This window comes from Xenopus laevis, chromosome 1S (genome assembly GCF_017654675.1).
Source record: "Xenopus laevis strain J_2021 chromosome 1S, Xenopus_laevis_v10.1, whole genome shotgun sequence".
In the NCBI taxonomy this organism is placed as follows: Eukaryota; Metazoa; Chordata; class Amphibia; order Anura; family Pipidae; genus Xenopus; species Xenopus laevis.
Genome location: NC_054372.1, coordinates 104,438,216 through 104,510,304, shown reverse-complemented (window position 1 = coordinate 104,510,304; position 72,089 = coordinate 104,438,216). Strand labels below are relative to the sequence as shown.

The window sequence follows — 72,089 nt, the reverse complement described above, 5'->3', positions numbered from 1 at the left end:
GCAGAAATCTCAATTTAGCAGACAGCCCTGAACAGGCACAGACTAATGTTATAGAAAGAACTTGACTCTTAAGTAGAAGTGTTTTGTTTTGTTTCCTTTTCAGTGAGGCAACAAGAACATTTCACAGTTGGGGAAGGGGGGGGCACAGCTTTATTTATTTTGTGAATTTTTGTTTATTGTTTTTTTCCCGCTTTTAAAATGCAGGCCTACTGACATTAAAAAGAAGAAGACGAAAAAAAAGAAAGGTAAAAACTTTTTCAAATTAAATATTAATCGAATTAATGCTAAGATGTATACAAAATTGGGTAATATTTAAACTCCTTAATTAAAAATTACTTTTGCATTGATCTCTTTGCTTGTGCAGCCAATGGTCATAGACCGCTAAACCCAAGACAATGTTTCAAATATGCAAAATTCAAAATCATTCACTAGGGGGCAGATTTATCAAGGGTCGACTTTCGAAGTGCAAAAAACTATGAAATTCGACTATCGAATAAGTTAGTCCAACATTCGAAGTCGAATTCTAAGGATTTTAAAGATCGGATGATCGTACTTTGAACATACTTCGAATCGATTTAATCGTACAATCGTACGATTTCCCTTCGACTTCTAAAAACTTAGCCAGATGTTGGCTATATGTTCTAGGAGGTCCCCATAGGCTAACATAGCAATTCGGCAGGTTTAAGGTGGCGAAGTGTCGACGTTATTTAAAGAGACAGTACTTCGATTATCGAATGGTCGAATTTGTGAAGTATTTTCAATTCGAATCAAAGTCTAAGTCGAATTTGGCCTATTCAATGGTCGAAGTACCCAAAAATTACTTCGAAATTCAATGTTTTTGAATTAGAATATTCACTTTGAATTCACTTCGACCCTTCGTAAATGTGCCCCTATCTGTTCCAGGTAAACCCAGAAAAAGCATATAGGTTTCACAGTAAATTTCAAATTGACATTCAGGCTGAGATTCCAATAACGTGTATTCATCCTAATTACAAGCCTAACTGGCCTTGGGTTTAGTCACTCTAACCAATGATTTGTCCCACACTCACTGTTTCAATATCAATGCCATAGCTTGAGAATTGCAGTGACCAGACTCTATCTTTGTGGTGGCATCCAGGCGTTTAGGTTCATAACTGATTAAATGATTATTACTCACAGCAATGTCCCAGTTTTTGCTATCTAATTATGCTTTTAAGTTGGTCTGACAGCAGCTAAAATACAGTGAAATCTCAATTTGGCTTCCAGAGATTTTAGGGTTTCTCACATTTTACACTTTTTTTTTGTGGTCCCACCAATTAATTAGTTCCCTAATTCTTGCATTTTCCTGGAAATCATAAAATGGGGGCTCTATTGTAGTCTTTATATAACCATTAAGGTCTACATTCCCTTATTCATGAGAAGGTAAAATCACTAGGGTGTGCACCTCCCAGGTTACCAACTAGAATCACTTGGGAGTGCCTAGCAACCTGGCAACCCCCAGTCATTGTATCTCTCCTTTTACATTAAAACTTTGTGTTGCAATTTCTGAAAAACAGTACTGCCTTGACTGTTCTTTCAATATTTGGTTTTCATAGGAAAGTTGCCCAAGCATTATGATCCAAAGGTTACACCAGATGCAGAAAGATGGCTCCCAATGCGTGAGCGCTCTTATTATCGTGGAAAGAAGAAGGGTAAAAAGAAGGATCAGATAGGAAAAGGGACACAAGGAGCTACGTCATCTGCATCAGCTGAACTGTAAGTATTGCTCTTTATGCCATTAGATGTCACTTTTGTGGGGACTTTAGCAATATCTATCATAATCCTTATGGATTTTTGGTACCATTTCAAATGCAGTGGGTTCGAAATGAGGTGGGAGGTTTGGGGGTTGTGTTCCAACATTTGTTTGTTTGCTGTTCTTGAGAAAGGTCACAAGGACGTGATTAAAAATTTTGGACCACTATTAAACTTGTTTAACCCTTTAAATGCCACAGATTGTAGAATCTACGTTACAAAATATAGGGTATATAATGGAGTAAAATGCAAGCTTTGTGACGATTTTCAGAAGTTTCTTAAAAAGCATTACGTTAAGCATAGCTTTGCAGTTTGGTAGTTGCAGTAGGAAGATATATTTACCCGTTTTAGATTAGTTTTAGGAATGTGTACTTTCGCAAAATATATGGTTTTCCTATGCACAATGGGCATCAAACTGTTCAGTGGACCCCTGGCAATCATATTCAGGGTGCTTTTTCTTGGTACCTAATACAGTGATGTTTGGTAGTTAGCAGTAGAGAGACATAGTTACCCATTTTGAAATCGGCAGAATGTGTACTTTTCAGAAATATATGGTTTTCTGGGTAAACCTAAAAGGCACGTAAAGGGTTAATATGCAATTTTCTTATTTTCCTGTAGATTTGTATTGCCTTTACTTCTAGAAGATCTCAAGAAGACCATTTAATTAAACAATTTTCCTTTTATCTCCTAGGGATGCGAGTAAAACAGCAAGTAGTCCTCCCACATCTCCACGACCTGGGTTGGCTGCACCAGGAGGCTCTTCCTCTTCTAGCAATGTCATTCCCCCCAGACATCAAAAGCCAGTAGGAGCTGCAGGCACAAAGAAGAAACAGCAGCAAAAGAAAAAGAAAGGAGGGAAAAGTAGTTGGTGATGAACTAGTATGTTCTCCAGTAATTTATGTCTTACCACAATTTTCTGTTTGCTACGCTCAAGTTTTCCATTTAAAGCTTAAATTCAATTTCTTTTAGTATTTACAGCATCTCTCCTCCCAACTATTTTTATTTTTAAGGACCATGTTTGTCATGGAGGAGAATACCTATGTTCAAGTGAAACCTTAAGCTGTGCAAAACTAGAAAATGTTAATACATACGTTTATTTTATCATTTGAGTTGAAAAATAAAGCAAGGCTTATACAATGTTTGTCCTGTTTTTATATTCATCCAATATAATAAAAATTACTTTTCAGGTGAACTGCTTGTCATGGCTGATACTAGGGGATGGGTTTCATATTCATATACAGGTGTCGGATCCATTCTCCAGAAACCAGTTATCCCAAAAAAATGGGAATTCCAGTTACCAGTCTGACCCAATGCCCACGTTGCACTGATGGTATCAAAGGATACTCAAATCATTGTAGTGCTCTACATCATTGGGATCTACAGTGGCATAGGTGTCTGCTCCTAAAATAAAGGTTCTGGTACTTGATATGTTGCAGTTGCAGGAAGGTAGCAGCAGCGCATTAATGGGTTCTTGTATCAATCAAAAGTCTGCCCCAACTTGGTCTTTCTAAGATATGTAAAAAAAGTATATTTCATGAAATGAAGTGGGTTTTAATGAGGGCAGCAGTGGGAAATCTGTGATAGTCTGCATTTGCACCAGACATTGCAAGATATTTCATTCCAAGTTTGTAGAGTTATAGTACTGGTATGTGAGTACATTGCAAATCTCATTAACATGGACATATAATGTAGGGCAGGGCTGTCCAACTAATGGTGGCCCGCGACCCCCCCCCCCTTATGTGGCCCTCCGTATCAAAGTCTGCCTGCTGTGTCTGTTTACCATTTGTAAGCATTAAAATATTAACAGAGATTAACTGGCCCCTGCATAGTTTAAACCTCAAATTCACACTGTAATCCCCTGTATTGTTCACACATGTGATCCCCCTGTATTGTTCACACTTGTGACACCTCTATTGTTAACCCCCTAAAGCCCTGTACTGTTCATACCTGAGACCCAGACTGAAACTGCCCACACTGTTCCCCTGTTCACACTTTATTCAAAATGCTAATGGGGCACCAGCACTGTGTCACTGTCTGTAGTACATATTAGACTGGTCCTGATTCCTGTCTCCTGATCTGTTCTGCCTTCCCTATGCTCCCTGTGTGTGTCATACTTTGCCTGCTCTTTGCTCCCTGTGTTTGCCATACTCTGCCTGACCTATGATCCCTATGGAACATAAGCCTGGTATTTGTTCTGGGGGTTTAACATTTGAATATTATTGTTAGGGGCCCCTACGGTGTTTAATCATATGCTGGCGTGCTGTATTATACACAGGTGAAGAGGAGGCATATGGATTTAAGGGTATGTCTTATATGACTTAACTTTTTTCACATATGAGTGGCATCCCTGCCAGTGCCAGGCCAAGGTAGTTTGACACCCTAGGCAAGAGCTTCAATCAGCGCCCCCCTGTCCTGCTTTACCATTTACCTCCTTACCATGATGGTTTTTAAATAAAGAAAGCAAGAAAATGTACAACACTTTTTCATTTATATTACTGCCCCCTGTGCCAGTAAGCCCAGCAGCCATTCATTATACTGCCCCCCATACCTGTGCCAGCAGCCATCCATCATACTGCCCCTCCGTACCTGTACCAGCAAGCCCAACAGCCATCCATCATACTGCCCCCATACCTGTGCCAGTAGCCATCCATTATACTGCCCCCCCATACCTGTACCAGCAAGCCCAGCAGCCATCCATCATACAGCCCTCCAGCAGCCATCATATTGCCTCCAATCTTTACCTGTGCCAGCAGCAGCCAAAAATAAATCTGATCACATCATATTGCCCCCAAGTATTTATGTACCTGTGCCAGCGCCCAGCAGCAACAGCAAACATATGGCCCCAAATCTGTACCTGGCTGTGCCAGCAGGAAGCTTTGAACTTTCACAGTAATAAAAGGAATGTCTTCAGTTCAGTGCAACTGTGCAAGGCTGAGAGCAGCAAGCGCGAGCCACACCAAGCAGGTCGCCAGCTCTCTGCCTCTCTCTGTTACCCAACCGTATCAGTGACGAAATTGACGCGTATACGCACGCCGCACTGCCGCACCGCACAAAAGGAGCTATTACTGGTGGAGGGGATTCCACCCGACTGAGTGACCATGATAACTGAAACAAATTATTAAATAAACGCTTGAAAAAAATGAAAAAATGATGGCGTCCTAGACAGCCTCCTACTCTGCCTACTGCCTTGCAACTTTGGAAAACGAAGTGCTCCAGAGTGCCATCCCGCCGGCAATTTAGATTCTTGCTGGGGGGGAGGCAGTTCGGGAGATTAGTCGCCTGAAGAAGAGGCGATTTGTCGCTGGGCGACTAAATCTCCCCGAATGTTCTCGTCTGTCTCTGCCCTAATAATGGTAGAAAAGGGACTGATCTTACCGTGTTACTTTCATATTTAACTAAGGCAGCATTAGATTATCTGTGGATAGAAAAAGACATATTAGATGCTAATTAAGCCAGATAAAATATGTCCTACTAAAGAAAACACTTTATCCTCCACAAATCATTCATCCCAAACGGTGCAAGACTGTTATGTTTTTTATCCAGAGCCTCACACTATAATAACAACTTTTGTAAATACCCTCCCCGTAAAGGCCGTTTGACTACTTCCAATACTTAAATCAAATAATTATCCCATTAATCTATATTAAGATTTATGGGATAATTATTTGATTTTGGACTTTTGCACCCTTTTGAACCGGGGTTTTTTATCCCAGTAACTGTGGGCCCCCTTTAAGCATCCCATTATAATTAGATTTTTGTACTTCCAATACCTGATTGTGTCTTGCTTCATGGAAATGACTGGATACTAACGTATCTGTACTATTTTTTTCTTTGAAATTACGAATGTTCCTTGATCCTAGTTTTTACGGATCTCATATTTTGGCCTATTTATACCAAGCCACAAGGGCATTTAAGCAGATAGATAACCTGTTTCGTTACAAGTTACAAAGCATTTGAGAGCTATTTTGTATCCTTTAGTGGGGTGATTAATGTTATCTTTGATCACTCCTGAACAACACAATTCAAACATGGTGCTGTACTAAAGTTTGTGACCTCACCCTCTTGTTTTGTTCTGCAGGGCGTAACTCATCTTTTAGTGTTTTCCCTCTTTTATAACTAAACATCAGGGGACATTTACCATAATCTTTACTGCTTTGTATAATCGGCCAAAACTGTTTAACCACATTTTCTACTTTCTTACTAAAAGTGCCTAATTGGTTTACAAACACTGGTCTCCTAATATGATTTTTATCCTTTTGAATGTTTTGATCTATCAATAACTGTTCTCTGGGGATTTTTGACACTTCCTCATTTACCTTAGCAAGATAGTGTCCATTGTTTCCTTTTTGTAGAAATCTTTTTTCAAGTGACTCTGCTGCTGTATTGTATGTTTCTTTACTCAAGGCAATCCTACGAGCCCTTAGGAATTGCCCTTTAGGGATAGCTTTAACAATCCCAGGGTTATGAAAGCTTTGTACGTCCAGAATGTTGATTCTATCAGTGGATTTTCTGTATAGCCCAGTGGCTATTCTATCCTCTATATCTAGTTTTATATCTACAAAGTTTATGCTTTTCCCTCCAATTTAACTGTGGGAAGCTGTTTGTTTATCATTAACCATTTCTAGAAATTTGTCTGGTTTACCATCCCATATATTTAGTATATGATCCACATATCGCATATATTTGATGATATGCCTCTTATACTTATGTTCAAGAAAATGTTTCTGTTCCAACATATACACAAAAATATTGGCAAAGGAAGGAGCCACTGCTGCACCCATTGATGTGCCTTGCTTTTGCCAAAAATAGATGCCATTGAATATAAAATAATTTATGAAGTACCAATATAAGGCAGTCAATAAGAAAATAAACCAATTGATGTGTAATATTGGTTTTCAAAAGTGCTTCTTCCACATACTGGATACCTTCTCTTTGTGGAATTGATGTACTGTAAACAGACTTTCTATATCTATGCTGCATAATATATAATCAGCATTTAATTCTTTTAAAGGGATACTGTCATGGGAAAAACATTTTGTTTCAAAATGAATCAGTAAATAGTACTGCTTCAGCAGAATTCTGCACTGAAATCCATTTCTCAAAAGAGCAAACAGATTTTTTTATATTCAATTTTGAAATCTGACATGGGGCTAGACATATTGTCAATTTCCCAGCTGTGTCATGTCATGTGACTTGTGCTCTGATAAACTTCAATCACTCTTTACTGCTGTACTGCAAGTTAGAGTGATATCACCCCCCTCACTTTTCCCCCCAGCAGCCAAACAAAAGAACAATGGGAAGGTAACCAGATAGCAGCTCCCTAACACAAGATAACAGCTGCCTGGTAGGTCTAAGAACAACACTCAATAGTAAAAACCCATGTCCCACTGAGACACATTCAGTTACATTGAGAAGGAAAAACAGCAGCCTGCCAGAAAGCATTTCTCTCCTAAAGTGCAGGCACAAGTCACATGACCAGGGGCAGCTGGGAAATTGACAAAATGTCTAGCCCCATGTCAGATTTCAAAATTGAATATAAAAAAAATCTGTTTGCTCTTTTGAGAAATGGATTTCAGTGCAGAATTCTACTGGAGCAGCTCTATTAACTGATGCATTTTGAAAAAAATTTTTTTCCCCATGACAGTATCCCTTTAATTGCTGTAACACTCTGAGGCATGTGTTAGTGTATTTTACTAAATATTTAACTAAATATGTTTCCACTAGTTTAGCCAAACTAGTGTTTAAAACTGAGATACCGGCTAAAGACTGTTTTACAGAGGAGATATTGATCACTAAGTTCCTTACCTCCTCTGCTGTCTGTTCCGTTGAGGGTATCTTTTCCTTTGTATGGGGGCCTGTGGGTTGGATTGATTCCGGTTTTCCCTTAAAAAAATGCAGTAGAGGCAGTGGAACTTGTAGAGGCGCTGCTCCTTTCCCCACTTTCAGACCTATGGCGTCGTGTCTGGGATGTCGTTAAAGGAGAATTCAACCACAGAGTAAAAAAACCCTACCCCCCCTACCCTACATAGACTCCCCTCCCTCCTCGTCCCAGCCTAGCAGCTAACATAAGAAAATGTCCCTAACTTTTTACTTACCCCTGGATTCTGTCCAGTGGAGTTCACGGCAGCCATCTTCCGGCTCTTTGGTAATATTCAGAATGAGAGCTGCACTTCGGCAATTTCCGTGACTTTTGGCGCATTCAAAAGCAGAAAATTGCTCCAACTGCATATGCGCTGATACGGCACTCACTTCCCAAAAGATTACCGAAGATCAGTCTGCTAACAACTCTAGGGAGGTCAGGAATCAGTCTATTCCGAGTACAAGGAATTCAATGCCTATGGAAACACTGGATATAAGGAAGGACATGGTCTGGAATCAAGAATCCTGTTAACAAGCAGTGGCGTAACTAGACACCTAGGGGCCCTGGTTCGGAAATTTGCAACAGCCCCCCCCCCACTGCATGCGTGTCATGGGCAGGTAACAATGTCATACCTTATGACCAATGTCATAGGACTGAAATTAGAAATTCAGTTACAGAAACTGGTACACTTTGTTAGGGCAAAGTACTGTACAGGTATTGGACCTGTTATCCAGGGGGACCTCGGGACCTTGGGCTTTAAGGATAACGGATCTTTCCATTATTTGGATCTTCGTGCCTTAAGTATACTAGAAAATCATGTAAACATTAAATAAACCCAATAGGTTGGTTCTGCTTCCAATAAAGATTAATTATATCTTAGTTTGGATCAAGTACAAAGTACTGTTTACTGAGACAAAGGAAATCATTTTTACAAATTTGAATTACTTGGGCAAAATAGAGTCTATGAGAGAGGACCTTTCCGTAATTTGGAGCTTTCCGGATAACAGGTTTCCGGATAACAGATCCCATACCTGTACAACTAAAATTAAAATTTTATAACTCTATAAAACTGTACATATGCAAATTAGGGTTCTGATTTGGACAGAAACAAGGATTCTGCTGAATCCTGCTGAAAAAGGTAGAATCCTGGTCGATTCCCAAACTTATTTCTGGTTGTGGTACATCTTCCACTGCTTGTATCATAGTCAAATAGCACCAGAATTCACAAAAAGTAGAATAAACACAGGGTCATGTCTGAGCAACGGCAAATTTCTCTCCTGGCCAGTAACCCATAGCAACCAACCTGTGCTCATCTTTTTTTAGCCAGATGCAGGTTCAACAATAAAAGCAAAAGTTTGCTTGGTTGTCCTAGGTTACTGCCCAAGTGCAAATGTATCCACTGTTTATAAACGCGCCAGTTTTTCCTTGATGCATATTGTCCCAGAATAAAGTATAAATATAGTGTCAATAACATGCATAATAAATTATATGTACAAGTGTAAAAAAAAAAAAGAATACATTTACAAATAGCACAATAATATTAACTGAACAAACACTATGTATAGCTTATGTTAAACAGTAATGAAAGCCTGGAGATGTAGTGTAATTTGTATACTTAGGCTTTTTTAGGCAGTTACACACACACAGACATGCAGTGATACTAGGGCAGGCATACAGTGTACAATATACAGCAGGTCTGTAACAGCAAAGAGAAATGAAAGAGCTGACCCATCCAACTGCACCTTCCCACCCAATGGCCCCGAAGCTCGTGTGAAGTAATAAATAAAACGTAACCTTTAATAAATCATTAAAACCAAAGTCTAGTATGCAACATTAACATTTAGGTTAGGTATAGTAGGCTGATTGACCAGGCAATCAATGGGTTAAATGTGCTATTGCACTTATATCTCTACAAAGTGATCAAATGGTACATTCAAATTGTCACCACAATCAGTGTGAACGTCGATGAAGTACACCAAAAAATGCCCCACACAGTGCCAACACTTCACCCAGGATCCCTCCCATGTAGTGTCAGGTTGAGCAATTTAAACTAATAGGTAGCAATGACCTGAAGTCGTAACAATGTGTCGCACGTTCAGTATATTAAGGGGCAAATTTATCAAGGGTCGAATATCGAGGGTTAATTAACCCTCGAATTCGACCGTCAAAGTAAAATCCTTCGAATATCGAATTTGAAGGATTTAGCGCAAATACTTAGATCAATCGGTCGAAGTAAAAATCGTTCAATTGAACGATAAAATCCTTTGAATCAAACTATTCGAACGATTTTATTCAATCGATCGAAGGATTTAGAAAGCTTAGAAAAGTGATGGGGAAGGTCCCCATAGGATAACATTGTACGTCGGTAGGTTTAAACTGGCGAAGTATGTAGTCAAAGTTTTTTTTAAAGAGACAGTACTTTGACTATCGAATGGTCGAATAGTCAAACGATTTTTAGTTTGAATCGTTCGAGTCGAAGTTAAAGGACGTAGTAGCCTATTCGATGGTAGAAGTACCCAAAAAAATACTTCGAAATTCAAAGTTTTTTATATTTGAATCCTTCACTCCAGCTTAGTAAATGTGCCCCTAAGTGTGCCTCAGGCACAGATAGCCGGAAAGTACCAGAGCCCTCGGATCATAAGAGTGTCCAACCCTTTCACCCACCATGAGTCCCTACAATCACTCATCTCAGTCCCTATGAGACGCCTGCCTAACCAAAAACTAAAATGTGCCTGAGGGCTCTGGTACTTTCCGGCTTTTACATTGCCAGTCCAGGCCTGATATACACCCCTATCCTTAGGCAGCACACAGATACATAACACATAACTGATTCAGATAAGATGTGCTGTTGTGCACCCAGAAACATAGCAGGATCTCACATACCCACACCTGATGCCCCACATTTCCCCTGGGGCAGCTCATCTGCTCCATTCTAAGAACATGAGGTTGTTATAAACAGCCAGAAATCAAATGGACCAGGCTGAATCCCTTGAACAATGGAACACACACACACACATATATATATATTTACTAAAAAATGCCAAACATTATGTTCAAACATGGCTGAATATTTTATCATATGCAATGTTATTAAATATACCAGTTCTGTGCCTAGTAAGAACCAACGTAACACTGCTAATCTTAATTCTGGAAACATTAAATTAATGATCTGCTAGATGTCAGTTATCGACTTTCCCTGGAGAAATCCTTTTTTAATCTCTGATTTACATTAATCATGCTACCCCTAGGGGTTTGACACATAATGATGTCTCCTACCTAACCTCAGCTTTATGGAATAATAGTTACTGTTTTTATAAAATATTTATAATGCTTCATGGAGAAAAAGAAAAGAAAATATTGATGAAAATGGGATTAGGCTGACAAATGTGTCTGAGACCTGGTTGATAAAAGGCTGAATTCTACAGGAGCCATTAATTATGTACTGACAGAAGGTTGTTGGCCTTTGTTGTTTTCCTGTGGTGAGAGCCCTTGTAGAAGGTTCTAATCATCCTCTATTCATGACTGCCTGTCCCTGAACATTCTATGTCTCCTGTACAGCCACAGATAACAATTCCTGCATAGATGTCAATAGCAAGTCAGCCACTTCTCCACTTCTTGCACAAAATGCTGCAATCAGTTCCAGAATTTTCAAGTAATCACTACAAATTCATATTCTATTAGCCATCTACACAAAACAATCATGGCTGTATTTCCAAAGTTCTTGACTGACAAATTACACCCCCACTGCAGTTGAAGAGCCCAGGGATAAAAGAGCTACGTGTATTCCTTTTATCTCGTTGGCAATTCTTGTGAATAGGAGAGTCCATAAGCCAGGTATAGTCTTACCACAATGCTGATGAATATTTAGAGCAGTCAGTTGATTAATAGCCGGAAGTCATTTTAATATTGAAATACATTCTGGCCAATGTTTCAACCCCCTGTTCTATGACATCATACACCATAATAGAAAATAGCTAAAAAAATGTATGTTGTTTTTGCTTTCTACATGCCTCCTGTCCTCACATATGTTTCACTTTTGTTGCTTGCAGTGCACACAAAACAAAAAATTTATTCCATACTTACCGTAATTTTTGTTTCCTGGTTACTATGGGCAGCACTCACACCTCTGGGTTATTCCCCGCCCTCGCTCTCAATAGGACAGAAACAATTAAGTTAATTAACCATGATTATATCTACACCCCCTTACCCTCAATCAGTGTCTTGTAAGTCCGAGCTCTTAACCTTTGGGAGGGTTTGGTGTGAGTGCTGCCCATAGTAACCAGGAAACAAAAATTACGGTAAGTATGGAATAAATTTTTGTTTTCCCTGGTCACTATGGCAGCACTCACACCTCTGGGTCTGTACCCTAGCAATAAGACAGGGTGGGAAATAAAGACAAACTACACAACCTCTAGACAGGCAGTATTTATTTTGCAGTCTTTACTGCTTCCAACACTTTCTTGCCAACTAAAGCCTCACTTGAGGAAAACAAATTAACATGATAATGTCTCAAAAAAGTCTTCGCTGAAGACCAAGATGCAGATTTGCAAATCTGCTCCAATGTTGCTTCTGCCTGCAACGCCCAAGAAGCACTCAGCGCTCTAGTGGAGTGTGCCTTTATCCCTTTTGGAATCTGACACCCCGTCGATTGGTAAGCCATGTGAATGCATTTTACTATCCATCTGCTCAGTGTAACCACCGAAGCTGCCTGTCCCCTTCTGTTACCTTCAGGGACTACAAATAGTCTCTTAGTTTTTCTCCATCTCTTTGACCTCTTCAGATACTCTGATATGCACCTCACCAGATCCAGAGTGTTCCACACTCTTTCCTGTTCTGAAGTAGGCTCTGGAAAAAATGCAGGTAATATTGATTCCTGATTTATATGAAAAGTAGATACTACCTTAGGTAGATATTCCGGAACCGGCCTCAAAATCACCTGATGTGGCTGAATGACTGTAAACGGAGGTTCAGTTGAAAAGGCCTGCAAATCACTTACTCTTTTTGAGGACGTTATTGCTGTAAGAAAAAGAGTCTTTACCGTAAGATTGATATCCGATATCTCCTGTATGGGTTCAAAAGGCCTTCTAGTAAGAGCCTGCAACACTAACGGTAAATCCCATGTAGCAGAAAAGACCCTCTTTGGAGGCCTTAAATGCATAACTCCTGACATAAATTTTATTATGTTCTCCTCCTTAGCCCATTGCCTTCCTGTTAGTGCTGATATAGCGGAAACTTGTAACTTTAGTGTTCTGAGACTTAGTCCCTTCTCAAACCCTAATTGAAGAAATTCTAAGATCTGAGCAATCGTAACTTGTTCCACATTTACTTCTCTTGAGGAAAGCCAAAGTGAAAATATCTGCCAAACTCTGTTATAAGTTCTGTTTGTTGACAATTTTCTAGCTGACATCATAGTCTCCACTACTGAGTCTGGAAATCCTTCCCTACTCAATCTACTCCTTTCAATCTCCAAGCCCTCAGGCATAACCTTTGTGGACATGGATGTTTGACCGGTCCCTGCACCAATAAGTCTTCTCTCTGAGGAAGTTGAAGAGGTTCCTCTATCATCAGTGACCTCAACAATGGGTACCATGGCCTTCTCGGCCAGTCCGGAATGATGGCTATCACATCCGCCTTGTCCGTTCTGATCTTCCTCAGTATTCGAGGAATTAGAGGTATGGGAGGAAAGATGTATAGGAGACCTCTGCTCCAGGACTGATGGAAAGCATCCACTGCTACTGCTTGAGGACACCGGTACCTCGAGAAGAATTTGTCTACCTTCTGATTGGCTGGGCTGGCCATTAAATCTACCTTTGGCCTTCCCCATCTCCTCACGATCTGAGTAAATATCTCCGGATGTAGTCCCCACTCGTGTTTGTCTACTACTGAACGGCTGAGGAAATCCGCTACCACATTCATCTTCCCTGGTAGATGTAGAGCTGAAATCTCCTTCAAATTCTCTTCCGCCCAACACATGATGGGGTACAGCTCTGTCATGAGGCTGTGGCTCCGAGTACCTCCTTGTCTCCTTATATAAGCAACTGCCGCCACATTGTCCATCCTTATCATCAATGACGTTCCTCTTACTAAGCATTCGCACTTCTGAATTGCTTTCCACACAGCCCTCAACTCCAATATGTTTGCTGGCAGTATCTGTTCCTCCTCTGACCATCGACCTTGGAAATACACATTGTCTATATGTGCTCCCCACCCAAAAGGGCTGGAATCTGTGGTCAGAACTTTCCAAGTGATTTCCGTCAACACTTGCCCTCTTGCCAAATTTTCTCTTCTTAACCACCACTTCATCTCTTTCATTACTTGAGCGTGAATCCATATTCTCTGATTCCAATCTTGAAATCTTGGATCCCATTGACTTAAAAACATCCTTTGTAGGGGCCTTACATGCCACCTCGCCCATTTCAGCATCGGAAATGTTGAGATTAAAAGGCCCAATGCACTGCTTATCTCTCTGGCTGAACACGACTTTCTTTTTATTAGATCTTTTAGTGTACGCTCTATCTTTTCCTTCTTTTCTTCTGGCAAGACTACAACCCCTTGCCTTGTACGAAACCTGGCACCGAGATACACTAGATCCTGCGTGGGAACTAGTTGACTTTTCTGCACATTGAAAACCCAACCATGATCCTGCAGAAAATGAATAACATAGTCTCTTTCTCGCAGTAGACTGTCGGGATCCTGTGATTTCATTAGAATATCGTCTAGATAATGAAATATGTGAATTCCCTTCCTTCTGATTTCCGCTATAAGAGACTGAAGGATCTTCGAAAAGACTCGAGGCGATGTTGCCAGTCCAAATGGGAGGCACACAAATTGGTAATGCCTGTCCTGATCTATCGCAAATCTTAGGAACCTGTGATGAGAAGCAGCTATCGGAATATGGAAATAGGCATCTTTCAAATCTAAAGATAGGAGCCAATCCCCTCTTCGGATCTCCTTTATGATCGAAAAAATTGACTCCATCTTGAATCTCTCCACCTTCAAGAATCCATTTATTGGTCTTAGATCCAACACTGGTCGAAAATCTCCTGTCTTCTTGCGTAGCATGAATAGTGCTGAATAAATCCCTTGTCCTTGAAACTGCCGCGGAACTGGCTGGATAGCTCCGTCTTGCAACAACTGCTGCACATACCTGCTTAATATTTCCCTTTGTTCCCTCATCTTGGGAATCTTTGACATTATAAATTGATTGTGAATCGGAGTAGTACTGAACTCCAGGTAGTATCCCCGACTGATGGTCTGTAATACCCATTGATCTGTTATAGACCTTGCCCAAACTTCTGCAAAATGTATCAATCTTCTGGGTATCTTTGAAGTTTGGACTGCCAAACCTTCAAAATTTTCTAGATGCCTTTGGTTCCATCCCTCTACCTCTCTGATTTTTAAAGAGAGAGTATTGTCCTCCTCTCCAATAGGATGATTGTCCTCCTCCTCTAGATGGTTTCGTCTGCCTCTGTTCCATCTTAGTGTCCTTGTCTCGAAAGGAAGACCTCCCAAATCCAAAGCCTGATGATCTAAAAGGCTTCTTTTCTTGTGGCAAAAAGACACTCTTTCCGCCAGTAACCTCTTTAATTATCTCATCTAGTTTTGCCCCAAATAACATCTCACCTTCAAAGGGCAAATTACATAGATTCATCTTTGAAGCTTTGTCTGCACTCCAAGCTCTTAACCACAAAGCTCTTCTTGCCGCCATTGATAAGGCCATTGCCCTAGAGGAGGATCTGACCAGGTCCACTGAAGCCTCAGATATGAAATCAGTTGATAATTTCAATTCCGCTAGAGCTTCAATAATATCTCTTCTATCCACTCCTTCCTTTAAAGCTGTCTCCAAATTCTGTATCCACATCTGCATTGCTCTTGATACCAACGTCAAAGCTATAGCTGGTCTACAAGTAGCTCCTAAAGCCAAATATGTCTTCTTTAAAGATGCTTCCATCTTTCTATCCATGGGATTTAGAAAAGATATCACATCCTCTACAGGTAATAGGGTCCTTCTCGATAACCTTGAAACTGCCGCATCCACCTTAGGTGGTTTATCCCAGATTACTTCTTCCTCTGCCGAGAAAGGATAAAGCTTCTGGAGCTTTGGAGGGATAGGAAACTTTGTATCGGTCTTACTCCACTCCTTAACCACAATCTCCTTTATTACCTGATGCAAGGGAAAGTTGATTTCTCTCTCTTCAAGAATTTAAAAGGGTTTGAGGATGATACTTGTTGTTCTGGTTTCTCTGGAAGCTCCAACTGTTCTCTCACTGCCCTTATTAACGGTTCCACTAACGTGAACTGAAAAGATGAACCTTCTATTTCCTCTATAACATCTTCCTCCTCAGAATCCACAGGTGATTGACATCCACTATGGGAATAACTTGTGGACGGCCCATGTGATGAATAAACCATCTCCTCTCTGACCTTTCTAGTGGCTAAGTTTACTCCTTCCGTTACGGCCTCTCTGATCCACTTCATCACTTCTGCTGTATCTGCAGCAGCGTCGCCTGCCAATCTTCTGGTGCATCTGTCACATAACTTTGAATGCTTAAGGGCTTGATTATCACATGCCACACATATCCTGTGCTTCTCTTTAGAGACCGCTTTCCTTGGGATTGGCACACTGAAAATAACATGTAATCCCAAAGTTAGAAAATATGCACTCTTTTAGAACCGCAAAACTTACCTAATAGTGGCTCACCTCCTATTATCATTGGCAGCATTTTCTGGGCTACTAGGCACATCACGTAGAGATGTCATCTCTAAGAACAAAGATATTCATTTACTACACAGTAACGCCAAATAAACACTGCCCAAACAAAGAACAGCATTACCTGATAAAAATTCGCTCTCTCACAAAGCTGCAGTCTGAACCGACGCTGTAAAGTTAGAATCCTTCTGCCTGAATTAGCGTTTTCGCCAAACACTCTCCGCCAGTGACGTCACCGGCTGCTTCTTATTAGCTGTGGAACGCAAATCCACCAATACGCCTAACTTCCTGCTTCGCGCACATGCGCACATGCGCACATGCGTCCTCAGTGGAACGCAAACTCCTGCGATGCGATCGCTTCCTGTTCCGCCCCTCACATGCGAACCTGCGCACATGAGTCCAAAGTGGAACGCAGGACGTTTAACCTGCGCCACGCTGTAACTACCGAAAGAAATCCTCCTTCAATACAGTGCCGCCCCAAAGACCTGGTCTTCAGACACAGGTATAAGAACCTCCTAATGAACCCCGGGCTGCCTAATAACGGGGTATCGGCTAGCCGGTCTCCTCTGGGAGGAAACACTCTGCATAGCCCAACCAGGAAGAGAGGCAAACTTCCCAGGATATGGTCCCAAATCTGGGTCCTCGTGAGCCACAAAAGAAAAATACAACCCACAAAAAGGGCTTCTCTAAAAAGCGAGGACAGAAAAAAGACACTGATTGAGGGTAAGGGGGTGTAGATATAATCATGGTTAATTAACTTAATTGTTTCTGTCCTATTGAGAGCGAGGGCGGGGAATAACCCAGAGGTGTGAGTGCTGCCATAGTGACCAGGGAAAGAGAGTTTATTCAGCATTATCCAGAAACTGTTCCTTATTGTCCAATTAAAACCAACTATTCTTCATTTTCTGATTGATTTGCATTAACTCTTTACTAAAATACCTTGTTATTGGTGTTAACTAAGCTAGTATAAATATAGCATGAAGGTGCAGAGGCTGCCATTTTTGCTCTGCAAGGAGTTTGTGTGTGTTTTCCCATGTTTGGAACATGGGAAAAAATTTGCAGGGGGATTCATTGGCATTTGATAAAACTTACCATAGTTTTTGAGGGAGGGACCTTAGATTGTAAGCTCCAGTGGCAGGGACCAATGTTACTGATGGATACTCTCTATAAATGGCTGTGGAAATAAGGATAACAATAATGATAGAAAACAGTCCTTTTTTGGTGTTTACTAGACTTAATATCTGGTGCTCCACATTACAGAAAGAACCTTAATAAGAAAAACCTTGGATCATAGGAATTATAGCTTATAGATCCATGACCTGTTTTCCAAAATGCTCTGCACCTAGTGTTTTTTCTCGATAAGGGGTCTTTCCATAATTTGTATCTCTATACCTTAAGTCTACTAAAAAATATTTAAACATTAAATAAGCCTAATAGGATTGTTTATAAGGTTTATAAGGAAGGTAAATATATGTTACAATGGGATCAAGTACACGGTACTGAAAAAGGCAATATATATATATATATATATATTTTTTTTTTACATTTAAATTATTTGATTTAAATGGAGTCTATGGTACCTTTGAAGCATTCTGTATATTTTTAAACCAACAAAGAATCTCAGTTTGCTCTCTGTAGTTGTTTCTCAATTCATGACATACTCTTACTCATGAGCGTTTTTACCTGCGCTCCCCTGCGTTCCGTTTTTCGGCGTTCAGCCGCAGGGGAGCGCAGGAATAGACGCATTTCATTATTTCAAATGGGGCTGTACTCACACAGGTGTGTGTAGGCGCCGAACGCAGGAAAAATGCAGCATGTTGCGTCTCAACCTGCATTCGGCGCCTACATGCGCCTGTGTGAGTACAGCCCCATTTGAAATAATGAAATGCGTCTATTCCTGCGCTCCCCTGCGGCTGAACGACGAAAAACGGAACACAGGGGAGCACAGGTAAAAACACTCATGAGTAAGAGACCTAAATACGAGTCTTATTAATTAATCACCAATTACCGATTTCATGTATTTACCACATCAATTACAAAAGTTATAGTTAGAACAATTCATGTACAATAAATGAATCATGATAATCAAAGACAAATTCATTATCAATTAGCTATATAAATAGATCAATTCATGTAAAAAACCCCGTTAAAATAAATTGTGCTAGTAATGAGTTCTGCATACTGGTTTACTGTTAAAAAAGGTTTCTGGATAACAGGTTTTTGGACAACAGATCCCATACCATTATCTCTGTTGCCTACCATAATTGCTTCTACTGGGCAATATTCCAACCACCTACAAAAACCCCTACAATATTACAGAAGCTTTATAATTCCCAATACACACAATATGAAATGACCTTCTTAGCCTAACTGCCTCGGTACTATCCTGAGTCTTTGTGCACTGCTCAGTTTGCATTGCTTACATTGGGACAGTTGCAAAATAGCAAGTTATACAATTGTTTAAAGGTAAAAAAGTCCTTGATTATCTGAGCTAGCTGAATTACAAGCATTTGTATACACTGCTAATTCTCAGGCAGGAGTTTCATTGTTATGAATCTTTTGCCATTTGACAAAAGTCACCTGGAATGATGAATGTATTGGAAGCTTAGCACAATCTAGCACCATAACTTCCCATTCTCTTGCATCTTTACTATTAAACTGCACTGCTGAGGTTGTTAAGGCCACATATCTGTGCATATATTAAGTTCTCCTATATGTAGATTTTTATTTATAATTCAAGCAAATAAAAAAAGAAAATAAGAAAATTGTGTTGGCATAGCAATTATTTCATACTTTCTTGGAGACTACACATATAAACAAAAAGAATTAGTAGGGTCTAAATAGACTTTATGTTCTAATTGATTGTGTGCATACATAGCAGGGCTTAAGTTTTGTTTAGGCATTTCACTTTGTAAGCGTTTTTGTCTCTGCTGAGCGCTCCTTCATTCAAGCCTGTCTCCCGGGGAGTGTTTTCACACACAAAGGGATCCAAGGGAAAGCCTAAAATTCTCTCTGTTTCAAGACCAGTAAGATTACCGACAAGCTTCCGTATTAAAGAGGTTTTTTTTATCCTTCAATGTTCTGTGATTATATTTGGCAGGCATCTCTTAACGGTAGATTCTGTTACAATGTGTAGAATTTTTTTTTTGTTTAAATCTCACAAATTGTACTGATTTAAATTAGAGGGGAGTCTCTTCATACCCTTAAAACCATGGAGGCTGCAGGCACCAGCTAAATGGAAAATGTAAAGAACATCCAAAGAACTTTGGCACTTTGCTATAGGGAGGTGGGGTCATGAAGCTCCAGCTATCCATGTCTTTGCTGTCAGAGAGCATTAACACCCACAGTGTGCTTGTGTATCAAGTCAGAGTCGTTGTGTCTAAACAGTAACTGAGCAGAGACTTCACAAGGAAAGAGATATGAAAATGCAGCATTTTGTGGTTCTGCTACCATTGTTTTTATGTTTGCAGAAAACTCTTGCAGTTGGTGCTTATGCTTATCTTTCTTCCTGTGGACATTGCAATGAAGATTTTTGTGATTCTGTCACTTGTGCTGCCCCAGAGCTGCTCACCAAGGATGAGTGTGGGTGCTGTGACAGATGTCTTAGTGTGGAAGGAGAAGTGTGTGGAGGACGGGATGAAAGAAGGGCTCGCTGTACCCCTGGTATGGTATGCGTAAGCAGACCTAGCTTTGGCACAGGGGCATCTTCATTCTCTGATGGTACAGGAGTCTGCCTGTGTGAAGAGGATGGTGCCGTGTGTGGTTCAGATGGGAGAACCTACTCCAGTGCATGTGTTCTGCGTCTGCAAAGCTGGAAGTCCCAACATGAAGGCAAGGGTTCCATCCACAAGATCCATGATGGGGAATGCAAGTTTGGTAAGTGTTATTATTTTTATATTTGGCTAAAGGGTTGCGACAGTGAGCAAAATATAGATACCAATATAGCTTATGATATTTATTTCTTCCATTGTTTCCTTCAATTTTAGAATTGTCATTGAGATACAATTCATCCAAACTGTAGTGGGTGCTTAAAGGGAACTTCCATCCTGAAAAACTGTTTATTTTGCATAATGGAAGAAAATTTAATGCTAGCCATGTTTTAATATACATTAACTAAAAATGAATTTGTTTTAAAGTTATTTATAAATGTAACTGCAACTGAATGCAGAGTCTGCTTGGCAGCTCATGTTGTCTGCACTGTTGGTTCTTATTGCTGAATGTAGCAGAAGCTGATTAACAGACAATCGAAATTACATTTACAAATACATTTTTACCACTATAAAAAAACACTGAAATCTTTGTTAGCAGCATAAGATGGAAAATTGCTTTGAATTGCATTATATATTTCTTCTGTAGCATGGACCTGTGGTCACCAGGGTAGATGGGAGTCTTAGTATTTCCCATTTAATTGCCAAAAGTGAGGACCTAGCAGAACCCTTTTGCAACTCTCCAAATGTAAGTAAATGTGGTGAGAAAGTTGTCCTTCAACCTCTGACTTTGTTGTGGCTTCCCCAGACTGCAGAATTGTAAGTTTAAACAAAAGAATATCAAACATGGTTATTTGGCATTGTAAAGACTATTAAATTGATAGAATTCTGATATTTGTTTGACAGATGTATGGAGAACTGGAAATACTGTATATCTACTAAGCACAAAAGTGGCTTATTTCAAATTGAAATTATCGACCTGTCCAGCTGGCGGCTTCACTTTGAGTATAGCTTTCCTTCTAAGCTGGGGCGGGCTATGGATATGGTTTATCTTGTTACTAAAACATATTCTATATTTTATTGTGTTTTATTGTGTAAAGGCTGTATTTATGTACAATGCAACAACCAGATCAGCAGAAGTACAACCCCAGCACAAGACCACAAAAGACCAAAACTTTAATTTTTAGGTAAAACTGCAAAACATTTTTTAAAAACTTCCAGGGTGATATTCAGACTAACATTAAGGGGCAGTCACAAATGCATTTATAAACAAAACCACAGTCACACTAACATGGAATGTTGCTCTTACTGACACAATTTTACTGTCACAAAGGTAAATAGTAAATAGTTGTACTAAGCAGTACATTTGTCTTGCCTTGTCTGTTGGGCTGTTTGACAATCTGGAAGTAGAGCTACCTCCACCCTAAAGATGGCAGTAATTCCAGGGTCCCCGCAGTGGAATGAGTCAATATAAGCAGCAGACCTATGCCAAACTGTAATTTTTGATGTTGCATGCTGGAAGTAACACAAACACTACTAATGTTAGCCAAAAACTTGCATTTGACTAGCTACCACACTCGTGTGCAGTTGCATTTGTTTTGACATATCAGGTTCACATGCAGTTATACAGGACCATAGAATCTCATTGACAAAGGGAAGAAGAAAATGGACCTAATCAGCTTGTATTAATTTTTTTTTTATATAAATAAATTTAAACATTTGAGCAATGTATAAAAAGAAGCATAAATGACAGGTACTTTGTGTCAGAGAAAACAGTTCTGTATTTTATAATGTGAGTGAGAATCTGCAATGCATTTGTATTAACCTTATAGAGTCTTGATTTTGTACAGTAGCAGTTGATCACACATAGACTGATTTACCCTCTCTGCCCAAGCGGCCCTTGGGTCGAATGGATGGAGGGTATATAAGGGGCCACACAAGGTACAGCTGCCTTCCAATTGTTCTGATCTTTCATGCACAGTGCACAATCAATCAGCTCAGCAGGAAGTGAAGAGGAGCTGCACCATGCACTGGCAGACATGTTGCATTGGCGCGTTCAATTGCGCATGCACGCAAGCCTATTGAGCACTGCAACTGGCCTGGTTGCCTAGGGTGCCTGGCCGGCCTGGTTCGCTGCTGGCTGGCACACCAACATACACAAAGACCTTGTCAAAATAAAGGTGAAAAATGTAGTTTACACATGGGTGTTTTGTCCTGTGCCCCCTTACGATGGAATGCAGGAAAATGAAGTGCCAGGGAATGCAGGGCAAAACACCCATATGTAAGAGCCCTTACACTTGCAGTGGTTGCAGGTGATTTCAAACCTATTCCTATTCATTCACTTTTTCATTTTTATATTCTTACCTGAGCTTCTTATTTACTGTACATATTTGTTTCAGTCTATTCTATCTAAACTTCCATTACAATTTATATTGTGTTTTTAAGCATAAGCTGTAAAATATGCTGCATTCTGTTATGTCCTAAGATTTCTTATAAAAATAATACAATGTTGGGAACTGGCATGAAGAGTGTAATAGCCACAGAAACTGGTGGGTTATAGTAAGGATGGAGTGCAAGATATGAAGCCTTGTGGGTCACCTGGTCTCGAATTTTGAGAAATGCTACACTAAAGCATCAACTGTAAAGCAAACTAATCTTAACATTTCTTGTTTGGCTGTAATTGTTACTGAACTACAAATCCCATAAACCAAGGATTAAGAGAAGTTAATTGGTAAAATGGTTTAATAAAGGTTATCTCTAGATAACAAAATCTTAATCTGTCTCAATGTAGACTTCATTGTGCCATAGACATGCGTCATTAATGTGTCTTACATCAATAAAGTCACGTTTGTGTACGCTCATCAGCATATCTAGGGCGATCATGGCAAGCAGGGCTTAATTTATTCTAATTTAAGTGTTTAATAATGTCCCTCTGGGTGATGTGAGCAGAGTACAAGTTAGCGCATGGTTAATTAGTGTGCCATCTGCCATGTTAGTAGTGTTTTCAATAACAATGACCTCCTCACCTCCCATTCCCATGTGATTTAGGTTTAAAGGGGTCTTCTATCCATAAATTACTCCTGGATTAGTGTAATTCTTATCCACTTTCCAATATATTTTATTGCATATTTTCAATGATTTTCAAGTTATTTGTAAATATAATTACTATTGTAAACAGTGTCTGTCTGGTTGTCTCTGCAGTCTTGGCATTAACTCCTGAAACAATGTAGCAAGCTAGCTGAGTACAGCTATTTCAAAGATCTAAACCTGGGACCTGACTCCTGTTACATTGTTTTAAGAGTCAAACCCAGAGAACAAAAAGCAATAATCACTGGTTTCAACTGCAACATTCACTAATAACTTGAAAACCGTTAACCGTTAGGGCTGAAACACATGGTGCGCCTTCTTTAGATCCGACGCGATGAGAGGAGACGAGACGGATGCACTGAATATAATGTAAGTAATAGGAATGTCGGAAAAATAGGACCTACAAGCTGCGTGCATCCGACACGACTGTCGGATGCGAATGGTGCACGTTGCGTCTTCACCCGACAGTCGTGTCGTGTCGGATGCCCACAGCTTGTAGGGCCGACATTACTATTACGTACATTATATTCGGTGCATCCGTCTTGCCGCATCCGCTTCCTCTCGTCGAATATGAAGAAGGTGCACCATGTGTTGCAGCCCTTAAAAATTTACAACTAATGTATATTGCAAAGTTGCTTATATTTTCTTCAAAATTGCATAAAATTGCAAAAATTGTTTGGGTGGAGCCCCTTTAATAAGCTAATCCACATTCCCATGTCAGGACTGAATTTGTACTAATATTATTATTCTGGGTCAAACTAATTTGCAAGTCTGCTGCAGCTGTGGTGTAAGGGCCCTTGCCCATGAGCTTTTTTATGTGTCTGAAAAAACAATTCTATTGTGTTTGGACACTTTTTTTTACACAAATAAGTGAATTTTTTTCCATTCCAAACTCAACCCTGTTACATTGGTAGGTGAACGTGTGTCAAAAGAAAATGCTACATGCTGCAACTTAACAAATTCATTAAAACACAAATGGAGTTAAACGCAATTCAGAACGCTCATGAGTACAGCCAGGCAGAATATAATAGAATCAATTAGCGAATGCGTTTATGTGTGCCTAAGGGCTCCCCAGCGCAGGAATAGACGCATTACATTTTTTCCAATGGGGCTGTACTCACACAGGCGCATGTAGGCGCCGAACGCAGGTTGAGACGCAATATGCTGCATTTTTCCTGCGTTTGGCGCCTACACGCGCCTGTGTGAGTACAGCCCCATTGGAAAAAATGTAATGCGTCTATTCCTGCGCTTCCCTGCGGCTGAACGCAGAAAAACTGAACGCAGGGGAGCACAGGTAAAAACGCTCGTCTGTAAGAGCCCTAAACCTGCGTTTAAAAGCAGAACTTTATATTTCCTGGAAAACAGATTGATGTTAAAGTTGTTGTTCACCTTTAAGTTATTTTTTATTATAAAGTAGAGAGTGATAATCTGTGACAATTTGCAATTGGTTTTCATTTTTTGTTATTTGTGATTTTTAAGTTATATAGCTTTTTATTCAGCAGCTCTCCAGTTTCAGCAATCTGGTTGCTAGGGTCCAAATTACCCTAGCAACCATGCATTGATTTGAATAAGTAAATGGAGTATGAATAGGAGAGTACCTGAATAGAAAGATGAATAATAAAAAGTAGCAAAAAACAATACATTGCTCCCCTGTGGTCAGTCTAAATGCGTTCAGCCACAGGGAATGGACAAGTACTAACACAACCTGTCAAACGCAGGTAGAACGCAGCATGTTGTGTTCCACCTGCGTTCGAGGTTACATGCGCCTGTGTCAGTACGGGGCCCTTTAAATTAATAGGCTGCATTCCTTCCTGCACTCCACTGCAGCCGAAAGTATTTAAACTCACCACAGGGGAACGCAAGAAGAACTTGCGGGGAAGAGCCCTAATAGAGCATTTTTTTTAGATGGAGTCAGTGGGGGTCATTTATAAACTTTGCGCATGGCAGATTTGTTTGCATAGTGAATATATTTGCCCTGCGGATGGTTATATAAGCTGAATTAGAGGGTGCAAACAGAATGTGAATGTCCATACGAGCTTTTTAAATATGTCACAATTCACAAATTGCGAATATTTATGCGCATACTCTGCGACTCAATTAGGCCACAACTTTGGTGGCGGATAAAATATTCGCAAAACAGTTTTGCAAACTGCGAATTTAATTTACTGGCAGCGCTATTTTCGCGCACAACAACCTCGCACATTGCGTGCGCTCACACAAACTCCAGTCTCATCTGCGCTCCATTTGCGAAAATGTATTCACAATGCGAATTGGCAAAAACGAAAGATGGGTAGAGAAGTGCAATATATTTGCGTTCAGGAAAAAACACGCCCAATACAACCATTTGCGAAAAATATGCCCTGCGCGAACTTTATAAATGACCCATACTGACCCCTATTTGAAAGTTAGAAAGAGTCAGAAGAAGAAGAAGGCAAATAATTAAAAATAAAAAGGAAGCCTACAAGAGAAGCCTACTTTATTCCTTCATCTAGGCAGGTTTTAAATGAACTTTTAGCATGATGAAGATATTGATATCCTGAGACAATTTACAATAGTTCTTTATTTTTTATTTTTATTTGGGGTTTTTGAGTTATTTAGATTTTTGTTTGGCAGCTCTCCAATTTTGTATTTCAGCAGCTATCTGGTTGCTAAGATCTTATTTACCCTAGCAACCAAGCTGATTTGAATGAGAGAATGGAATATGAATAGGAACATAAGTAGCAAAAAGTAATAATAACAATAAAATTGTAGTCTCTGAGAACAACAGATTTTTGTCTGCCGGAGTCAGTGACCCCCATCTGAAAGGCATTAAAGAAAGGCAAATAATTAAAAAGCTATAAAAAAAAATACATAATGAAGACCAATACCAAAGTTACAAGGATTAGGACATTTTATAACATACTAAAAGTTAACATAAAGATTAAGACTTTCTATTCTCCTTGTATTTTACACCTTGCACCTAATACTGTAAAGTGGATATAATAGACATTTTAGTGTACGGTGCAAATTTAGAAGATGCAGTTACCTTTGTGAGTTACATTTGAATGGACACAATTTTTACTTTTATTGTTACTCTTTGCATGGAACTTGTGATCATAAATGAGTCCTCTCTCCACAAAAATGTATAATTTAACATTGTGTTGAATAATAACCATAATAATAATAATACATTAATAAGAAAACTAAATGACTGGATAAATGTGGTTAGAGAAATAAAAAAATGAATATCTTATAAGTTCGCGGTAACAAACAAGGGATCAGGAATAAGCGTAGTCAAATCAGGCAGTAGTTCAATAGGCAGACGAATAGCAAAAGGTACAGGCAGGGTCAAAAGTCCAGGAATACAATAAACATGAATTTAGGAACACCCAGGAATGTTTAAGGGTTGGACTACATGGACGTTTTCCGACCGATCCAACGAATTGCAAAAAAAACGCAGGTGTCACGTCGGATGCGACAGAAATAAGATAAGTGAATGCATTGTTGGATGGTGTCGCAGCATTGATCCGACGAGACCCAACAGTCGTGATGCGTCGGATCAGCGATTACTTCATCCGACATTTCCATTACTTACCTTATTTCTGTTGCATCCAATGTGACACCTGCGTTTTTGCGCAGCACGTTGGATCCCAAGGAAATCATCCATGTAGTCCTACCTTAAACAAATCCTATAATCGGGCATTCAACCAGCATCCTGGGTGTCCTTTTATTTTGAATTTTGAGCCAAAACGTGGCATCATGACGTCTGATGTCAGCGCATCGACGCCGAAACCCGCGACCATGGGCACCACCGTCTTTGATTTGCCTCGAACAGGAGCAGGAGAGCCGCGGAGCGCTTCTGAAAATTTGGCATTGATTACATTTATTCAGCTGTTAAATTTCACCCTGGCAATGCTTTGTCTTGATTTTTCCCTATAGCTAGAGACATACAAAATTGTATTTTTCACTCAAATCTAAAGTGAGGTGAATGTGTGTTAATGTGCATACCTCCCAACATTTTGGAAGTAAAAAGAGGGACAAACATTTTTTTTCCGCACGTAGCGCAGCATTTTTTGACCACACCCCTTTATGTGGCCACACCCCCTAATTACCATGTTTGTTTTACAAAATTTGGCAGGTTATGAAAGTTTGAAAATATTTCTCCTTATCTAAACTGTGTTTTTGTGTCTCAAAATTGTTACAAAGTATCTTATTTGCACCTGTTAGCTGTTCTGGGCTCTCTGCTAAAAGCCAATTAAGTGAGAAACTTTGTTTCTTTTTCTGGCTGTTCAGTGCTTAGAAAAGAGGGACTTTCCAGTACAAATGAGGGACAGCGGGTTGAGCTGTCGAAAGAGGGACTGTCCCTCCCAAAAAGGGACAGTTGGGAGGTATGAATGTGTGACTTGCTTCAAAATATGGGTTACTGTACATTTGTAATTATTCAATTAAAATGTGGGGTAAATAATAATAAATAAGATATATTTAAGTAAAATCTGTTGGTAAATTGTTTTAAACCTAAGTAAATCATATGAAGCTTTAAGTCACTTAAGATGTGTATTGCAATAGATTATTTTTTTTACTTTTAAGTTGCAATGAGAATGTACATTTGGAAGAACCCTCTGGGAGATTTTATATTAAGGGTTTTGTGCATTCATAGATCAAAATGCCTCGACATATTGGATTCATTATTCTGTATAGCCATCTACATTCCCTTCCTTGCTTTTCTCACACTCATTTTATTCATAAAGCTGACTCAGCTCACGAGGGGATTAAGAAAGCCTTTGGTTCAGTCCATACTGCTCAGCATACAGACATCTTCTATTATTCAGGAGATTGTCAACTTCTATCCAGCAATGGGCTGTGCATTTCACCGACAGTATAGGCTGAATTAGCCTCTGCTACTCTGCAAACACACTTTGCACCTGCCCTTTCACTTGTACTCAATGTGCTTTCCTCTAAGTAGTTTTTCTTGAATAAATTAAAGGATAAAAGAGGCAGAAAATAAAATTCTAACACTAGAAATAAAAAGCACAGCTTTATCACTGGGTCTTTTAATGAACAGCAACCAATAATATGTTAGATACAGACCAGTTGTTTGGTTGCTATTGGTTACTAGAACATTGCTGCAGGTATAATAGGCAGAAGAAACTAAACAATAAATAGGTGGTATGTATGTATAGAGGGCCTAGTGAGGCTTATATGCAGTTTTTGTGTGAAACTGACCATGTTCCCTAAGTTCACAAGAGAGGGGCTGTAGACCATTTTGTTATGGTAATTATTAACCTCTCATGATAACAATGCCTGCTTGTGCATATATTCCCCAATTTACAAGTAAAAAATAATAATAAAAAAATAATAAAGCAGCAATTGAAGATGTTGCTACCTTTAGTTATGCTGGATTATTTTTACATACTGTATTTTGTATTTTAGGGTTTGTTAGCAATAGAATATGTGTTTAAATATTGTTTTGCTAGGTTCATTTGGAAATTGTTTTATTCATTTCAAGATGAGCACAAAATGGAATCAGTTGTCACTTCCTACCACACTGCTCTGACACAACCAAACCAGACAGGTTTTTCTATAGTTTAATACTGACTGACGCAGAGTAATCATAGAATCAATAATGCAAGTGGTCAAAATATGATGGATTTCCTATAGTATTTTATCACAGGTTTTGTTTATATAACCAACTTTACAACTCTGACAACTAGAAACAGCAATGACAACATTTCTTTCATTACTTTTTTTTTTACTTTGTTTTTGAAAATATGATACACACACCTCTGCTCAAACTATTGGAGTACCCAAACGTTTTAGAGAAAAGTGGTTATTAATGATTAGAAATAAGGTGTCATTCATGCTTCGGACCAGTGTAGGATGCAAGCCCCTCCCACCCTGTCGCACACCTTCCTGCCCCTGATGCAAGACCACCCACCACACCTGCTGCCCCATCACAGCTGCTGTAAATTTCCATATAGTTGCACTTAATGCAACTCAGTCCTTCCCACTTTCCATTCTGAATCAGAGGGTACTCAGAGAACCCTGGAACTGTCATCTGGTCAGGAGGTGGTGGAATATCTAGGATTCCCGTAGCTCCCTGCATCAATTGCTGCAGCACAGTTGCACCAGAAGAATAGGGTGTAGACGTTACTTGCATGCCCACTGTGTGACGTTCCTGTCTGGGTCCTTTCACGCTCCAAAAACTTACATTCTTGATACAAAAAGTTCTTCTGAACTTAAGGTGGCCATACACGATAAGATTTGCTTGTTTGGCAAGGTTGCCAAAGGAGCGGATCTTACCCAATATGGCCACCAAAGGCAGGGCAATATCAGGTTAATCCGATTATAACGAAGGAAATAGCAAAGTCATAGGACCGCATCAACTAGCCTATTCGGACGTTGATCGCAGGAAAACCCATCGGAAGCCACCGCACACGGACAGATAAGCTGCCGAATTGGTCTAAAGGAGTGATATTGGCAGCTGTAATTTGCCCGTTTATGGCCACCTTTAGACTGTAAAATTCACTGGGGCAGAGTATGAAATATAATCTTTGCAGAATATTTTGGCACAATAGAAAAAAACTAACATCTTTTACAGTTTATTTAACATTAGAGATATAGTATGCAACAGAATTTTAATAAATAAAGCCCAATGTAATCAGTTTAATGTCCATCTCTTTTCATTTTTGTTTATATTTCTATATTAGATTGGACAGAAAAGGCAATGTCTATCCTCCCCCCTTAATCTATATACACTTTTAAACCTCATGTGAACTATGTATTTTTATCAGATAGTAAATAGAAAAACAATAAATGAAAACAACCCATAATGATTATCTGATCTGTATAGCATGTCCCATGTCAGCAAACGGTTTTAATTCTTTAATTTCAAATAAACAATGATCTTTGTATATGTGGACCAAACTGTGAATGTGTTTGTATAAAGGTGGCCATACACGGGCCGATAAAAGCTGCCGACAGACCAAGTCGGCAGCTTATTGGCCCGTGTATGGGGGCCCCCGACGGGCTTCCCCGATCGAGATCTGGCCGAAAGTCGGCCAGATCTCGATCGGATGGGGTTAAAAATCCCGTCGGATCGCGGCCGCATCTGTTCGTTGATGCGGTCCCGCGATCCGACCGCCCGTTTGGCGAACGCTAGGATCCGATCGTTGGGCCCTAGCGCCCACGATCGGATCAGCCCGATATTGCCCACCTCAAGGTGGGCATATCGGAGGGAGATCTGCTCGTTTGGCGACATCGCCAAACGAGCGGATCTATCCGTGTATGGCCACCTTAAGAACTTGCAGAGCAAACAATGGATTTTTGTATTCAGACCTATGGACAGAAATCAGATAATAATAATATATATTAATATTAATATAATATAATAATAATAATATTATTTAGGATACATTTGTAGGTAGCAGTTAGCAACAAGTGTGAATGGATAAAATAGATTTAAGCATGACCATCCTTCTAGAATCTCCCAGGAGAAGCTTCCTTTTTGTAGGGGTTTCACTTGAGGCCCTGTAGCTAATCCTGATCATTTCTGGTTTGAGCTGTGGCTACATACTATCATGACTCTCAAATGCCATACCACTTATTAACCTCATTTATTAATAACTTCTTCAGGTCATTGACCCCCCCAATCATGAGATGTAAAGAATACAACAACTGTATTAAAAACAACATTATAAAATAGTCCAACCCCAAACTCCTGTCTACTACAATACACAATGCATACTCACATGTTTATAAATAAAATGTTTTATTCTCTGCTCCTTCTTTGCTGGCAACTGCCATTTATGTATTGCAACTGAATATAACAGACGTTTGTTTAAATATTAGACTTCTGCATACATTTATATTATTTTATTTCAATTAGAACATGGTTGGCAAACGTTTAATATTAATAATTAATAAATATAAATAATTAATTTGAAAGCATTCTGCATTGATACTTTACTTTTTAGCTGTTTGTAGATGTTAGATGTTAAGGCAGGAGAAACTGCATTTAAATCACCAAAGAGACAACAATGGGCACAGACGGCACTTGGCAGGTATTAATGCTTGGGCCCAAAGGGAACAATTTGAGGATTTTCTGTGAGCTGCATCTTCTGTTAACACAGTCAATTAGACCTTACAGTTTCAGATAGACTTGTTTTAATGGTAAATTTACAGAGAGCATGTCTTAGAGCAGATGGCACTTCTTTGGCTTTGATGCAATTTGGAGACTTGATGTGACCACTGGCAGCTGCGAAAGTGTCTGCAGGGGTCTGAGCTCCCGCACGGGACGTTCATTATTCACTGACAGAATAAACCTTTCATTCAGACTTCATTTTCTAATGTAATGGATGGACGCAGTGGGTCACCAGTGTGTACATTATAATGATCTCTCCCACTGCTTTGTTTATAAAGAAAATTACCATTCTGTCAATGAGTGCATACATTATGTTCTAATCAAGAAACCTCTTGCAAAAATATTATCATAAAAACAAAACTTATTGCACAGTTTGTTCACTAGCCTATTTTTTAGTCTGTATTGACGGAGTGTGCTGAAAATGTGGGAATTCCCTGTTTAAAGCAAACGTCATCTGTTATTTCTTTTACCTAAATTCTAGTATGAAGACTGTTTTGTTCACAGAACAGTCCTGTGATTGTATTTTTATGGATTGCACAAATGGATACTAGCTTTTTTCTTCTCACAAGAGTTTAAAGCAGTGGTGTTTCCTCAATCAACTCTTTTGGAAAAAAAACTGCTTTTTGTTAAGCACCACCATTGGGCTCATTTACAGGGATGTACTTTTCGCCCGGCTTATTGTCATAGGAAATGATCCCTTATGCCTTATTTTTTATGCCTGTCACAGGGGGATTGCATAAGTATCTCCCTGTTTGATTCTGTAAGGTATTCTGTCAATTTTAAGATTCCGGATCTATTTTTTGTAATTGTGGGTGCAGGGTCTAAGTTTTACCTGCAACTTACTTGCTGCTTCCAAAGTAAAACTCTCAAACTTGGCTGCCCTTTTATTAGCCACCAGTGAGATCACCTGACTATAGCTGGGAAGGAGCTTTGGACAAACAATCCCTTATTTTTTAGTAGCTGTACAAAATGTCTCAATGTCTTAAATATATTGATAATGGGTTGAGTGCAGAGGACTCTTGTATTTGTCTGTATGTATTTTGTGGTCACAGATTCATTGTACCCCTGCCTAATGGTTTTAAAAATTAGTGGTGAGCACAACTTTTCCATGTTTGTTATAGTTTATACAGGAGCAGTGACCAGCTCCATGTTGTAGCTCCCACCACAAAACCATGGTGGGTCTGCAAGTAAAGTGTAATGAGGTAATGAAAAAATACTCACCATTTATAATGTATGTTCCCCATTTTTGTCCTTAACTTTTATGTATTGCTGCACATATTACTGGGGTCATATTGGACATTTTTAGCTAAATTGGCAAAACATCACTGCTTACTAAGCAATTGGTTTGGACAAGCAACTTACCAATTAATCAAATCTAATATCTCCAAAATGCCTTTCCCTGCCTTTGGAAAATGAAGCGCTCCAAGTGCCATTCCACCTACGATTTACATTCTAGCTGGCAGGAGGCAGGGGAAGGCAGTTCGGGGAGATTAGTCGCCTGAACAAGATGAGATTTGTCACTGGGCGACTAATCTCCCCAAATCTGATTGTGTGTCTCTGCCCTTAAAGCTAAATGTCTGCCTTATTTGTAATAATCTTTATTGTCTATCCCACAGCTCCTTTGATCATTGTTTCACCAAGAAAGATTCACAATGTCACTGGATCCCAAGTTTACTTATCATGTGAAGTAAAAGCAGTTCCAACGCCCATCATCACTTGGAAAAAGGTACAGAATATATGGTAAAATTCACTTGTTTGAAAGGTTAGTAAATGGTAATGGTAATCTTGGCCCAATTTGGCCACTCAAGTGCAGAGCCGGATCAAGTTTATCTTATTGTTTTGTCTTCAGACAACAACTGAATTACATAAATGATTGCTTGTGCTGGCACTCTTGCACCCCTTAGTGCTCTAGCACTTGCACCCCAGGGAAATGTAAGTAAAATTAGAACTTTTACCACCATTTCACAATCCCATGCCTATTTAGAGCATATGGGATATAGATGGATGGAGCATGTTCTGCACTGGGAACACATGAGCCTTAGTCTTCATTTGCCAAATGTACTGTCCTTGAAGCCCCAATATATTCAGTTAGCCATTAACTTGTCTGTCCAGCTTTACACTGTTAAAAAAACACACTTGTTTTTACTACTTGTATGCAGCATTTCCATTATTTTATTTAGTTCTAAATAACTCCGATTGTTTATTGTAAAGGTTACAGAATCTCCAAAAGGAACAAAACTTTTTGAAGAGTTGCCCGGTGATAGAGTAAATGTGGCAGTCCAAGTTCGTGGTGGTCCCTCTCGCCATGAATGCACTGGCTGGGTTATGGTGAGTCTACAAGCACTAGAAAATCTACTGAAATGAATCCCTTGAACATAATTTGAACACATGTAATGACTTTTTGGCAATAAAGGACATGTTGGGTTAGCCTGGTTGTATAACTATAGAAGACATTGCATGCTCCGCTGAAAATATTTTTAGTAATCAGCCACTAAGGTGGAATAAGTGACGCAAATTGCATTGTCTTAAATTCTCCATAAAACTTGACACAGTATTTTTATGTATCACTCCAGTTAGCAAATACTTGATTTAGTAAATCCTTGAATGATTAGTAGGATAAGAGTGATGATTAAGGGCACATTGTTTGTCTAGTGTATTATAACCAACAACATGTTTGCTTTTAAACAGGTAAATAGTTGCAGCTGCAGATGTTATAATTTATCTTGTCTTTTTCTGCATGCATTAAGGGACAGTGCTGACTCAATTCATTTAAATAACATTTATTCAGGCTAGTGATGTTTATTTGTAATATATATATTATTTGTTGCAGAATATTTATTTCTCCTTCCCATAACAGTGAAAATGATTTTTCGTGTTCACATATTACTCTTCAGATCAGTCCACTGACGAAGAAAGACGAAGGTACATACCAATGTCATGCAACTAATATGGTTGGAGAAACCTGGGCTGATGGATCTATAAAAGTCACAGAGCATTACGCTCGTAGGATCAAGAGACGAAACCATGGTGGGTTTGCAAGTAAAGTGTAATGAGGTAATGAAAAAATACTCAACATTTATAATGTATGTTACCCATTTCTGTATGTACTGCTGAACATATTACTGGGGTTAAATTGGACATTTTTAGCTAAATTGGCAAAACATCACTGCTTACTAAGCAATTGGTTTTGACAAGCAATTTACCAAATAATCAGTTGGGTTTGTTTATAGATCCAGTTGGCTACATCACATTATAACATGTACACGTCAATTTGCCTACCAGTAAATGGATTGGGTCACAGTTCTCGTAATCAGATCAATAGTATTTGAAATAATGACATTGACTGAACTAATCTGGTCATATTGTCTAGAGGCAAAATTATCAGATCAGCTGAGGACTGACCCATAGTTTCAAATCTTGCAGTATTATACAATAAAATAAGCATAGAGTTGTCCATAGTAAAATGAAATTCACACAGCACTTGTGTCTATCTGTGCTTATTTCTACTAGCACTACCAAAACTATGCTCAATTTGCTGGTTGCTCCTAATTTGGTCCATGAAGTACAAAACTTAGTGCACTCCTGTGCAAGGGCACACTATACCTAACACTTGTCTGGAAACATGTGCACTAGTAAATAGGGGTGCGACCAATAAGCATTGCTCATACTTTCGGGTGCTTGTACTCATGTGAATGTGCTACAAATATATCTTTCATAAAAAGAAAAACTATTGTTTTACACTAACTCCATGCCTTTTTCATTCTTACATTCAGGTACAGAGAAAGAAGCCCTGGATCTACTGCTTTTTTAATGCTGTATAAGAAGACTTACACAATTGTTTTTATACCATTATGATGCTTTTTGTATAAATATATGTAAAATGACGTTTAGGATTCCAAAATCATTGAGTTCAAAAGATGCAGCTCTATATTTTTAGGTTTACTATTAAGTAATATTTCATCTTTAAATTAATTTTTTGCATGATGCAGACACTGTGACATTTGCAACAGTTTATTTTTTTGTGGTTATTGAATTATGAGCTTTTTGTTCAGCAGCTCTCCAGTTTGGGATTCCAGCAGCTATATGGTTGCTACAGTCCAATATACCCTAGCACCAAACAGTGGTTTGAAGATGGACTGGAATATGAATAAGATAAGCAAAAAATAATTGAACAGAGGAATAGGTTTCTGCCTCCCGTTTTGAAATATGGAACAAAGCAGAAAAAGAAGGCCAATCATTCAAAACTATAAAGAAATGAAAACCAACTGAAAAGACCAGTAACATTCAAAAGTGAAGTATTAAACCCATTGTATTCTACAGAGCTTATCTGATATCAGCTGTGTAAACATTAACTTTTTTGCCCTATTCAGTTTGAATGACTGCCACATGGCTATACAGCAGCTTTTTATGTAAACTATACTTTATAGTCAAATGCATATGTAAAACACTTTCATTTTTGGTGTTACTGTTTTTTCAAGAATAAACATTTAGTAATATACAGAAAAAAATACCCTAAGGTGAACTACACCTTTAATGCTGCAAAATAGTTGCCTGAAGACCAGTACTAATTTTTTTTATAATGCAGAATCTGATGCCCCCCTTACCATTGTTGAACTCATAAAAGACTACTGTATAGTACAGAGCCATTAATTTTGAGAAATTCCAGTCTGTACATCTGTTGTTGCAGGATTTGCAATTTTTATATTATAAATTTCAAGTAAATACTATTAGTAAAATGGATGGCTTTTATATTACCTTTTATATTAATATTATTTTATGTCTGCTTTGTTTTACTGTGAATGTGCAACTTGAGTATAAAGCTGAACAATCAGTACAACCATTTGCTCAGTGTTATTCTTATGAAACATGCTACATAGTCTTTCTAATCGAACTAAGACATTGAAATACAGTAGACATTAATATCAACTTTGTACTTCTGTCTGAAAACATCAGAAAAGGGGAACTGATTGTATATATGATAATTATGTTCTTTGCCATTAATAGTAATACATATGTGTTTTCTCTGCTTAAGCTAGCATTTCAGCTTTTAAAATCATAATTTTGAATTAAATTCTTATCTAAATATTGTGTGGTTTAAAACCTCTGAAATCAAAATGCTGAAAAAAATGGTCCAAAGGTAATGAAAAACACTTATAATTCACATTATTAGTTGTTAGGTTAAATACACAAGTACAGGAATGGTTATCTGTTATCCAGAAATCATTTATCCAGGAAGCTGCGAATTATAGAAAGGCCATCTCTCTATAGACTCTTTATCCAAATAATCCAAATTATTAATCCTTTTTTATGTAATAATAAAACAGTACATTGTACATGATCCAAACTAAGATATAATTAATCCTTATTGGAAGTAAAACCAGCTGTGGAGATCTGCGCTCAGCCAAATATTGTTCAATTTATAGAATGCATCTATCCTTTCATGTGGATGTGCCAATCATCCAAAGTTGCCTGCACAATCAATCAACGAAAGGAGAGCACTTCAATGCAGATTTACTGCTAATTCTTCTTTATTTATTTACTGCAAGACACGACATGTTTCGGGCCATCACTGCCCTTTCTCAAGTGTATATAAGTGATACACTTGAGAAAGGGCAGTGATGGCTTACCCAGTACTTACCCAGTTTTTATTTTTACACTGCAGTAGCGATAAATATGTTGAAGATGCAATGGTAATTGCAAGTGGTGTACCTAAGGTACCTCCAAACTTTTTATCTGTGCCGAATACAGCCAAACGTTTCAGGAGCCTCGCGCTCCCTTCCTCAGTGGATAAGTGCATTATTTTTACACTGAACTGTTCCTTTCAACTTTTCAGTGCCAGTGGTTATTTTATATATGACATTTGTTGCCGTGCAAACCATGAAGCACAGATAGAAATGCCAACCCTAATATAAAGTGATCCGGGTGCATCTTGGCCATACCCTCATTCTGCCCTGGCCCCACCCTGCCCCTCCCTGCTCAACTTCTTAGGATGACATCAGATGACTTCAGGTGATTATTCTATACATTTCAATAAAGCAGGTTAGGTTTCAGGTGCAAAATCACAGTAGACAGCACCAGTCTTGAAGATTGTTTAAAAAAGCCTTTATTGTAACTTCATGGCTTTATCATCTGAACAATCGCAACAACGTTTCAAGCCGCATGGCTCTTTATCAAGTTTCAGGTGCAACTTACTGACAATGGGTGACAGACATATTACTGCAGGTGACTGGGCGAGGTGGCCTAATTTAGTGTGAAAAATAGGGGTGAAGTGACACGTCTGACTGTAAAAATAGTATCTATGCTGCCAACATTATGGTATATTTATGCAGGTTCTATAGATTCTACATTCCGTGGTACTAAAATTATCAAACAAAGTACACTGGATTTTTTGATACTTATCTATTAATACTAATCCATCTGAAATTGAAGTCACTGTGACTGGATCAGACCACAAAGAAATAAAAGTCTTTATAGAAGGAAAGATGATCATACTTGGATTGTTTTCCGTTCTAAAACATTTTTAACAATCAATATATTTATTGTAGTCCCTGCACTAACTTTTTTTCACAAAAACACTTGTTTTCTCAAATGGCACAGAATAAGAGTTTAATAAACAACAAAAATGTTGTTACTATAATGCAGCATGCTTAATTATACATTTTAATAGAATATGTTGGCTAACTGGGCTATTTGTAACTGGAATTGTATCAGGCTTAAACTCACTGTTCTGTACTGTACACAGCAGTTGCATCCACCATATACTGTAGCTTTTGCTTTAGGCTGGGGAATGATGGGAGTTTAATTCAAGCAGAACTTAAGGGCCACAGCTGACACATTCCTAACAAATATGGAATTTCTTTAAACTTCATTATGAGACATTTTCATTGTGACTGTTTTGACTTCTGTGTATGCTATGTATGTTTTTTGAACTTTGATGCTTTTTCCACTAAAGAATATGATGTAAGTAACAGAGGAAGATCTATGCACTGCAGTGCACTTCGCCTGGTCTGAGCTGGTGAAGGCAAATCTGGCAAAAGAGGTAACGTTCAGTAAAATCCGCATTTTAGTGAATTTGAAGAGTAACTTCCATTCGCCAGATCGAATTATCGCCTGATGATAGAGTGCGAATAAGCGATAACGTCTATCTCTTTTGCTAGCGAATTGTCGCCTGCACCCATTAGTAAATCAATGATTTCCTTGCGGGCGGTAAAGCTGGAGAATTATCGCTAGCGTTTGCCAATTCGCCCTTTAGTAAATCTGCCCCCAGAAGTTAACTCAAAGGTGAATAACTGATAAATCTGCCCCATAAGTTTAGCACCTTCCGTTTTACCTTTTTAGTATATCCAAGGATCTTGTCAAATTGTTCCTTGTTTATCTGAGGTTCATGCTTTGTGGTCAATGGGGTTGCCCACTTTTCTTAATTTTGCTTTCTCCACAGTTCCTTCAAGAAATGTATTGAATATATTTTCTTGCACAAAAGTTCTGGAACCTGCTGCGCAACACTGCCCCATTAAAAAACAAAGCCTTGTGAAATTGTTCCATGGCTTGTTCCAGGTCTGCATCTTCCATCAGGCCCAGATTTGTGGAAAGGCCACCAAGGCTCAGGCCTAGGGTGGCAGGATTTTAGGGGGGCCGGCATGCTGCCCAACCACACCCACATTGGTTCAGAAACACTGGGGATGCACAGGAGATACAATAGTTTTTTACAGTTCCTGTGCTCCAATGTCCATGCCAGATAGATTAATTATAATATGCTTGCAGATATTTACTCTTCCAGACATAAAGTCACCCATTCCGTTTAGAAGAAAAGAGGTTCCGCCTTAATATTCGGAAGGGGTTTTTTACAGTGAGAGCTGTGAAGATGTGGAATTCTCTCCCTGAATCAGTGGTACAGGCTGATACATTAGATAGCTTTAAGAAGGGGTTGGATAGCTTTTCAGCAAGTGAGGGAATACAGGGTAATGGAAGATAGCTCATAGTACAAGTTGATCTAGGGAAGGAATTTTTCCCCACTCTGGGGCAAATTGGAGAGGCTTCAGGTGGGTTTTTTGCCTTCCTCTGGATCAACTGGAAGTTAGGCAGGTGAAAAAAAAAGTTAAAAGGTTGAACTTGATGGGCATGTGTCTTTTTTCAACCTAACTTACTATGTAAGTGGTCTAAAAAGCACCAACCAAAACAATCACTATTCATTACACCAAAATGTGGTCAGATGCCTTACATTACATATGAATCTTGCTGTGTGTTCTACATCTAAACATACTATATGGATGTTCTCACTGACCATTTGTACAACTATAATAACCTTTTATAATAACCATGTTTATATATAGTACAACTATAACAACCACAGTAGTGCAACCATAGTACACTACACAGCTTCTTAAATAAATAAGTAATGGAACAGTACAGTAGCAACTTTATTTGGCATAGCAAGTCACACCAAAAGAGCCATTTAACCAACTGGTATGCACATTATAAATGGAAAAATCCAGAAAATGTCTTTAATATTAAAGGCTAAGCAAATATCCCACTCCAATGTCATATTTTCTATACCCTGAGCTTAAAAATGTTTAATGTTGCTCCCACTACATTGTATAGAATATATTGTCATGTTACTTTCTAAGGTTCCTAATTTGATTTAAATACTCCATGAAGCACTGTCATCATCCAAATATAAAATAGGCAAACATTTCTTAACTAAACCCTGCAGTCTTATGGAACTGACAACTATCTTGTAACATAAGGGCATTTTGTTATAGTTAATTCCTATTCCTCTTGTTTTATCTTTTAATCTTGGACTCAGTAATTAAATTAGCACCATTTTGAAAACCATTTTGCATTAATAGCCAAATTCCAAAACCTGTTGTACATATAAACATAATCCCTCAAGCAGTTCCTTCTTAATCCCCCATGAATCATACCTGCTAAGGATAAACTGTATGTAGCAAAGCATCCCAACTACAGTTTACACTACATTGTTGTATTAATCCTCTGACCATTTCATGGGCAAAAAAATGATATCCTTTTTATACTACATTGACTAGCAAACCACAAATTGACCTGATCTTGCTGGCAAACTGTTCAAAATCTTCCTGCCTTGCCTCGCCAAATACATAATAGGTTGTCAAAACAGCATAAATACAATTTTAAATCCTTCATATCTGCAGAGATATAGTTGTCCTTGGTCAGTGTTTAACCAGCCTAACTAGTAAAAACTATGATACCAATGTTTATCATAGGAAAAACAGAGCAAAATATATCGGAGATGGTATTTTTTTCTACAAAATGTAACAGCACTAATTCAGACTAAATGAATATTCTTATTTAAAGTAGAAGGAAAGGCACTATTTACTTTGGGGGGCCAAAAGTTAGGCAGCTCCAAGTGATTGTATATACTTACCTGATACTGCGGGCCGATGCTCCTATCAGGAGAAAACTCCACCAACCCAGGGGTACTACTACAGTACCACAGAGCGATTGGCTTCCGGCTTCTCCTTTCTTCACTTTGGTGCACATGCGCAGTAGAGTGAAAAGCCGAACTTTAATGCAGAAGTTGGCTATTTGTTCTACTGCGTATGTGTCTCCCCCGGAAATTTGAAGAACGAAGAAGAAGGAAGCCAATCACTTGTGGTGCTCGCTGGAATAACCCCCAGACCGGCGCAGTTTTCTCCTGATTAGAAAATAGATGTATATATATACAGTATATATATATATCTATATATCTATATATATAAAATAATCCTGTTGGGTTAATGAAAATATAGGTACATGTTAGGGAAGTAAAAATCCCAGAAATCTAAGCAGACATCCTCTCATTCACACACCCCCTCAACATTAACTAAACTTGAGGGCTTCCTCAGACTACATCATCAGTGACACTTCCTAATGAGCCATTGTTTAGTGCTGAGCTAGACGTGACTGTAAATGTGTCTTGGACAAGCTGTTTCTGCTAATCAATTAAAACAGAAGAAGCAAACGCTTACTCCAACTGACGGCTACTGATGTATTCAGCTAATCGTCCTGTCACCACAGTGCTGGCTTCCTCAGCTGACTTGTTTTCCTCTTCATAAACGTTGTACAGGGAATAGATTTCCCCCCATTCGCTCCACCCATTCTCCCTTTAATAGAGCCTTTATCTGCTTGTACCTATTCATGTTATTCTTGATTAAGTGGGAAAAGTATATTAAGAGATAAAATTCTACAGACATAAATGCAGATCTTTTTGGACGTAATTATTAAAGAGAATGTTTATCCATATACTGAAATATATTTAGACTGATGGCACACCAGCATAATAGAAAAGTTTCTGTACAGCACCTTGTAGAATAAAAATGCCTTTATTCAATTTTTCATGGCAGTATCTGGTAAGCAACGTTTCAGGCCTACATGCGGCCTTTTCTCAAGCTCACTTAACACTGATTAAATTAGCTCTTTTATAGACAAAGTTTCGCCACCTACTGGCTACAAAGTGGTATAAAGATACAAATGTAGTCATTAAGTGCAGTAACTAAAATATGGATACAATTTTGTAACAAAGTCGTTATATTCATACAAAACTTCTTAACTCTGTATATCATACAGTCGTAGTACTGAATCAGACACATCTGAAAGACATAATAATTAAAAAACAAATTAATACAAAGATATTTAGCGAAAAATAGCTTGGAGATCATATTCCCGATTTAACCCTTGTGGGGCTAGTGTCTCCAACCGTCTTATCCAGATGACCTCTTTCCTCAGTAATGTTTTAACCCGGTCCCCCCCTCATCTAAGAATAGGTACATGGTCCACCACTTGATATTTTAATTGGTGTATTCCATGACCTGTCTCTATGAAATGGTGTGCAACTGCTTGCTCTCTTTTGCCAGTTCTGATTGCAGATTTATGTTCTCTCATGCGCTCTCTAACGGGACGTGTTGTCTATCCCACATATAGTAAGCCACACGGGCATTTTATAATGTATACAACAAAACTTGATGCACATGTGTAGAAACCCCGAATTTTTATTGGTGTACCTTTACGTGGGTGATGTACCACATCCCCTTTCTGGCAATTAGAGCAGCAGTTGCACTCCAAACAAGGAAAAGTTAAATTTTTTACAGGACACAAAGTTGTTTGAATCTGTCTCTTGCCTCCTATGTTGGATTTAACCAATATGGATGCCAATGTCCTATCCTTCTTATAGGATATCAGGGGTGGTTCGCTAAAACTCTTCACTTGAGGGATGCCCTCCTTAAGAATCTTCCAATGTTTTCTGATAATATCTGTCACCTGATGACTTAAGGTATTATATTTTGACACAAAAGGAATACGATCCCCACGTTGTCTATTTTGGCCCAAAGTGTAACTGTTAAAATTTGGATTCTCAATTTCCTCCCGTTGGGATTGTAACAATTTATTGGGATAGCCTCGTTCTCTAAATTTTTTTTGCATCTCATCCAATCTCTGGGATAGTATTTGACTGTCCGTCACAATACGTTTCACCCTACTAAATTGTGATTTTGGAAGGGATTTTTTTAGTTGCATCGGATGGAAGGAATCGAAATGCAGCAGAGTATTCCTGTCAGTGGGCTTGGTGTACAAGTCCACTAACAGGGATCCACCACACCTCGACACCCTTGTATCCAAGAAGGAGACACAATCAGGGCTACTTTCAACACTGAATTTTCTAAAGGGCAACGCCATATTTATCTCACAAATTTCTCTAGGGTCCAATGTGGACCCGTCCAAACCGCAAACACGTCATCGATGTAGCAAAACCACATGTGACAGTACTGACTAAACAATTCATTGCTGTAAATGTACTTGATTTCAAATCTGGTTATGAAAATGTTTGCATAGGACGGGGCCACATTGGAACCCATCGCCGTACCACGTGTCTGGATGTAATACTGGTCCTGGAATAAAAAGAAATTATTATATAAAACCATCTCTATTGCAGCAGAAACTTCTTTTGTGCACCATCCAGTGCTAAGTCGCAGTCCAACTCGATGCGGACAGCCTCCACCCCCCTCATCATGTGGGATGGAGGTGTAGAGGCTCTCCACATCAAGAGTGACAAGCAACACCTCCCCCTGTAGGTCTTTACATGTATAAATTTTCTGCAGGAAATCACCTGTATCTCTTAAAAAAGATTGATGTAATGTTACATAGGGGTTAATTATCCGATCCACAAAAACTGACAATGGGGTTAATATTGACTCGACACAGGACACAATAGGACGTCCTGGTGGCTGGTCCATTCTTTTATGGATCTTGGGAAGGACATAAAATACTGATGTCACAGGGTGTTCAACTTGTAAATACGATGCTAATGTCGCATCAACTAATGGCCCGTCCGAGTGCCCCATACATTCACTGAGAGCCAAATCGGCAACTAAAACCTGTCTGAGTATGGTCACCTTAGGTGGGAGAGGTGGCATCACCCCTGTTCTTTACATATGTAATGATATTATTTAGGTTGACTTTGTACAAAATCCTACTTTTTTTGTAGATGGGCACTTATGTGCCTCAGTTGATATCATTATTATAGATGGTCATGTATTTACATTACCTCTTATTCATATAGGTTTTTACCACCTCAAGAAGTCACATATGGAACATGCCTAATCAGTAAATCCGTTAATATAACTTCCCTATGGTGATATAAAGGGGGCAGACAGGGTACCATTACTAGGGCATCATCCAGCTGGTCTCTCCCTATCTAGACAATGTTCTTTTATGTTAAGTGTAGACCTGTAGGACTAGGCTGTAACAAGCACCTCTTTAGCTAAAAGATTGTATTGCTGACATACAGTGAAAACCTGCCTCATTTTTAGGCAGCAATTCACTGGTGCACCGTGGCACTTTATTTTCTCTGATACAATTGTAAGGGGTTTATGAAACTGCATAATATAATTTATGCAGGAACTATTTATAAAGGTGTGTGTTATTTTATGCTGCCCACCTATGCCCAGGGCCGGATTTACATAGTGGACGCCCCTAGGCCCACTGCTGTTCGTTGCCCCTGTCTTCTCCCCTTTATTCATGCAAATTTTCATAATCTGGACTGGAGCAATGGGTATTGGGGCACCAGTGCATCCCCAGTGTTTTTGAACCAATATGTGTGGTTGGGCAGCATGCCGCCCCCCTAGAAATCCTGCCGCCCTAGGCCCAGGCCTAGTCTTTCTACAAATCCAGGCCTGCCTATACCATAACTAAGTCCTTTATTTTACACGATTTTAGACCTAATACAACTCATAAAAGTCAGTAATAAAAATTGAAACTTCAAGGGGCACATTTACTAAGCTTGAGAAAAGGATTCAAATAAAATTTCGAAGTTTTTTTTGGGAACTTCGACCATCGAATAGGCTACTACGACCTTCGACTAAGACTTCGACTCGAACGATTCAAACTAAAAATCGTTCAACTATTCGACCATTCGATAGTCGTAGTACTGTCTCTTTAAAAGAAAACTTTGACTACATACTTTGGCAGTTTAAACCTACCGAGGTACAATGTTAGCCTATGGGGACCTTCCCCATCAGTTTTCTAAGCTTTTTTTGATCAAAGAAAAATCCTTCGATCGATCGATTAAAATCCTTCGAATCGAACGATTTTTGCTTCAATCGTAGTATTTGTGGTAAATCCTTCGAATTCGATATTCGAATTCGAAGGATTTTACTTCAAGGGTCGAATTTGAGGGTTTATTAACCCTCGATATTCGACCCTTAGTAAATGTGCCCCCCAAATGTGACTTCAAATCTTTCGTCACGGTCCTCACGGAGCTGTGGGTGGTGATGGACATCTTTTAAAAGTGCCCACTGCTTTTTAAAACAACAATCAGCTAATATCATTACACAGTTGATAGTATGCCAGATTTTATGCCGCCATGTCTGGTGTTTATATGGTGATGTGTGGTGCATTTGATTTATAAAACTTTATAAATATGTCCTTAAAGGTGCAGAGACAAGACACCAAAGCAGAGATGTCAACTAACCCCTTGTCATTTGGGTGTTAATGATCTAGATGATTATCCATGGTAACTTACTGGCAACATGAAATAAAGCCTCAAAATGCCTGGAGTGTCTAGTGGCATAAGTTAATTTTACGTCCCCCTTGCGGGCTTCTCCACACATCACATCACATCACATTACCCCAACCCCCTCCCTCCTAAGTCCATGAGCAAATGGATCTGACAAAACGTTTACAGGTAGGAGGAAGGGTTTCAGGGGATGGGAGTTATTTCTGGTTACATGGGCCCCCCCACCTGTACCCCCACCCCATTGAGTGGGTCATTATCACCCTATGTCAGTTGACATCTCTGCATAAGTCTAACCACAAACTGTAAATTTCATTTGGACCATTTCTTCTCATAAATCCTTACTAAACTACCCAATATACCTCTTTTGTTTGAACTGTAAAAAAAGAAAGGAAAAGGTGCATTATTCTCCTCCTGGAAGTGCTGTGTTGTGTTAGTGAAATGTGCAGTGCAGCTGAGTACACAGTGGAAAATAGAAAGCAGTTATGAATAAAACACAACAATTAAACAGCTGCATATGTTCAATGACATTATTATTGTTGTGTGAGTGTGTGGTGGAAAGCATTCATACACTGCTGTCTGCAAGTTGTTGAGAGCTAATGGTTAGTCATTTACAGGCACAGTTAATAGAGCTTCCACCCACAGATCCCCTGCTCAGTTTCAAACAGTAAATAGGAAGTAAGTTCTTAGCAAGTTAAATGACCCATGGTACTGCTTATAGGCCCAGTAGGTGCTGATGCGAGTTGGAAATACAAGCAGCTACAACCTAATCAGAACATTCTCTGAAGTCAGGGGACATTGCTTCCTATGCTTGCTGTGTAGTTCAGTGTATAACTGCCCAACTTGGCTTCTGTTATAAACTCTGATGTGACAAAGGAAACATATATATATATATATATATATATATATATATATATATATATATATATATATATATATATATATATATATATATATATATATATATATATATAATATATATATATATATATATATATATATATATATATATATATATATATATACTCTGTCCCTGGCGTCCGCACTCGCTCATCTGGTTGTAGCAATTGCCGGGTGCCGTGTCAATGTTGAAATAATGTAAATCCAAATGTTGCGACACGCACTCCGATTATTTTCAATGATTTTTATTATACATCATGGAAAAAGAGCATCAACGTTTCGGTCCACGGTCTAGGACCATTGTCAAGATGCATATACTCGTATAGCCACGTTGATGCCTTTTTTCCATGATGTATAATAAAAATCATTGAAAATAATCGGAGTGCATTTGGATTTATATATATATATATATATATATATATATATATATATATATATATATATATATATATATATATATATATATATATATATATATATATACATATACATATATATATATATATATATATATATATATATATATATATATATATATATATATATATAAATTGCACGTGGTACCAGCACTCACAGGGTTTGCATGAAAAATCAATTGTTCAATATGGTTAAATAAGAAAATAAGGTTTATTGAATCCAGGATTAGGATTCAATAAACCTTATTTTCTTATTTAACCATATTGAACGATTGATTTTTCATGCAAACCCTGTGAGTGCCGGTACCACGTGCAATTTCTATCTATTATTTAACCAGAGCACCCAGGTCTTTTGTTGTATTTGAAGGTGTGCAGCTTGTACCCACCTTTCCCTATATATATATATATATATATATAATGTACATTATTCAAAATGGCAATCACACCTTTGGGAAAACTTATAAATATATGCACAATATTGTGCTGCTTCTGTAACCCAACCAAACAGCAGTTTTTTAGAGAAATTAAAGGAATTTTGTTATTGGTTGTTATGGGATGTGGTGCTAGTTACATAGTTAAATTGGGTTGAAAAAAGTCCATCAAGTTCAACCCCTCCAAATGAAAACCCAGCATCCATACATACACCCATCCCTACTTTTAATTAAATTCTATATACCCATACCTATACTAACTATAGAGCTTAGTATCACAATAGCCTTTGATATTATGTCTGTCCAAAAAATCATCCAAGCCATTCTTAAAGGCATTAACTGAATCAGCCATCACAACATCACCCGGCAGTGCATTCCACAACCTCACTGTCCTCACTGTGAAGAACCCCCTACGTTGCTTCAAATGAAAGTTCTTTTCTTCTAGTCTAAAGAGGTGGCCTCTGGTACGGTGATCCACTTTATGGGTAAAAAGGTCCCCTGCCATTTGTCTATAATGTCCTCTAATGTACTTGTAAAGTGTAATCATGTCCCCTCATGCCTTTTTTCCAGAGAAAACAACCCCAACCTTGACAGTCTACCCTCATAATTTAAGTCTTGCATCCCTGTAACCAATTTAGTTGCACTTAGTCTCTGCACTCTCTCCAGCTCATTTATATCCCTCTTAAAGACTAGAGTCCAAAACTGCACTGCATACTCCAGATGAGGCCTTACCAGGGACCTATAAAGAGGCATAATTATGTTTTCATCCCTTGAGTAAATGCCCTTTTTTATGCAAGACAGAACTTTATTTGCTTTAGTAGCCACAGAATGACACTGCCCAGAATTAGACAACGTGTTATCTACAAAGACCCCTAGATCCTTCTCATTTAAGGAAACTCCCAACACACTGCCATTTAGTGTATAACTTGCATTTATATTATTTTTGCCAAAGTGCATAACCTTGCATTTATCAACATTGAAACTCATTTTCCAGTTTGCTGCCCAGTTTTCCAGTTTAGACAAATCACTCTGCAAAGTGGCAGCATCCTGCATGGAACCTATAGTTCTGCACAATTTAGTATCATCTGCAAAAATAGAAACAGTACTTTCAATGCCCACCTCCAGGTCAATAATAAACAAGTTGAAAAGCAAGGGACCTAGTACAGAGCCCTGAGGTACTCCACTAACAACACTGGTCCAATTAGAAAATGTTCCATTTACCACCACTCTTTGTAGTCTATCTTTTAGCCAGTTCTCTATCCAGGTACAAATACTATGTTCCAGGCCAACATTCCTTAATTTAACCAGTAACCTTTTGTGTGGCACTGTATCAAATGCTTTAGCAAAGTCTAAGTAAATCACATCCACTGCCATCCCAGAATCGAGGTCTCTACTTACATTCTCATAAAAAGAAATTAAGTTAGTCTGGCAAGATCTATTACGCATAAAACCATGCTGGCACAAACTCATAGCACATAGTACCAAATGATACCTTTGTTTATGAATTTTTTCATGCGTCTAGATCCACTGCATAAATTGATTAGACACAACCCCACGCGTCTGAGCCGTGGTATGAATCAATTTACAAGAAGAGCAAAAATGAAAAAGCATTGCAGCTTATGGCATTAGAGGCACCTACACACAAATAACACACTAATATGCACTGTACTGAAACATCCTAGAAACAGATAAACAAAGCCCCCCCCCCATTAAATAGACCTGATTTCTACTACAGGTATGGGATCTGTTATCTGGAAGCTCGTTATCCAGAAATGATTGCCTTTTTCTATACATGGGAAGAAATCTGGGGTGAATAATAGTATTTTAACTTAAAGCCGTAAGTATCTGATATATATGACAATATATGATGCCACATGTGCCCATATGGTAAGTGATTCACTTGCTGTTTCAACCCTAATGTTACTAAATAGTACATATATGTTATAATATTCAACGGTTCAGTAAGTTGCAGTTCAGTACAAGATGTAGACATGATTGGAAATTAACTCCCCAGGACTCAGAATTGGCTAGAGCTGCCTTCAGCAAAGGTCTCATTTGTCATCTCAACTTTTTTTTATCAGACGTGATACAATAAAGGCACATTTACTTACCAGGCACCATGATTTCCCCCCCCCCCCACAATACAGTGTTTTTTTTCAAAGAATACCACAATTATCAAAAACAATGTTCCCTCTAAGCTGTGCATGCACACAAAAATTATAAGGCCAGCACACACTCAACTCAACAAACTGTGGGGCGCAAAACATTTGCGTGAAAATACGAAGTTCAGCATTTATTCTGACCTGCACACACAGTTTTTAAAAATGCTCACACAAGTTTAAAATGTGGGCACAAAATATTTTTTTTTGCTGCCGGAGGGGGTTGACACAAAATATTTTTCCTTTTGCCGCCGGAGGGGGTTGACAGGCTGGAGAGTTCGGGGGCTGTCCACGTCGCTAGTTCAGAGAGCGCAATTGCGCTCTCTGCACTAGAAGAGCCGGAAATTCGGCTCTTAGTTACCAGGAGCTGCAACCAGGGGGGCGCTGCCTCAGCTCGCCTCATTGGAGGAGCGCCCCTGTTAACAACCGGTCAGGCCTTTGCATTTACTTAGACTGTAAGCTCTACAGGACAGGGACCTCCTCCTTACTGTATCTAATATCCCATAACAATATCTGTGTATTTATATTTTTTGTATTTATTCTTGCCCTACCTGTCTGTACTTTGTATATTGTAAGATTTACAGCACTGCACATCGTTGTAGTGCTTTATAAATAAAGTTTTACATACAAACATACATACCATCTTACTTTGTAATCTGGTAACTGCAGTTTAACAACCTCTTTCATTAACCTGTCCTCATAAAGTTTCTTAAATGGGCCAATATTTGTGTTTACTCCTTACTGAAATGTGCCAAGAGCTGTGTAATTGTGTAGCTGAGAAAATGACTGTAATGGCAATTTTTTATGTTTTCTGTTTATGGAGGCATAAAGATTTAGGCAGCTAATGATGCTAAATATAGTATTTGAGTAAAATGCAGTATGCTCTTAGAGCAGCAGATGGCACTGTTGATTTGTTGATTAAATAGATCATGAATTATATCATGTGCAGTAAAAATTCCATTTGTATTTTAGATAGGAGAGATTTATGTTTAATCCTGAGGCTTATCTATCTCTGGAGGATATGAACACTGTAAAATTATATATATTATAATGCTGGCCTGGAAAATGATTTAAGGTTAATGAAGCACAGAAAGATGGAAAATATATTGGATAAGACATCCTCTGGATGCTACAAAACTGTAATCTTAATCATACTCATAATGCATTACATATGAATATTTCATTCATGCTAGCAGTTCTTATTAACAAATGATTAAGTAATATGATAGTACAGTGATATGCAAAGTATATAGCCAAATAGAATGGTCTTGTCATTTAGTATGGATGATCTGGGTAAATTCTACACATCAACATAGCTACAACAAAGGTACCACATTCATAGCAGATATGTATTTATTTCACATCCTGCATGGCTATTTACTTATAGTATGCTATTTTCTGCAGGTGCCGGTAATAATACAGGGTACTACAACATTCTTTTCAGTAACCAGTGTCAAGTATGGCATTTTCATATGCACCTCTATATCCCATGGTAACCTATGGTAACCTGTACAGATTCTTCAGTTTTATCCTTGCATGTGAACAAACTCTGGGAAACAAACAGGTCTCATTTTTGGATTGCATGAGAAGGGCCCATTCACACTGGTGACTTTCTGGCAGTTAAATGTTGCAACAACAAACAACTATAATGAAAATGAGTCCTTCTTATCTAAATCATGCTGATAGCACCTGTTCCAATTGAAAACATGACAAGCTGAACACTAACACCTGTTTTCTAAGTGATATTGATAATGTTGCAACAAAATGTTGCAACGTGCTGAGACCCTGCTTCATTTGCAGTGTCTTACTGGGAAAAGACATGTGGTGAATAATTAAATTAACTTTAAATCACTGAGGCGTGAAAAGTCTATAGTTAGATGCTTATATTATTTTAACTACAGAAAATAAATCCCACAATTATTAATTTGTGCAAAATATCTACACAAATGGGTGCAGGGGACACTAATTAATTAAACTTGGCCAGGTTTTGACTACATGGGATCTATAGTAATATTATGGTAATTCTAAAGATGCATGCTAGAGCTGTGGAAATGATGCCTAGAATAATGCTGTCCATAGTGTGACTTTCCTAAAATGCAGTACGTTTATGAGACAAATATAAATACTTTGTCACAAGTCTTTATATTTACATTACCCCTTGATGAAATGCATTGGGTATAATTAGTATCGCCATTTGCTTTGTATATTGAGGAATTTATAGCTCGTACCACATTGGAAAAAGCAACCAGAACGGCAGAGTCTTTTTTATAATACATTTTTTGAAGACTTTTTACCTTGAAGAGTTTTTAATTTTAATATTTTTATTAAAGTGTCATTTTTCACAATGGAGTGTGCTATTTTTTTTCCATGTTTTTATCATTGCTACTGATATTTATCCTAAGGTAAACTGAAAGCAGCACCTTGGATTTCCCTTGAGATCAATGCACAACTGTGAGTTTTGATTATCATTAAATTAGGGGGGTTGAACATTATATAATTAATAGACTGCTTATCAGTAATTTATGGAATTGTCTTGATTTGTCATTGGAGACTTTATGTTGTTAATTGTCCTTGTCCAATTGTTGATTAACAGTTGTTACTTGCAGGTTGTGCCTCTTTGTGTGTATTTTTTCATATGTGTTTACCATTGTAATAAGCTGAGGTGGGATTTGTGCAAATAATGGATCACAAAACAGATTTTAAACCCAGAAAGGCTCTTGCGCCCCTTTTTTGTTCTATCACTGTGCTGTCACCAGTGCTGATCCACTGTAATGCCTTACTTATCGAGCTACAGTAAATAGGATAAATGGAAACTGAATTATTCCATGTATTGTGCTCAGGGAAGGAAATCTGTTTCATATTTTGAAATTGTAACTAGATATTAAATTGAGTCTATCTTCCATTTTAGTTATAGATTTTTATCTAGATGACTTTAATGCTTCTGAAGTAAAGTGCTGATTTTAACAGGGTTGGGAGAGGAACCATCCTTAAAATGCAATGCAGTCAAAATATATCTTCATGTTTTACTTCCATTTAATTTACATTTAGATGAAGGAATACTGGTGTTTGTAGCTCAGAGTTTTATTTAAGAAACATCAATGACAACAGTTGGGAGAAGAGTGATTGGGTGAAAACATAGGGTGCCCAAGGGGAAATATTCCATATGGCAAAATAAGCACCTCATCACAAGAAGCACTATGCTTCTTTCAAGAACCCAACTTTGCACTTTTAAGCAGGAATTTCAGCTCTTACTGTTGTTGCATAGTGCAGTGTGAAAGCTTGAGCTCTAGGCTTGGATTAACCAACCCTCTAGAGCGGAAATAGGATCTCTGAGCATTAAGGCATTTAGCAGCATGTGACAATCATCCTCTTTCTCCTTGCTGTTAAGCCATATGTAAAAATGGAAAACCATCTCCATTCCAAGCTATATAATATGGCAAGTTGATCTGTATGACCATCAGAAAAATATTCACAACAGAAGTCTGTTTAACAGATTGGAGAGGAACTTCTTTTTGGGTCATAGAGCACTTGCTAATTTTCACACCTTGATCAGCAATGAAAAATTGTCACACTTTATATCATGATAGCCACTGACCAAAACACCAAAAGAACAATAGGCTTCTCAATGACCATTTGAATTACACATTCCATTAACTTCCTTTCACGCTACCCCACACAATGCAAGGTATAGCTATTAGTATCAACTGACTCAATCATGCATTTACAATGTTATTATACTCAAGGAGTGTCAAAAATGACCTGTATAATATATTTTTGCATGTCATGTTTTGAAATTTCACTTGTCACCCTGAGGATATAAAAAAAATCATCTCTGAGACCCATGACCTTTATAAAAGCACTTGGCCTGCAATCATATATCATCATCAATACAGTATATATATATATATATATATATATATATATATATATATATATATATATATATATATATATATATATATATATATAGTCCAGCAATGAAAGGAAGCACTCACGGCATAAAGGCTTTAAAACCTTTATGCCGTGAGTGCTTTCTTTCATTGCTGGGCTCTATATCGAATTTGGTTAGCACCCGGCGAAATTGTTTAATGGCGGAGGTGAGTGCTGGTAATCACCTCAAGCTATCCTAAAGCTTCAGAAAAATTCTTCAGAAAAATTCTGCAATTCTGAATATTCTTTGGTGCCATTGAAGAAAATAACTCCTACATGCATTTAGCAATATGATTTGTAGGGCAACATTGGTTAACAATGTTGCTAAAAGTAATCTTTCTTTTAGTTCTATCAATCCTTTAGTAGATGATATATTATACAGTACATTAATGTTAATGTTGGATTTTTTTCCCCATTTTATCCCAGAGCTATATGGTTATTCTAGGAGGATGTTCTATAACATTATATAATTTTCAGAATCAACAGACAGTCATTTATTTTAGATTCTCATTTGTTTGTTTTCTGAATTGAATCTCAAGTAGCTGAGACAATCAGTAACCAAGGGTAGTTTCTTTGTTCTTTAAAAGTGTATTTTTTTCTATACCTTGTTATGAGCAAAATAGCTTCCATTGCCCTTTCATCACCTTAAGGCTTACTACCGTAAGTTTTAAGCAAATATTAATGTTGAGAAACTACAGTATATTGTATAACAGTGATAAAGCATTGTGGTAGGCTTTATTAAAGAGTACAATGCATTTTCTGTATGCCTTTGGGTCAAGAGGTCACATTTTGCACAGCAGCTTTCAGGGTTCAGTGAAATCCTATACGTTAGTGTAAAAAAAAAAACAAATGTTTGGGAACACAATCATGGCAATATTATATATATTTTTTCTTTACCACAATCAAGTAAACTGAATGGTGATCAAGCTACAAATTCGATTGATTCTAGCAGGTTTGAAAAATATAAAACTTTGAAAGAAACACATTCTCCACTATTAAATGCTAATTAAAAAGAACAAAACAAATGAATTTGAGACGCACAAAGCTATGGTAACCGGAGGTCTTTTCCTTACTGCTATGCCAACTGTTTTTGTACTGTAATTTTTCTTATGTCAATGTCACTAAATCTTTTAAGCAGGGTATTTGCAGGACTAATGTTAGCAAAGGTCTTCAAGTTGATTTATAAATCACACACACTTTGAGAAGACATCTTCTCAAACAGGAGTAATAAATGTACTAACAAATAAAATTGGTCAGAGGTAAAGGCAATTCACTTAGAACACTGAATAATCATAGTAGATCATCAGTATGCCAACACCTCCTTCCAGCTTTTTTGCCAGTCTGGCATGCAGACGAAGCATAGGGATAGTGGAAGCAAGCCTGAGTTGTCTGGGGATGCAGCAAGGGAGGTGGGGTGTCTGGGGCGACTTTAGGTGTTGTCCCAGCAATGGTGCAGCCCCCAGCACACCAAAATCTCTCAATCTGTCTATAAGGAATTTTACACTACACACTTGAGTCCCTACATTCTGGGGAGCTACCCCATGGTGCAAGTTCAACACTGGAGCATAGATCTTTCATATAGACAAATACAAGATTCCTCTGCACTCAACCCATTATCAGTATATTTAAGACAGAGACATTTTGTACATACTGCTACTGAAAAATGCCTTACAAAATGTCTCAATGTCTTAAATATATTGATAATGGGTTGAGTGTAGAGGACCTTTTATATTTGTCTATATGTATTTTGTGGTCACAGCCTCATTGCAACCCCACCTAATGGTTTTAAAAATTAGTGGTGAGCACAACTTTCCCTTGTTTGTTATAGTTATACAGGATTATATTGCAATATATGGACAAACAATCCCTGTTTTATTTAAAGGGTAAGGCATTTTTTTAGTAGCAGTATGCACAAAATGTCTCTTGTCTTAAATATATTGATAATGGGTTGAGTGCAGAGGACTCTTGTATTTGTCTATATGTATTTTGTGGTCACAGCCTCATTGCACCCCCGCCTAATGGTTTTAAAAATTAGTGGTGAGCACAACTTTCCCTTGTTTGTTATAGATCTTTCATATCTAGGTCCCTTTCCCTAACACTGACTATGGTATTCCATAGTACAGACTACCTTAGGGTCCAGACTTCTTCTTAGTCCTCCTGCCTTGGGCTCTCAGCATCAATCCCCTTCCTGTATTCGAGTCTAAACAGACAGAACTATGTAATTCAATCCTTATATATTCATAACATCCCATAGCCAATAAAGACACCTCCCTCAAAAGGGCACATCTAAAGGGAATACTCCTAGGGTTTACATCTTTATATCCCTTTCATTAGAAAAGTCAGGTCTTACTGGCACTTTTTCCTTCAAGGCCCAGTACATGCTTTAAAAAAACTATGTTGGCATTCAAGGATGAAACAATTTCAAACCACTAGTGATGAGTGAACTTGTTGTCACTTCACATAAAACCAAAACAAATGCATTTCAGTCAATAGAAGGTGAAATTACATTGCAGTTAAGTTGTTTTTAGCTCTGCAATAGTATAAACATTGCTCTAAGTAGCTCTGTGATCCTATAAAGGCCCCTTCCCTTGCTCCAGATAGGAAGCTGGCACAACTTTCATAAGCAATACGAGGAGGCTGTCTGGCTGCCCCTATGATGGCTTAGATACCACACCATCACAAACTTGTCATCTGACTGGCATGTGAAGAATGTCCATACTGTTGAAGCCTGTCTGCCTTGGTGTACTTGGAAGCAAATGCTGGGCCTTCACTGCAGCACTTGTTGCCCACTTGTTGAGGCAAAATAATCTGGAAAGTATTGCTGGTGCCAGATAACCCACTGCGACCAGAAGACTACTGCTGTGCCTGTTGCTGCTGCACATTGCACATTTTGTTGCAGATAAAACCACAAATTTCCATGCAAAAGTTAATTTGTTCCTATGAGCTACCTACAACTGTGCCCCTTGGGCCCCTTAAACCATAAACAGTGCCGGGCCAGACCGGCCAGATGCCCTAGGCAGCCCCCTTCTCTCACACACAAATAGATGTGCAAATAAACAAGGGCACAAGAGAACAGATGCGCACAATGAGGAAATAGAATGAGTGAGGAGAATGGAGACAGTGGGACCAGACATGGGGTAGGTGGCAAATAAAGTACTTTCCTGCACCCCCCACACACAGCTTTGCGCCCTAGGCACGTGCCTCTTCTGCCTACCCCTAGTTCAGGCCTTGGCTATAAGCAGAGGTCTACATTATGTCAATATATCATTTTTCAGAGGTTTAACTGCAAGTATTTACAGCTATTCTGTCCTTTAGTAAGCAGAAGATACACTACAGCAGGTTTTCCCAACCTATTGTACCCATGAGCCACATTCAAATCTAAAAAGTTTTGGAGAGCAACACAAGCATAAAAAAAGTTCCTGGTGGTGCCAATTAAGGGCTTTGATTTGACTGGCAGCACCTATGTGATCTGGAACAATACAGGAGGCTCTGTTTGGCAGTACACTTGGTTTTAATGCGACCAAAACTTGCTTTCAAGTCTGGAATTCAAAAATAAGCACCTGCTTTGAGGCCACTGAGAGCAACAGTCAAGTGGTTGGGGAGCAACATGTTGCTCACGAGCTGCTGGTTGGGGATCACTGCACTACAGCATGAGGAGAGAGGATCAAACAACGAGCATTCTGCAACCATGTGCTTTTGTTTGTTTGTGATATCATCACGTCGTTTTTTGGCTTTCAAAAATATTATTGATAGTGTGTTTTGTGTTATCGTTGTACTAAAACAAATACTGCTACTACAAACAAGTAAATCCTATGTTTTTATTAAACATAATGCAAAGGCACACAAGGCACCGACAATTTTTAGTAGCACAAAAAAAGCAGAAGCAAAATTCCTGAAATCATCAACCATTTTCTGCTATTGTAATGGGCTGAAAGTGCTTGCGCAAGTGCTGGCCATGTTTCCAAGCAACAATCACCTTTCAAGTGCCTTTCGAGTGCTCGCACAAGCACTTTCAGCCAAATGCAATAGAAGTCAATGGGGCGATGTCGGGCTCAAAAGTATAAACAGAAAAAAATTCAAACAAAATGACAGAATGCAATCTCCAACTCACATACTTTCTAGATCTGACTGGAACTTCTCAGCGTAATGTTTGTCTTTCATTAAATAGGGAGATTAAGAGCATATACTCCTGTTTAACTAATGCTTTGTAACCAGATTGTCTATATACAATACATGCCATTCATCTGTAGCAGAGGATTAAGTGGGAATACATACAGTATAGCCCTTGTATAACATTGCTGCTGAGAAATTAATTATATTTTCAAAATGAGTGATGACATTATAACACAAAGTTAATCGCTGCTGTCATTCTGAAATAACTCAAGTCTTTACTACACTATTCCTCTATGGCTGACAGAACATGTAGAGAAAAGGAAGTGAGATAATGTTTCTAAAACACATGGAATGTATCATGTCTTCAGAAAACATAGCATTGTAAGGGCAATGGCTCACAGAGTTACTAGTAGCAACTACTTAACATCAAAATGCCATAAAATACCCCTGCCATAGACAATAATGAGAATTGCCTCTGTTAAAACACACTTAAGGGAGAAAGCAATTAAAAATCACAAGCGTTATTTATAATTTAGTTTTTGTGACTTCAATGTGATTCACAAATTTTTCCAATTTTTTAGCAGTTTCACTATTTTTTCCGTGAAACTGGATATTATTATACATTGCAATTTTTTTTCCTGCTTTTGATATTGTGTGGATACGGTGAGGTGGCAGAATTTATCATGTTGGATGAAAGTGCAGCAGTGTTCCCTTCAGACAGTTGGATAACACATTTTGCATACAGTCTCTATGTACATATGTTATCATATTGCTGACATAACCTTTTTAAAATATATGAAATATAAATTGCTGCTAAATTGGCCCACCGTGTAAGCATTTCCATTAATGGTTTGTCTCTGGAACACTGTATCTTGCTAACCGACACATTTTGCCTTGTCACTGCTGTACTTGCACACGGCAGTTCTGAACCGGCCCTACAGTATTTCAGTCATTCCTATCATTAGCTCAGATTACAAAACACTGCCACTAAATTGAGTAAAAAAATAAAAATCTCACACATGAGTGACTTTAATATAAACCATTATTTAGAGGACAGTCCATGTCAATCTACTCCTCCAGCCTTTATTATATGACACTAATTTGGTAATAGTAAGTCAAGTGAGATGATGTTTGAAGTAGCGCACATAACCAGATAGCCTGGGGTTTAAACCAGTCTCCTTTTATCACTGTAAAGAAGCCCACAGGGCTCTGCATTTGCCAAATTCCATTAAAGAGAACAGCAAATAACTAACTGTTGTTCAATGATTTAATAGCACACTGATTTATAATGGCAGTGGGTAACGTCTGCTTTAGCCTAATTGTGTTAAGGCTGATATTAATTAATGAGAAATATCTCAGAGGGAATAGAATTAAAGATTGTATTTGATTGACCCTCTGCAGTAAATGACTTTCTTTTGCATGGAAGTACACTAATTACAGGACAGTTATTTGTTATTTGTGTTGTTTGGAGTATTTAATTTTTGAATGGCGAACATTACTCACAGTGATAAAGCGCACACTCTTAATTAGTGTAGTCTTTTACTCGTTTTTTTTTAAAAAAACCTCAAGAGACTTTCCAGACCAGACATAAGTATTCCCCAGTCATACCCCACTCCCCAGTCCCCTTTTCATGCATCTGTTTCCTCATTCAGGAATAGTGCTAAGTATTACCGGTAGGCTAACTTGGTTTAGTTACATGCAGTGCTACAATTATTCTTGATATTGCATGCTGGAAAGGTGTATTGTTTCAGAAATGATGATGCTGTCATACAAAGATGTGTGTAGAGGCCATGTAGGCCATGAAAAGGAGGCCTGCAGCTAGATAAAGTTAGCCCCCACCACATATGCAGAAAGGCAATGCACCTTGCCCCCTAACAATGAATTGCACACAATCATGCACAGCTTGAATCTGCCATTTAACAGCTCTGCATATGGGTGGCATATAGGTTTGCCATCTTTTCATTTTCTGTAGTTATTAGGAGCATAAGCAATGATGCAACTGGTTACTTCAGGACTCTTTTCAGCAGAGCTTTGCCAAGGCTTTAACACTTTAATACCCAGCCAGACAGGTTTGAAATGACCAGCCCATTTAAAAACTGAACTATCTGGTTTAGGGTTGGACTGGGCACTCATGACACCAGGAAAAAACCCTGGTAGGCCAGGCCCTTGTGGCTCCTTCCAACACAGACCTGCTCCTTGTGTCCCCGCTGATAATTGTGGGTACTTGCTGCACAGCCACTGACCTCCCTCAGCAGTGAAAAGGTACTCGCTGCAGTCAAGAATGGGGTTGGAGCCCCTAAACGGGTGTGGGGCCCGTAAGTTGGCAACCCTGGTGGACCCCAGACCCCCCAGTCTTACCCTGGTCGTTTCAAAACCAGGTTGAAACCATGGTGACCATTAAATAGGAGCAAATGCAGAGTTAAGGTACATCCAGTGCCCTATACATAACACGCTCATAGAAAGTATAAAGTACAGGGCTCGCTGGCACCACTAAATTCGTTTTCAGTCAATCACAAAGGCAGCTTGCACTATTGATGGTATCTTTGGGGGGGGGATTGCGGGCACTCAGAGAACACTTTATGATGACACACAAGCCTGAAGCTGTGTGTCTGGTTAGCGTTTTCTGCTGATGTCACTGACTGATTTTACACATGCACATAATAGGTTTCATCAGAGATAGTAGAAACATAGGGGGATGAGGTATAGCGACAGAAGACTGGCGGAGAGAGCCATAAATTGAGCAATATGGGAGAAAAGGGGGAGAGTGACAGGTCTGTATTGCTTTTGTCCTAGTTTTTTAAGGCTGCAATTTTGCACTCCTTGATGCTCTGACTATATCTCAGATATCCATAATTATCTACAATATTAGTAGATAATTAGTATCATTTCTGCATTTGTATGAGTAGCCAATTATTGATGCATAGTTTATGTATACCCCTAAATATATGTGTGTGGTTAATAAGCGTGTGCTCATGTTGTAGCTGCTAATAAATCAACTTTTTATATTTTCTTAGGTGGTAATACCTTTGGATAAACAGGCCACCCCTTAATCTGAGCATATTATTAGCAAATTAACCCCCAAAGTCTTTTCCACAGAAACCTTGTAAGGTGATGGCATACACGTTGCTCAGTACCTTGCATGTTTTACTGGATTTAACAAGAAAGAACATTGAGGCTCATTTATTAAACCTGGGAAATTCTACCTTTGTGCAAAAACCCCTTAGAAATCGTATCGATTTAACTGAAGAAGCAGTCTTTACAGCTATCTTGTTCTATGGGGAGATTAATAATTCAGCAACCCATTTTTGGTAAAAGGTTTTTTTTCCTTTCCACCAACCTTCAGTATACTGCAAGTTTTAGAATCTGCTAGAAGGAATTTGAGTAGAACTGAATTAAGTTGCCCTGCAGAGAAAAGGTCCCTGTTTAATTTAACTTTGGCAGATTGCTGTACCTTACAAAATCCTTGTAATTTAAAGTCATCAAGGGAGAATAGGTACTGCATCCACTAGCTTCTTTCAAGTATTGTTCATATTTTAATGAATTTCTCTCTCTCTCTCCGGTATTCTCCACCACTGAGCTTTGTGTAATCAAAGGATATTGTTGTTTTATTTTTCCAATTCCCTTCAATGACTTCTGTTTTTTTTCCTGCTAAGCAAAATGCATTGAACTGTGATATAACTTTCTGTGGTTCCTTTAATATTTTTATCCTCTGAGCTGCTTTGCCAGATGGTGTTTGCTCATAACCATGAAAAATAAATAAACTCCCATTTTTTTAAGTTACATGTAGCATATGCAGTCTTTTCTCCAAAGACTGATTTCTGTCTTGTAAATAAAAATGGCTAAATAGATTGAATACTAAACAGGGTCTTTAATAAAAAAAACAAAAATCCCTTTTTATTTAATTTGAGATGAGTATTAATTGAAACACGAGTCCTTCCTTTATTTCCAGTAAAAATGATTGATGTGAAACATAAGCTCATTTCAGAGGAATTAGTTGTATTATTGGCTTGTTTTTAAATATGATAATAAAGAGCCATTGGTAACTATGGAGGGATTTAACCCATTAAACACCAGGCTCGTGCCAAGAATACATACGTTATGAATCTAATACCCAGGAAAAGGCCCGTGCAATGTGGAAAAATGGCATTAGCTAGTTGCTAATGAGCAGATGTGCATAGCTGGAAAGAAATTAAATCTTGGGCACCAGAGGTTTTTTCTATAATTGCAGGCAACTTATTCAGCTTAAAGCTATACATATACAGCTCAAAAATACATGAGAGAATAAAGAAATTCACGGCAGCAATTATTGTAGACAAATACGTCAACTGAGATTGGTGACTTACCCCAGATATCATTTGCCAGTTGTGGTGGATTATGATAGTATGCTCACTGTTCAGGATTTACAGGCACAGAAAGCATAAGTCTTCCATTAGGATAACAGAGTATGGTGTCATTTTAAGTTGTTAGAAAGGCATAGGATCTGTTATTAGGAAACTTGTCTCCCATAGAGACAATTTTAATCAAATAATTAACATTTTACAAATGATTTTCTTTTTTTCTATATTAATAAAACAGTACCTTGTATTTGATCCAAACTAAGATATAATTTATCCTTATTGGAAGCAAAACCAGCCTATTCGGTATATTTAACTTTGACATGATTTTCTAGTAGATTTAAGATATGAAGATCCAAATTACAGGAAAGTCCATCATCCAGAATATGCCAGGTCCTGGGCATTCTGGATAATAGGTATAACCTGTACCAGGCATGCAGCAGGTTATTTGACTCTTATACTCATAGAAATATACTTCTGAAAGCAGAAGCTAGGTACTCAAATGGCAGATATGTGTTTATGGAAAGAAATGTTATTGTGGGCACCAGGAGTTTTCTTCATAGCTACAAGCAATTTATTTAGTGTAAGCATAGCACTATGGATATATAATTCAAGAATACATAGGAAAATGAGTTAGAGTAGATGCAGGCTGTAGACAAATATAAAGAAGTTGCCATCTTTGCATGGAATAACCAGTTTTGTTTAAAGTTACCGCCAACTGGTAGAAAACATTTAAATGTATGGCTCCTGATGGAACTGATGTGTATGCAGGTAGGCAGGATCTGACTGATCTCTTTAAAACACTATATAACAAGTTTGTGCTATATGAATTCATTGTAATTTTATTATGAAGTTACAGTGATTCTGTTTGTACAAATTGTTGGATGCCACATTCTTAAGTGAGATTAGATAGGGTACAGCCATCAGAAAGGGATAAGAAAAGTAAGCATTATTATTCACATTGAACCACAGTATTGCTCTATTGTCTGTGTTTATTTTGCATGCAAGTGCACAATGACTAGCAACAACATTGGTGAACATAATACAGGCATTCTACATTACATGTACCCAAGTGTAGGCTTATAATTAGCTCCTTTCTTCCAAGGACGTCAAGATACATCATTTTGGAATTAGGAAGTTTTTTTCATTAGGGATGCACCGAATCTACTATTTTGGATTTGGCTGAATCCTTCATGAAAGATTCGGCCGAACACCGAACCAAATCCGAATAATAATTTGCATATGTTAATTAGGGGCGGGAAAGAAAAAAGTGGGGAACATTTTTTTTGCTTCCCTGTTTTGTGATGAAAAGTCACCTGATTTCCCTTCCTGCCCCTAATTTACTATGCAAATTTGGATTTGGATTTGGCCAGGCTCAAGGATTCGGCTGAATCTGAATGCTGCTGAAAAAGGCAGAATCCTGGATTCGGTGCATCCCTATTTTTCATCTTCTGAAAACAGGAGACAACTTCGCTTTCCTCTGAACTACCTAAAGATGGATCTATATATTTTTTCCAACTTCATCAACTAGGTATGCAACTATTATTTCAAACTCACAATTTTAAAATGCCGACTTATTCCACAGCAAAGTAGTACAAATACTATGACTATGAAGATTTTCATTCATCCAGGTCATGGTAAATCTAGTATAGGTAAATCTAAAAACAACTGGACTTGCTGAGAAATCAATGAAGACATTGCATCCATTCATGCAACTCTCACAATTAAAACCTGTTTCTAGGAGTTGCATAACACATTGGATAATCCTATCACAGTAACTACACAGAATCAATCAATCACTGTTTGAAGAGTTACAATTGCCATTGTGATTGGATTAGTGGAAGAGTTTATATGCCGAGAATCCTATATTAAATGAAAGGTACAACATTGGTTGTCTGAACTATAAGGGGCAGATTTATCAAGGGTCGAATTTCTAAGTACAAAAAACTTTGAAATTTGACCATCGAATTGAAAAACTTCGAAGTTTTTTCACCAAATTTGGCAATCCTACTATTGAATAAAAATGATTCGATCGAATGGTTCGAACGATTTTAGCTTACGATCGAAGGATTTTTATTCAATGTGCAAAGACTTATAACAAGTTTGTAGAAGGTCCCCATAGGCTAACATAGCAATTCGGCAGGTTTAATTTGGCGAAGTATTGAAGTTGAAGTTTTTTTTAAAGAGACAGTACTTCGATTATGGAATGGTCGAATATTCTAACGATTTTTACTTCGAATCAAAGTCAAAGTAAATTCGAAGTCGTAGTATCCTATTCGATGGTCGAAGTATCCAAAAAATTACTTTGAAATTCAAACTTTTTGTACTTTTTTCCTTAGTTAATCTGCCCCTAAATTTTACTGTAAACATGTCAGTGGAGGCATTTTATAAGGAACTGTAGAACATTATGTAGTGAAAATGTCCAACTTAGTTTCTAAGGTTGTTTTGTGTAGGGGTGTCCATTTTAAAATGAACTTTTAGTATGATGTAGAGGGTAATATTCTGAGACAATCTGCAATTGGTTTTCAATTTTTTATTAAGCAACAACTATAAATTTGTAGTCTTAGGGGGTTATTAACAAGCCCCGAATGCAAAAATCACAAAAAAATTGTGATTTTTCTTTATAAAATCAGGCTTTTAAAAAATCACACATTTTTTGGAATTTATTAAACCACGAGGCTGGAAAACGCTGAATTTTGAAATCCCGGCATCTCAGACCTGTCGAGGTTGCATATTAGTCAGTGGGAGACGTCCAAAAGATTTTATTGATGTGCGCTGGGTCTCGTGCCAAACCCCAAAGCTTTCAGAGGTTTCAGGGCAAAAAAAAAGGTTTCGGGTGAAATCTCCGAAAAAATCGTGAAAATCGGGTGAAACCTCTGAAAAAATAGTGAAAATCTGAGTTTTTACAGCAAAGCTAATTGTTGGGAAAATGTAATAATAAATAAGCATTAAAAACCCGAGCGGATTAGATCGGAGTTTGTAGCAGACAATAGTGAGATAATTTCGGATCTTGATAAATAACCCCCTTATAGTCTTACAGCGCTTTTTTTAAGATGGAGTCAGTGACCCCCTAGGGGCAGGAACTTCTACTTGCATGTCATTTCACCAATGCACGTTGATCCGAGCATTATACGTTCGCTCCCATGCCCAGTCTGTGTTGCCTACTGGGCATGGCACGAGTGCTAACAATTCTTAAGTGCTAAAATTTCTCAAGTGCTTAGAAATGACAGTTAAACAAGACAGTTCCATGGAACTAACTCCTATCTCTTCTCATTCCTACAGGTAATTCTGCTATATCCACATACTGCCATATCCATATACTGCAACTGTTTATTCTGGTAATTCTGCTATATCCACATACTGCCATATCCATATACTGCAACTGTTTATTCTGGTAATTCTGCTATATCCACATACTGCCATATCCATATACTGCAACTGTTTATTCTGGTAATTCTGCTATATCCACATACTGCCATATCCATAGACTGCAACTGTTTATTCTGGTAATTCTGCTATATCCCTACTTGTATTTGTTAACCCCAATAACTTTTGTCTGTCAGGCCTATTCTACTTTAGTTCTTTGATAAATATCTCAAGCACACATCTGTGTCCTCTCCTCAGTGAACAAGAGATATTTTTATAGCCCCAAACCTGGTTCTGGTGTCTGTAAAACTCTGCCCTTTGCTAGCTATTTAATTGATTAATTGATTATTTAGGCTCTGGTTTTCCCAATCAGCTACATATAAATTCAGACCCAGTATTGGGGATGGCACTCGTGTCTGGGGCATGGCACGAGTGCTAACAATTCTCAAGTGCTAACATTTCTCAAGTGCTTAGAAATGACAGTTAAACAAGACAGTTGGACAAGGCATTGACAAAGCAAAAGGAACCGGATTCCCCTGCAATCAACAGTGAACCATCTGGGATAAGAAGAAAACAGATTTGCTTGTACCTGCTAGTTTGTTACTTCTTATTCCAAACATGCTTTATCCTGCATTTCTCCTCCTTTCACTCTCATGCTTCATAAAACATTTTTCCTGGTCATCCCCAGGCAGCATAGTAAAAACACACGGGTTATGTCTCCTCACTGTCAGTTACCAGAAGAAACGCCCACTCTCGTAATAAATACTCACCCTCCCCTCTCTCACGCGTCTTTGTTTTCTTCTGTCAGTTCCGGGTGGCCACTCATCGATCCTCTGGGATCCAATTACCGGGTGCAGTTTTTTCTGGCAGCTCTCTCCACCCGAAGCCCTGGCGTTATCAGCGTTAGCTGTGTGTCTGGGGATCCCGTTGCAGCAGGGGATAACATATATGCCGCTCAGGCACCTTCAGCGTTAGCGCTATGGGCAAGGTGCGTGTCGCACCAGTAGTGACGTCATCACGGCGTTCAGGAGTTTTAAAAAGTTGCCGGTTACAGAGCGCACTGCTCTCAGTAGCTGCCGATTGGAGATGGAACCGGCTGCCCTAAAACGTGCTGCTGCTAAACCTTCAGGGTGAGTGGTTAACCTAGGATTTTAATTTTAATTTTTATTTTTCTGCGAAAAAAGCTGCTGCTAATTATCTTCCTGCTATTGCAGTGATTCTACCCCGGCTGAAGATCCTCCTAGTAAGAGACGCCATGGGAAAGAAGGATCCTGCAGGGCGTGTGATAACCCAGTATTAAAAGGCAAGAAGCTGTGCCGTGACTGCCTAGATGGCTATGCCTCAAGGGAGGAAGGTTATAGTAAGGAGAAAGTCCAGCCTGCTGCCCCTGCTACAGTTGTAGATCAAGCTGCTGTTATGAAGTGGATAAAGGAGGCAGTGGGTGAATCCATGAAACAACATCATAGAGGTTCGGCTTCTAAACCTTCTACATCTGCTATGCTGCAGGATTCATCCTCTGAGGGAGAATATTTGTCCTCAACAGAGGAAGATAAAAATGAGGAAGGGACATTTGACACCAAGTTAGTTCCTTCGCTTATAAAGGCCATAAGACAGACTTTAAGTCTGGAAGATCAGCAACAGGAGAATTCTTCAAAATCACTTTTTGTTAAAAAGAGAAAGCTAACTTTTCCTGTTCATCCAGAGATTAAAGATCTAATGAGTCAGGAATGGAAGACATACAAGAAGACTCCAGTAGAGACAAAATTATCTGTACTGTATCCTTTTCTAGCCGAAGACATGCAGATCTGGGATAATCCCCCATCGGTAGATGCTCCTGTGGCCCGTTTATCAAAGAAGACAGCTCTGCCAATCGATGATGTGTCAGCACTAAAGCACCCTATGGACAGGCGGATGGAGATTGATTTAAAGAGGGCATATATGACAGCAGGAGCAACCTGTAAACCAGCGGTGGCAATAGTATCGGTGGCAAAAGCGATGTCCTTGTGGGTGGATAATTTAGAACAGGCAGTTAGAGAGGAATCACAGGAAGAGAATATCTGTGAGGCCCTAGCAGACATCAAGAAAGCAGCAGAGTTTTGTCTGGAAGCAGCAGTGGATATTTCAAGATTGTCGGCACGTAGTATGGCCTATAATGTGGCTGCTCGTAGAGCACTGTGGCTGCGTACATGGTACGCAGATACGGCATCTAAAAGTACTCTTTGCAGACTACCTTTTGAAGGAGGTCGTCTGTTTGGCAAGTCCCTTGATGAATTGATTTCTAAGTCTTCAGGAGGTAAGAGCACCTTATTGCCACAGACCAAGCGTCCTCAAGAGGTCTCTAGAAGACAGTATGACAGATATCCGTCCAGACGAAAGGAGGAAGCAAAGGCTTATAGGCCTGGGAGAGAGTACAGATCAAATTGGCGGTCGGGGCAGACTGGGTTTTTTCGTTTCCCCAAGGGTAAGAATGCTCCAAAGCCGCAGTCCAAGCCCCAATGAGATGAGGCCGGCCCCACCCCCCTTAGTAGGAGCAAGGCTTCTGAAATATCAGGAGGTGTGGGCCAGAGAAACAGACGACAGATGGGTCAATTTAGTGGTCTCAAGGGGGTATCTCTTAGAGTTCCACAGAAGACCTACAGGAAGCCACTTTATTTCTTCAAAAAGAGCTCTAAAATTTTCAGATCATCTGCTTTTTCAGCAATACATAGAAGAGTTGCTGGCCAAGGAGGCGATTGTTCCAGTCCCTGCCAGGCTGCAAGGTCAGGGGTTTTACTCACCACTTTTTCTTGTAACAAAGGCTTCAGGAGAATTACGACCAATCTTAGATTTAAGAAGGTTGAACAAGTTTTTGAGGACGCAAAGGTTCAAGATGGAATCTTTGGCAACTATCAAGTCAGTAGTTCACGAGGGAGATTGGTTAGCATCCCTGGATCTGAAGGATGCATATTTGCATGTGCCTGTGGCAGAGGAGCATCAGCAATTCCTCAGATTTGCTTGGGAGAGCAATCATTATCAGTTCCGTTGCCTTCCCTTTGGCCTGTCAACCTCACCCAGAACATTCTCCAAAGTCCTAGTAGTTCTGATAGCGAAACTAAGACAGGAGAAGATCGAAATTTATCATTACCTGGACGATCTATTGATAGTAGCAAGGGAGAAAGAGATTCTCTTGCAGCAGGTAGCAAGGGTGGAATTTGTTCTCCAGCATTTTGGCTGGGTTCTGAATCGGAAGAAGAGTCAGCCAGATCCCACACAGAGGATAATCTATTTGGGAGCCCTTCTCGATACCAGATTAGGGATGATATCACTTCCAGTAAAGAAGATCCAACATATAGTCACACAAGCCAAAATGTTGGAGAGTCACCAATTCATTCCAGCAAGACAGTTCATGAGTTTCCTAGGCCTACTAACCTCAACCTTAGAGTTGGTGAGATGGGCGAGATGGAATATGAGGCCAATTCAAAATTGGTTTCTTGTGACATGGGACCGGAACAGGGGAGATTGGTCCCAGAAAATTCAGATACCCAGTCATCTAAAAGATCACCTTCACTGGTGGCAGAATGCAGCCAACCTTCGGAGGGGGTTTCCCTTGGAGGAGCCAGACTGGCTAGAGATCTACACGGATGCATCTGGAGTAGGCTGGGGAGCACATGTGGAGGAATGGGCAGTGCAAGGGTTTTGGAAGAACGGAAAGTCTCACTTACCTTCGAATGTCCTGGAGTTGAGGGCAATCAAGGAGGCCCTGAAGTCCTTACAGCCAGTCCTGTTGGGGGGCGCAGTGAAGATAAGATCGGACAACGCCTCAGCTGTGGCATATATAAGGAAACAGGGGGGAACTGGCAGTATCAAGTTACTGAAAGAGACTCTACCGATCATGGAATGGGCACAACGTCACCTGTTGGACATAACAGCAGTCCATGTACCAGGGATCCAAAATCAACAAGCAGATATGTTGAGCAGGTACCCGTTGGAGAGAGGGAATGGGAGTTGAACCCACAGATCTTCGATTGGATAACTTCCAGATGGGGTCTTCCCAGAGTAGACCTCATGGCCTCAGAGAAGAATCACAAAATCAAATCATTTTTTTCGAGATACCAATCGAAATTAGCAATAGCAGTGGATGCATTCTCCCAGACTTGGGAGGGTCTTTGGGCCTATGTGTTTCCCCCTTTTCCCCTAATCTTCAAGGTCCTCAGGAAAATATTACAGTCGAAGATGGAGGTCATAGCCATTATTCCCAATTGGCCGCGCAGGCCCTGGTTCCCTCTACTGAGGAGGCTGGCAGTCCAGGAGCCAATGCTGCTGCCAGCAGTGGAGGATCTGCTGATCCAGGGGCTATACTTGCATCCGAATCCTCATTCCCTCAGATTGGCGGCTTGGAGGTTGAGAGGTCAGTCCTGGAGAAACAAGGATGCTCCAGGTCATTGATAAATACGTTGATGAAAGCCAGAAAGAGTGGTACTGCAGTAGTTTATCATAAGATCTGGGATAGATTTTCCTCATGGGCAGGTGGTTGTCAGGTCAACCCCTTTTCTCCTTCTACTGTTTCTATACTAGAATTTCTACAATCAGGCCTGGAACATGGATTAAGTTTGAGTTCCTTAAAAGTGCAAGTATCAGCTTTATCAGCAGTGTTGGGTAAAAGATGGGCAGAAGAGCCTTTGATTGAACAATTTTTCAAGGCAGTAATTAGAATTAGACCTCCGATAAAGAAGTCGGCACCACCTTGGGATTTGCCCCTAGTTTTACAAGGTCTTTCTGTGATACCATTTGAACCTATTGAGGAAATATCGTTGTGGCTACTGTCATTGAAAACAGCACTGTTGGTGGCACTGACATCAGCCAGGAGAGTGGGGGAGCTGCAAGCTCTGTCAGCGGAAGAACCTTATACAGTCTTCCATGAGGACAAAGTAGTTCTAAGACCAGTTCAGGCTTTTCTTCCAAAGATCGTTACAAAATTTCACATTAATGAACCAATCATTTTACCTGCGTTTCCGGGTGAGGAGGAGGCTAATCCATTGGATGTGAAGAGATGCCTACAGATGTATATTGAGAAGACTAGAGCTCTGAGAAAATCAGAGAGGCTGTTTGTGATACCTGGAGGATCAAGGAAAGGTCAGGCAGCATCGAAACCAACCCTTAGCAGGTGGATTGTGAAAGCTATCTCAAAGGCTTATGAGGTGCAGGGTAGAGCATCACCTGGAGAAGTGAGGGCACATTCAGCAAGAAGTATGGCAGCCTCATGGGCGGCGGAAGCAGGAGTCTCATCTGAGGCAATCTGCAAGGCAGCTACTTGGGCATCATCCAACACATTTATAAAACATTATAAATTGGATGTGTTTTCAGCTTCAGACAAAAAATTTGGGCAGGCTGTATTGTCTGCATCATGAAAATAAAAGAGATTCAGCATTATAGCCTGTTTTTTCTTTATTCCCACCTCTAAGATGTTATTGCTTTGGTATTACCCGTGTGTTTTTACTATGCTGCCTGGGGATGACCAGGAAAGGAGAAAATTGTTTCATACTTACCGTAATTTTCCTTTCCTGGTCATCCCCACGGCAGCATACCCACCCTAATGTGTATGTTTGTTTTGTAGCGTTGAACAAAGACGCGTGAGAGAGGGGAGGGTGAGTATTTATTACGAGAGTGGGCGTTTCTTCTGGTAACTGACAGTGAGGAGACATAACCCGTGTGTTTTTACTATGCTGCCGTGGGGATGACCAGGAAAGGAAAATTACGGTAAGTATGAAACAATTTTCTCCTTTCACTACCTCCTCCGGCAAATCCCACTTCTATACAAATCTCAACCTCTCTTCTCTCCTCTCCTTCCCTCTCCACACATGAAGTTTATAAAGTACTCTGTTTAGCTATTCCACAAAACTCCTCCTTTTCATACAAACAAAGGACTTATAAATCCCACTCACACTTAAGGTGGCCATACACGGATAGATCCGCTCGTTTGGCGATGTCGCCAAACGAGCGGATCTCCCTCCGATATGCCCACCTTGAGGTGGGCAATATCGGGCTGATCCGATCGTGGGCCCTAGGGCCCAACGATCGGATCCTAGCGCTCGCAAATGGGCGGTCGGAATCGCGGTACCGCATCAACGAACAGATGCGGCCGCGATCCGACGGGATTTTTAACCCCATCCGATCGAGATCTGGCCGACTTTCGGCCAGATCTCGATCGGGGAAGCCCGTCGGGGGCCCCCATACACGGGCCAATAAGCTGCCGACACAGTCTGTCGGCAGCTTTTATTGGCCCGTGTATGGCCACCTTTAGTCTATCTTTCCTTTCTATTGCTGGCAGCTGGGGACATTTCCCCAAACCCTGGCCCTTACCCCATCCCAGTTATATCACGACCACGAGCTCCTTCTCTCCGGAGCAAATTCCAACAGTACAGAACTCTTACTCCTATACCCAAAAACCCAGTTAATCTTTCATGTGCTCTCTGGAATGCCAGATCTGTCTGCAACAAGCTCACCGCTATACACGACCATTACATTGCAAATTCCTTTAACCTACTCGCACTTACTGAAACCTGGCTTTCTCCTACTGACACCGCCTCACCTGCTGCCCTGTCCTATGGGGGCCTACACCTTACTCATACTCCCAGACCTGGTAACAGACCTGGAGGTGGGGTAGGTTTGCTTCTCTCTCCCCGCTGTACTTTTAAAGTTCTTCCACCTGTTCCCTCTCTATCATTCTCCTCATTTGAGGCTCACTGCATTAGGCTCTTTTCTCCAGTTTCACTCTGCATTGCTGTTATATATCGACCACCAGGACCAACTGCACAATTTCTGGATAACTTTGCTGCCTGGCTTCCTTACTTTCTTTCATCTAACATCCCATCCATCATATTAGGTGACTTTAATATACCCGTTAACAACATTAACAACTCTTCTGTCTCTAAACTTCTTTCACTAACCTCCTCCCTAGGCTTATCTTTGTGCTCAGACTACCCCTCTCACTCCAATGGTAATGCTCTTGATCTCATATTTACCAGACTCTGTTCAACCACCAATTTTACTAACTCACCATTTCCCCTCTCTGATCACAATATGCTCACATTTCAACTCTCACTAACTCCCTCCTCACCCCCTGCTATTCCCCAAACACGTACTTACCGTGACTTGCAAGCTGTAGACGTGTCACATCTCTCTTCTTCC

At 39.1% G+C, this 72,089-nt stretch overlaps 3 protein-coding genes across 3 annotated transcripts in view; all 3 read left to right on the top strand.

The window, feature by feature from the left end:
* Positions 1-2,909, top strand: part of srp72.S (signal recognition particle 72kDa S homeolog) — a 16,894-nt gene extending 13,985 nt beyond the window's left edge. The window contains 3 exon segments of the mRNA NM_001092495.1: positions 205-245; positions 1,575-1,734; positions 2,462-2,909. Coding sequence (NP_001085964.1) covers positions 205-245; positions 1,575-1,734; positions 2,462-2,642 — 382 coding nt within the window. The 3' untranslated portion in view covers positions 2,643-2,909.
* Positions 2,910-19,437: 16,528 nt separating this feature from the next.
* On the top strand, positions 19,438-36,104 carry igfbpl1.S (insulin like growth factor binding protein-like 1 S homeolog). The gene is made up of 5 exons (XM_041580063.1): positions 19,438-20,216; positions 32,870-32,979; positions 33,465-33,581; positions 34,148-34,307; positions 35,027-36,104. Exons 1-4 carry the CDS (start codon positions 19,760-19,762, stop codon positions 34,301-34,303), a joined length of 840 nt encoding a protein of 279 aa, XP_041435997.1. The 5' UTR covers positions 19,438-19,759; the 3' UTR covers positions 34,304-34,307; positions 35,027-36,104.
* A 29,493-nt stretch (positions 36,105-65,597) lies between these two features.
* Positions 65,598-67,421, top strand: LOC121399415 (lamina-associated polypeptide 2-like). Its single transcript, XM_041580062.1, has 2 exons — positions 65,598-66,052; positions 66,137-67,421. Exons 1-2 carry the CDS (start codon positions 66,009-66,011, stop codon positions 67,419-67,421), a joined length of 1,329 nt encoding a protein of 442 aa, XP_041435996.1. The 5' UTR covers positions 65,598-66,008.
* The last annotated feature ends 4,668 nt before the right edge of the window (positions 67,422-72,089 follow it).

What these genes read in the sequence shown, in the direction of transcription:
- LOC121399415 (XM_041580062.1), top strand. Translation starts at nt 66,009, where the DNA reads ATGGAACCGGCTGCCCTAAAACGTGCTGCTGCTAAACCTTCAGG. An exon ending in GCTGCTGCTAAACCTTCAGG is followed by an intron (nt 66,053 to 66,136) that starts GTGAGTGGTTAA and finishes CTGCTATTGCAG; the next exon opens with TGATTCTACCCCGGCTGAAG.
- igfbpl1.S (XM_041580063.1), top strand. Translation starts at nt 19,760, where the DNA reads ATGAAAATGCAGCATTTTGTGGTTCTGCTACCATTGTTTTTATGTTTG. An exon ending in CCATCATCACTTGGAAAAAG is followed by an intron (nt 32,980 to 33,464) that starts GTACAGAATATA and finishes TTTATTGTAAAG; the next exon opens with GTTACAGAATCTCCAAAAGG. An exon ending in AATGCACTGGCTGGGTTATG is followed by an intron (nt 33,582 to 34,147) that starts GTGAGTCTACAA and finishes ATTACTCTTCAG; the next exon opens with ATCAGTCCACTGACGAAGAA.